The 72,089-nt window shown below is 44.6% G+C and overlaps 1 long non-coding RNA gene and 1 pseudogene across 2 annotated transcripts; both read left to right on the forward strand.

Moving 5' to 3' along the window:
• The first annotated feature begins 1,207 nt into the window (after positions 1 to 1,207).
• On the forward strand, positions 1,208 to 48,922 carry LOC103690969 (uncharacterized). Of its 2 annotated transcripts, none has more exons than XR_015649252.1 (4): positions 1,208 to 1,381; positions 6,785 to 6,979; positions 39,996 to 40,216; positions 47,332 to 48,922. It is a non-coding gene; the product is annotated as an uncharacterized LOC103690969 (long non-coding RNA). The 2 variants fall into 2 exon arrangements; XR_015649254.1 differs by having other exon boundaries at positions 6,903 to 6,979.
• Atp5f1c-ps1 (ATP synthase F1 subunit gamma, pseudogene 1) lies at positions 27,409 to 28,429 on the forward strand (annotated as a pseudogene).
• Positions 48,923 to 72,089: the final 23,167 nt, after the last annotated feature.

Here is a 72,089-nt window from a genome sequence, read left to right on the forward strand (position 1 = left end):
CTAGAAGCAAAGCTGCGAGCAAAATTCTAAAATTAGGAAGGCTAGTTTTCCCCAAAATGGTACCATGATTGGGATTGAAGAGCCTGTTCCGCAGCCAAGAGCTTATGCTGCTCTCACAGAGGATCGGTCTTCAGTTCCCAGCACCCAAAACAAGGGGCTTACATCTGCTGGTAAGGCCAGGTCCATGGGATCTGATGCCCTCTTCTGGCTTCTGCAGGCACTGCACACACACACACATACACACATATACACACACACTTAAAATAAAAATGAAATATCTCAAGTATAAGTACAGTTATAAAACTTAGTACTATGGAGAAATTCCACTCAGTACCCCAGATACATTCTAATCCCCATGGATCTGCTTCCTGTCAGCAATTTCATTCATTTCCACTGTAATCTCCTTTCAGAAATGTTGGACCATCAATTTCCCCACCATTTTCATTCCGTTTTTCCCAGTGCCTGGTAAGTCAGCAGCACAACAGTAAACTGTGTTTTATCTTATCGATTTGATTTTGTGCAATGCTGTATGCTTCCATATATCCTGCAGACCAAAAAAAAAAATGTTCTGGAAACCATTTCTCAATTCTAAAAGTAAGTTTTTGGTAAACAGTCTCGGATTCAATCTGGAATAAATTTTTATTTTGAACTATTGATGAACATATTTTTGGCTTCTGAGCAGGCGTGCATTCTCTGCTGAGTATTTACTTGAATGTTCTTGCTTGAGTCAACATAATTACATTTTATTTGGTTTACTTCAACTCAGCTATAAGATGTTATTCTACTAATAGCTGTTAGGACCTGACCTATAGTGATCTGCTAGGCATTTCAGGCATGATCCCTAACTTTGAAAACTAGCAGCCTGGTTGGAAAAAAATAGAGGAAATTTAAGCTAATTTGTGAGCCAAATGTAGTATTCTGGGAAAGCCAGGGGTAAGCCTGAGGCTACTACACCATAATCCCCTCCTACACTGTGGCAGACATTACTAATCACTGCTGTATGATCGCTGTGCCAGGGTGGTCCTGGAATCATTTTCATCAGTCACTACCAATTGATCAGGATCAGCATGCTAACTAAGTCTCCTAGCCACCTCTGGGATAGATTGCATAACTTCTCAAAGGGCTTCCAATTGGAAGAATTCTGTCTGGGTGTGTGCCTGCAGGCTTTGTGCTTAGAAACTTAAGTAGCTTGGTGATTACAAGATCTGTTACTCGGGAACGAATTCAAGCCACATGGACCTTCAGTGGATTGTATTTTTTTCTTCAATCAACTCACATCATGAATTCATGTAGTATTGTGAAGAAGCATTTGGGAGAGGAATCAGAAAGTTCTGAAATCTCTCATTTAGATAAATGTGTGAAGTGAAGAGACCCCCGAAGGGTAAGTAAGATTTCACTGTCGTCTGCCACTAATATTGTGAGTTGGTCAATGGCCAGCTTTCTTTGGGAATTTGAACTTCATCGTGAGGACAGGGAGAGAGAGTTATAGCATTTTAATAACAGTTTCCCATAATTATCCAAGTCATCAAACTGGTGTCAATAACAAATGAAAGCATAATGGTTTTGCTTGAATTTGATGGTTGAAGTCTGACCCTGGACCCCTTCCTCAGTCTTAGGGAAAGTCCTGGAATACCTGCCAGGATTATCTGTGACCAGGGGACGGAATCAGAAACTGCCTAGCCTCGAGACTCGTTGGCCCTCCCCCATCTGAACAGATAGAGTCACAGTAACGAATGTGGGTCAGCGTATCTGACTCAATGCCTTTGTGCTGGGCTCTGCTAGGGGAAGATGCTAGGGTGGGGTGCATCAGGGTTGGATCTTAGTGTGAAGGGAGCATTGAGTTAAGGCCCGGTGCTGCCTTAATAAGATAATAGCGCTCACTGGAGATTACTTCTCTTGGGGGAATGTCAAAGGCGAGAAAGCGAGGGTGCTTTGTTATGGTTGAGACTTCCCACTTCCCGCCCTCTCATGAGGTCCTGTTTTGAGAACTTCTGTGCAGCCCACATGATTACTTTCACATTACTCTGTTCTCAGTAGCACGGGACAGTGTGAGGTTGCTTCTGTATATATACAGTGAGGAATGAATAACCGTCTGGTGGGGCTCGGAGGCCAGATTTTTAACTTCAGTCTGGTTTTAGTGTTTTGACATTTTCTTCCCGACACCAGCTCAGTGACACATTAAAAGCTTTCAAGGCCTGAGTTTATTGCTGCTGCCATGAGAATGGCTCACAGGAACCTGCACTTTAGTGAAATGTCAGCCATGAAGCTTACCGTTTGGCTAACACAAATGTCAAACTGGTGCCTGTAAGGTGAGGCGGATGTTGGTCATGGAGACAGGGAGTTGGGCGATACCTGTTGTCTGGTCATCGTATTGGGTCTGGAGTGAGGTATGCTGGGCTGTGTTGGGGAGGCCTGGGAGCCCTTCACATGGTCCTCACCCAGACAGCTTAGGGTTCAGGCCCCCTGGAGATAAAAGGCAAAGATAAAAGGCAAGTGAAATCAGTTAACACACCTCCCTTCTGATGGCTCTCTCCTAGGTAGCTATGCCAGTCCGGAAAGTCCGTTCTGTGATCGATTTTCTTAATGAGTTTTCTCAGCTCAAGGGTGTTGGATCAGCTGTGGGTGATCTAGGCTTTATCATGGTACTGGTAAGAAGCAAAGGACCTTATGGATAAATACACTTGGCTGAGATACAACACTGGAAGCCATTATCTCCAACTTTAACCCAAGCTACAGCGGATGAACAGAAGTATTAACATTTCTTTAAAATGGGAAAGTGAAAGGCAACCAGAACTCATAGGCCCCAAGCTCTGGAGTTCTGAAAGCCCTGCATCTTCTTGTCTGAGTCCTTTGTCACATTTCACATCTGCCTGGTTTGTAGATCTGTGTCCTAAATGGCTAAGTCTACCCACTGGACATGAATGGGCCTGCCCTTCCTGAGTCTTGTACAATGGAAGGCAGTTCTAGAGCCTGCACTCAGTAAACATGCCTTCCTGAACCACCTCAGGCCTGCACTTGAGAGACGGCAAGAGGGTCCTGAAGAGGAGCATGTGCTCCTTGCTGCTCCTGCCCCTGGGCTCCTGCTTGTCCCAAAGAGTCAAGTCATATCAACTCCTCCTCCCCCTCCCTGTCTCCCTTCCCCTTCTTCCTCCCCTCCTCTCCCTGCTCATCTTCCCCTCCTCTTTCTTCTCCCCTTCTCTTCTTCTGCCCCCTTCCCCTTCTCCCCTCCTTTATGGCTTCAGGTGCTTTGCTGATTCTATTTATTCCCATGATTATCCATCTGTCTTCCCCTCAGAAATAAAAACAACTTGGGGAAGAAAGAATTTATCTGGCTTATGAAGTGACAGTATATCAGTGAGGGAAGCCAGCAGAGGCATTCACAGCAGGAACCTGGACAAGAGAACTACAGCAGGGACCATGGGGGATCCAGTCTGCTGTCTTGCTCCCAGGCACTCACATTTAGCTATACGTACACCAAGACTACATGCCCAGGGGTGGCACCATCCATAGTGTGCTTGGCCACCCCATATCAATCAGCAATCAAGAAAATATCACTCCAACATGCCCATAGGCCAATCTGATGGAGGAGGTTCCTCACCCCCTCTTTCCAAGTTGGCTACCAAGATTAGCTGTCATACTATGGGATACACATTGTTATGGCGCTGAAGGTAGTGGAAGAGAAGTGGGAATGGGCTTTGCAATGTGAAGAAGGCTATCCACTACGAAGGGTCAAGGCTATCCACTACAAAGAGTCAAGGCTATCCACCACAGAAAGTCAAGACTATCCACTACAGAGAGTCTTGTAAAAGTTCACTGTCTTTAGCACGAATCATTTTGCCAGTTTAAGTGGGTTACTGATGTTATTAAGTGATAGACACTGCAAGATTTCTTACAGGGGTCTCAAAGGAAGCAACGGCTACAAGGAATCCTTGGATGATAACAGTTTTATCATGTGGCCATAGCCCACTAAGTACCACTATGATGACATCTTCCTCACTAAAGCCTGTCCTGACTATGCTCACACAACATCGAAGCAGTTGGGTGGTTATGTAGCCATTTGGGCTAGGTATTTTACATAGTTTAGAGCTCTAGACTCAGTCATAAGTCAGAACAGGTCCTTTCAGCTCACCTCTTTGCTATGCTGCCCACAAATAATGTATGTAATCCTGAGGCCCTGGAAATAACATAGCAAGTGGTCCTGGGCCAAGAGCTTTGGAAGGAGGAGAAACAGGTGGTGATTGAGGCATATGGTGGGAAAAGAGATCATTCCTTCTAGAATCTCTGAGAGATCAGGAGGCTGAGACACAGCTGGACTTGCAGCTAAAGTTGGACGCAAGCTCCAATAAATGAAGTTGACAGATTAGAGTCCAGAGTCAGGTGGCCAGATCTCCAGAGTGTTTGCAAGCTTCAGTGAGCATGAGCCTTCTCAGAGGTTGGCCCAAGTTTAGAATCAGCCATGCTGCACTCCACAAGCAGCTACAGAGCCACACCATAGGTGACATCATCACTACCTGTGGCTGAATTCCAGACAGCAGTAAGAGAACTGTTGACATTTGTCCAAATACAGATACTCGACATGTAGCCATTGGTTTCACTCAGAACTCAACAACTGCTTTCTAAATGCCCACTGAAGAGCAGGGACCATGCTTCAAACTTAAAGAAAAACATGGCTTTGTGCTTTTCCCTATGAGCTTTGAGGTCAGGCAATGGTTCTTTACTAGGACATATCTGTCTCCTGGGAACACCTGACAATCATTCCAGTTGCTATTTCTGGGGAAGTGCAGGTAAAGGGCATGTAGCTAGCAGAGGTGCAAAGTGCTACTAAATACATTGCAAGCCTAGGAAAACTTCCCCAACAATATCTAGCCCAGTAGATCCAGTGGTATAGAGACTGAGAAGTGGAATCCACATGTTTACATGCAGAGACAATTAAATGTTGTGAATTATAATATCAGACTTCTCAAGATGCCCTGGAGTTTCTGAGGTAGACTCCAGAGGGCACAGGGAAGGAGCCCAGAGAGGGCTTGAAGGAAGAGAAGGTATTACTCTGGCCGATGAGGTAACAGTAGATAGCAGTGAGCCAAGGCCAGGGCATGAAATATTACAGCCTCTGAGGCCCTGAGAGGTTGTCCAGTGTTTAGAATATGGTTCTACTCAGCTCCAAAGCCCATCTTTTGCGTAACCACATGAAAAGATAATTATACACCAGCCTTACCCACTAAGAGGTCACATTGTGAACATTCAGTCCTACTTCCAGGTCAAGACAATCTCTCTAGTCAAGGTCCTGCTTGAGTATGTGGTTGAGAACGTACCAATTACAGACAAGCTCAGTGTCGACTCCAATGTGTCTTCTAGCTTTGTCATGTCTGTCTCACCTAGAAGGGTTAAGATCAAGGGAAGGAAATCGTCTTGCCCCAAGAGCTCTGAGGTTCACCCTGAGTACAGGAAGGTTAAAATCCTACAAGTCATGTGTTCTTTTCAAGAGAAGTCTGAGGTGATCAAGAGCCTGGGAAGCACTCCAGGGATTCAGCCTTTTCACACAGGTGGTCACTGGCTACTAACATTTCCTCCCTCTGGGCCTGTCACTTAGAAGTGAGCTCAGTCAGCCAGGGATTTAACATTAACAGAAGGTCAGTGTTTGTGCATATAGGATAAAATGTACCAAGAGTTACTTACAATTCTGGTTGCTGCAGCAAAGAGATTTTCCTGAAACCCCGGCCTTCCAACCTCCTTCTATGGCATGAGATAGGGTTCCAAGGTCATAATGTGCTTGGTAAAGGGTCAAACCATTACAAAAACAACAACGTGAAAGCTCAGAGCCTCCAACCAGGCAGGCTGCTTGTCAGAGCACAGCTCCATTTGCAGAAGTGCTGATGTGCATTTTTGCAGCATCCTATAAAATTGTGGCGAGAGAGGGAAATTTGTATTGGGTGTCTTCCACTCGTCAGCTGAGTTTCCATTACTCTGCTTGCTGGACGCTGGCGATCGGCTGGCTGACTGCGGCAAAAGCCAAGCCTGGAACTCACATCCAAGTATGGAAGGCTGCCAGGAAGGTGGTGACACCTAGACAGGGGGCCATGCGACATTCCCCCAGTCACTGGATACAGCTGCAGAAGACACGACAGGAGAGGTAACAGCAGAGGCCACTCCTTGCCCCATCAGTTGAGAAGAAAATAAATTCATCGAAGGGCAGGGATGGCCAGTCACTCAGGACCAAAATGTTTACAGAGTTCCTAAGAGAGGAAGCACATATCCCCTGGTGTAGTGGTGTGCTTGCCCCTGGAGCCTGGTCATAAGCCTGAGATGAAAGGGTGCTTATGTAAGACTGGAAACTGTGTCCCATGATGAGGAAACATGGGGCTGTTTTGAACCACTGCCTCAGCATTCTTTAACAATTAGTGTAATTTTTAGGTTATGGCCCATGTTCTAGGAAGAAAAGGAGGGGGGGGGAAGGGGAGGGAGAGGGATAGAGAGAGATGGGGAAGAGGAGGGATAGGGGGAGAGGAGGGAAAGAGGGAGGGGTGGGGATGAGGAGGGAGAGAGGAGAAAGGAGAGAAGAGGAGAGGAGAGGAGAGGAGAGGAGAGAGAGAGAGAGAGAGAGAGAGAGAGAGAGAGAGAGAGAGAGAGAGAGAGAGAATGAATGTATAGGAGTGTCTTGGGCTGCTCTGCCAGCCTGTTAATGCCCTAGGAAGATGCACTTATAGACTTGAGCCACATAATACTTCAGAGTTCTGGTTCCCAGGATGAAACTGTCAGAAATCTATTTCCTTACTCTCCCACATAGATGCGACCCTCCTGTAATATACACCTCGATAGCTTTCTGTCACTTCTATGAGGACACTGCAATGTACCTGGATGGCCATTGTCTGAGGTCCTTCCTTGATCAAATCCTTGAATCTCAGGTCCCTGCGGCAGCTGGAAACTGTCTGAAATGCACATTGAACATTCATGGACAAGACCTAAGTCACTGACGTGAGAGGTGAGTCAAGAGTCACCAAGGGGCAGTGCCTGCCTGCTCTCAGCCTTGTGCACATGAGTGACTGGGTGTCTCTGTGTTTGTTTGTGTGTAAGCAGTGTGGTGTCTAGGTGGAGTCTGGGCAAGGCTGACAGCCACTGTGTCACAGTCAACTGAGGAGCAAGTCATAGCAAATCCCAGGAAGACGCTGCAGCAGGGAGCAGTGTGCATAGAAGAAGGGTATCGCTGTTGGATCCTGGAGGGGGCTGGGGATGCAGAGTGAAGGCGGAGCCCTGGACTTTTGTGTTCTGCCCATGCTCAGTGCTGAGGGGAGCATCCCCTGACCCTCACACTAATGCCTATCTCCCTTACAACCAACAACTGGAACTCAGTACAGACCGGAAAAGCATTGCAAAGTGAGGGCAGAGGAGAGGGCTGCCCTTGTCCAAGTCTCGGGAAGGCAGAGTGAGTTTGGAGAGAAACCTTGGGCTTTGGGTAGTGATGTCGAAGCTGTGGGAAGATTCCAGAAGCTAGGATCTCTTTTTAAATAGTAAAATTTATTAAAATCTTCTACATGGCTGATATTGGAAGATTATTTCCATACTATTGTGTCTCTTCACACTCTACTGTACAGGAAAAAAAAGAACACTGAGTTCAGAGTCAGAAAATACAGTCAGGGCTCAAGCCCAAGTCTACGAGAACTCAAGGAAGGTTTTTTATTTCTCTATCCTTTCTGCACTTCACTCACCGCCCGCCTCCCATTTCATTGTCTATAAAACTAAAGGGGCTGAGGACAGATGATAAGTAACCATCCCAAGCCTGACATTTTATAATACGATACTAGTCTGCTGTGCCATGAAACTCTTCACAAAGATGGTACCCTCTTCTCTTTGGGCCACTGCCTGTCCCTTGTGTGTCCCTTCTTTATATTATTTATCTTTTATATTCTGTAGAAGACACAATGATGATGATGATGATGATGATGATGATGGTGATGATGATGGTGATGATGATACAAATTGAGATGTATCTCTTAATCTCTAGCATAGGTTCTGATTTGCTTCAGACCACAACCATCATTAGTCTGACTCACGGATGCCTTTTCTCCTTCACAAAAGTTATATGAGCACATTACTCGTTTGGCAATTTTTTCAGGTATATTTTTACTATTATTTACACTGTGGGTACTAAAATAGAAGACTTAAGGATACTGACTATGTTAGCGCTTCAATAAACCCAGTCAGTGTCCATTAGGTATGGCATACATATAGTACTCGTTTGTTCACTGACCACTAATAGCCGTATAAACGACAAGGTGAGTTTATAATGTTGCCCTAATTGCATAACAATAGGAATGCGAAGTCGCTAGGATCTCTTTAAATGCTGTCTAGGGAAGGCTAAAGGTCACACAGCCAGCCCTGATTGCACATAACAGGAAATTGTGGCTCTGGGAAGCTACCTGATTTACAGGGCATCGCACAGTTCCTCAGTGGCAGCACAGGGTTCTAAAACTTGTGTCTCATGACTAGCTACAGGGCTTTTCCTTATCATCCTAGGCTACTTTTCTTCCAACAATTGCCCCTTCCCCCACAGGTGTGTTATTTCTTTGTAAACTCCTACGTTCAGATTCCTGTAAAACACTCTTGTCCTAAAAATGAGATGCTGAAATACAAGAGGGTAAAAGCATGTCTTAACTTTGAAAAGTATTTGTAATCGACAAAACCCATAATATAGTAGAAATTTCATGCAGAAATATATCAGTGGTATGGTCTATAAAAGGGATAAGACTTGGGGAAAATGAGTTTTCTCTAGAAACACAATTGATGCTAACACACTGAAACCCTAGCCGTTAGGTATTAGCAGTCAAAGAAGCTGAGTTCTTGTTTGATGCATAGGGATTTGGGGAAGGGGTGCAACCAGGTCCACAGCAGCCACAATGATGTAACGACAACAGATGCCTTCATGTCAGAGTCGCTTTTTCTTGAGCTTCAACTCAACCAACTTGGTCAGTAATTACCTCAAACTCAACTTCACCTCAGGCTTGACTTGTGACAGCATTGATGTGACATATGGTAGCCCTGTTCCTTCAAACACTGGACAGTGGTTCTTTGATTGGAAAAGAGAAAGGGGATCCGTGGATCTATATGGGAAATGAGCACTGCATGTGGTCTTCCTAAAATGCGTGTAGATGCTTATGATGCCTAATATTGTCAGCCTGATGAAATTTAGAATCACCATGGACATGAATCTCTGGACATACCTGTGAAGAAATTTCTAGATTGGATTAATTTAGGTGGGAGGATGAACACTCATTGTGGCTTGAATCCTAGTCTGTATGAAAAGGATAAAGAGAGGTAAACATAAGCAGCATCACTCCTCCCTCTCCCTCTCCCCCCTCCCCCTCCCCTCCCCATCCCCCTCTTCTCCTCTCCCCCTCTTTCTTCCCCCACATTTCTTTCCTTCCTTCTTTCCTCTCTGGGGGCTGAGCAAAGTACACTTTGGGAGGAATATCTGAAGTCATTCTGAGAGACAGTCAATGAGGGAGAAAGACCTGAATATGTGTGGTACCATCCAATAGGCTGAGACCCCAGACAGGACAAAAGGGATGGAGGAGGAAGCTACAAGCACAGAGACTCTACTCTGTTTCCAGGCTAGTATGAGGTGCCAGCCTTAGCCATATGTTCCTACTCACATGATGCTCTCCTGGGAGCACAGGAGCCAAGGATCCACTCCAACGCAGACCTAGTCCTTAAGTCATGAACCAAACTAAGTCTATCTTTTTTCCCATTGTTTCTCTTAGATTTGTGTCTGATTAGCACAGATATTAAGGAGCTAAAAGAGGAGGGAAGGAGCAATATGTGGTTGCTTAGCAACAAGAAAGGGTAACTTAAATTGCTTGAGAAGAGTCTAGCATCATGTGGTCAAAAGTCACCAGGAAGAACTAACAAAGGAACACATGACAATGAGAAATGTCCCTCAGAATTCCAGGTATTTGAACACTTAGTCTCCAGTTGGTGTATCCATTTAGGGAAGGGTCAGGTGATGCAGCCAGATAGAGGAAGTCCTGGAAGCAGGCTTTGAGATTTAAAGCCTCCTGCCACACCCCTTCCACTCTCTATTTCATGGTTGGGGTCAAGATGTGAGCTCTCAACTTCCTGCTTCTGCTACCATGCCCAGGACTTGCTGCTCCCTCTGCCAAGATTGACTTGTATCCCTCTGGAACCAGAAATCTGAATAAACCCTTCCATTTACGAGCTGCCTTGGTCATGGGGTTTTGTTGCAGTAAAAATAAAAAATAGTGAACTGTTCCTGCGCATACCCTGTAGGTCACACTCCCACTAGTTCTGGCTCCAGTGGGCCATTGGAACTAGCGATAATCGATCTCAGCGGCTCCACGCTGCTCCCATCTACTTTCTGACTCGCTGTCCATGAGCCATTCCAGCACGGCACCTGTCAGGCCACCGCCCTCACTCACAGCTCTCTTGGCTGGTTTCCACCACGCCAGGCGTAGACATCTCAATTCCATGGCGGACCCAGTCTGTCCTGCCACCATACACTCTCTTGAATACAATTAAGTCGCCACATGAAAGAACACATCACACAATGTCCTCCGATCCAATTGATAAGATATAATTTGCTCATCTAGACAACACAAAAACCTGTACATACCCATCCCTTAAGAATAGTCATAACAACCTGTAATGTGTGCAGAGAGAAATCTTAACACCCACCGCCGTGCTCTCTCAGCTCCCCCCCCCTTGCTCCTGCCTCCTCTGCCTCTCTAAAACTTTTCTCCAGCTCATCCTTCCTTCTCGTCCAATGGCAGGCCTCATTCTACCCTGTACCCGCCTTCACCTGCATAATGACCTCAACCTACAGGGTTTTATCACAGCAACAGAAAAGTAACAATACACTATCCCAAGCAGATTTTTTTTTTACTATGGTTTATTACATTTATTTATTGCTGGGGGAGGGGCACAGATGCTACATCATGGGGAGCCAGAGTGCAACTAGGTAGATCACCTCTCTCCTCCTGTACTGTGTGTGGGTCCCAGAGATAAAACTCAGGTCATCAGGATTGGTGACAGGTGCCTTGATAGGCTGAGCTCCCCCACACCCCCAGTTCACAGATAATTATTTACCAAATACTTTGTGTCTACTTTGGTGTTTGAACTTATACTCTTGATTTTTATGCTTAAAGATACAGCATTCTTCTGAAACACCGCTCCCTCTCTTTCTGGGAATGGCCACCAGGAACATCTGCTCCTGGACATAGCTGCATTTTCAGGCAGGGAAGGGAGGTTGTCTTGGATGTCATTCAACAGCAGGAAAATTCTCCTGCTGGGCGAATGCTCCCGTCCTTGTGTAAGGACCTCCCTGAGGTCCCGATCACCGTTTGATCTTTCTTTTATGTCAGGATTTCGGAGAAACGGTCCAGGTTGGCGGTACGAAAGTCATGCTCTGTGGAAGGCCGAGTTGGAAGATGGTTGGGTCCTGGTGCCTTGTTAAACCAAACAAATGTTCTGAGCAGTTGAGCTACTCTTGGAGACCGTGTGTTTACATGTCTAACTTCCAACAACAAAGGAAGTTGGGGCTCATTACAGTGGAAGTCTGTGCCACATGGCAGGCAGCAGCTTAGATCCATGGCTTCCTGTTTCTTTTCACTTCTCTCGGTGTGGACCCTCCTCATTTCCAATTTCCTGGACTCTGGTAGATCTTGATCTTCCTGATGGCAATCTACCAGTGCCACCAGATGTTCCCGGGCCTTTTCTAGTGAGGTGTGCTGTTTGTCACCGGACACTTCCAGGGCTTGTCTCAGAGAAGAACCATACTCTCTTCTTCAGCTGCAAAGCTGACCTCTAAGGCCCATTTTACTTGAAAAGGGATGAAAGGAAGCCAACAGGAATCCAAGGTTTTACTCCTCCAGGAGCCACTGGGTTCAGTGTTTTTCCTATTTGGAGACTATCATTGTACAGAGGCAATACTGTCAATGCAAACTTGACCCTCACCCTCATTAGACTGGATCTTACTGTAAATGCCCACCACCACCACCACCACACATCCATGTGTTATAGATTGGTCTCTGAGGTTGGAAGGATAGACCCTTCAAAAGGTGTATCCTAGAGGGAGGTGTTGAAGTCATAAGAGGCATGCTCTTAAAGGGGATTGTGGGACCGCTGTGCCCTGCTCTTACCCAACACAGAAGCAGGTACTCTGAGCCCAGGCACATTCAGGCATGAGCCTTAGAAAGAGGTAGAGTATGGGGATTTAGCTCAGCGGTAGAGCACTTGCCTAGCGAGTGCAAGGCCCTGGGTTCGATCCCCAGCTCCGGAAAAAAAAAAAGAGGTAGAGTAAACAGGGCCAAGGCTTCTGAACATCTAACGTCTAGACATCTTCTGGAAAATTTGGTAAGGCATTTATTTCAGAACACAGAATAAAACAGCTTCTTGGCACAGAACAGGGTTAAAGCAGTCTTCATGTTCTCAGAAGCAGGTGCTGCCCTGGCACTGTGGGCAGTGTGGGGGGAACAAAACCTCTGACTTTGAATGCAGCCAAGGTTTGGTGCAGCTTCTCTTCAACCTTTTTGTTTTTTCGGGGATCCAGGGAGGATTCCTTAGATGAGCGTTACCACAGCCTTCCTGTGAGTTATAGGACCCACCCATGCTCAGCCCAGCCCAGCAGGCCCACATCCAGCTCCAGCCACCTTGTCAAGGGCTTGCTCTTTGCAGCCACACTTTTGGTATGGCTCAAAGGAGCCCTTGTTTGATGCCAACTTCCTGCATGAACTGATCTAGCTCTGTGTTCCTTCCAACAAGCATGCTATGCTAGCTAGTTATTTTGCCACGCCTTGGTTCTCTAGAGTAATAGAGCTTAGAGGATGAATTACACACACACACACACACACACACACACACACACACACACACACACACACACACTAAAGGGGGGTATTAGAATGACTGACAGGCTGCAGTCCAGCTAATCCAAAGATGGCTGATTATGAACAGAAAGTCCAAGAATCTAGCAGTTGCTGGATGTCTCAGTTGGCCCTCAGTACACACTGGAATCCCAAAGAAGTAGGCTCTAATGCCAATGAAGGAATAGACTTGCTAGCAATGCCAGGGAAAACAGGCAGAGTAAAAGCTTCCTTCTGTCTTCTTATATAGGCTTCCAGCAGAAGGCGTGGCCCAGATTAAAGGTGTCTCTTCCCTTCTCAGGGTCAGGATTAAAGGTTATGTCTGTCTTCTTTCCAGCTTGAAAGATCTGAATTAAAGATGTGTCTTTCTACTTCAAAGATCCAGATTAGAATATTTTATAGTAAGCAAAAGTCCCTCACAGGTGTGCCCTCCATTTTGGGGTCTAATTCCAGATATAGTCAAGTTGACAACTAAGAATATTTACCACATGTGGAAGTTTCTTATATATTACCAAGTTTGTCTACAGCTTTTAGATATAGCTTTGGCCCCACACCCCCGTTTCTACTGCAGCTTTTGTGGGATGAGTCTGAGGAAATAATTCCTATAAGATGTTACCCCAGTGATGCTGGTCTCTTATTAATTCAACACATTATTTAGATCCAGCTAACCATCAACAACTGTCCCAGTAAAGCAAAAGGTTTCACCCCAGTGGTTTGGTATCCTGTCCATCACTGCTGGTTCTTCAAACCCAGCTGACCAGAAACCACAAATTCTTAACTCAAATGTTTCATAAAATGGTCCCAATAGAGTCTTGGAGGTGCTTTCAAATTCCCTAGGCCTCCACTGTCTGCATTTCTTTTAACACTCTTACCTTCCAAGCTCCTACAAAACAGACTATTAAGCTTTGAGCAGTCAATGATTTTTCCAGCCCCAAGTTTCAAACATTTCCATAACCCTCCCCCAAACAATATGGTCAGGTCTGTCACATCAATACCCCACTCCTGGTACTGATTTCAGTCCCACTTCTCTGTTGTTGTGATAAAACACTGACCAAAAGGAATCTGGGGTGTGGGCAGACATTATTTGGCTTACATAATTGAGGGAGGCCAAACCAGGAACTTGACGCAGGAATCTGGAGACTGAAATGAAAGCAGAGAACATGGAGGAATGATGCTCACTGGTCTGCTGTCTCTGACTTATTCAGTTTGCTTTTTATACAATCCATAAACATGTCCCTGGAGTAGAAACAACCACAGTGGTCTGGGCCATCCCACATCAATCATTAATCAAGAAAGTGTCCCCTAGACCTACCTACAGGCCAATCTTAAGGAGGCATTTCCTTAACTGAGGTCTCCTCTTCCCAAATATCACTAGTTTGCAGCAAGTTAATAAAAACTAACATAATATAACTGCAGGTTTTTCCACCCACACTCCAATTCCTGAATAACAACTCAGAGGCTTATTATTTATTTAAAAAATGCCTAGGTCAGGAACTGATACCATCCCACAGTTCCCTGCACCCAAATCCTGTGAGGAAGAGAACTGATCACCCAGGAATGCAGACATCCTGAGACTGCAGGACAGACTGCCACTTCTGCACACCTCTGCCCACATCCCTGGCCCAAGGTAAACTGCACAGTGTCTCTGGACACAGAGATACAGGAACAGCCAGCCACCAGGACCCACAGTTCTGGTCTGAGCCCAAGACCGAACTGAACTGGCCAAACAGCTCCCTGCATCCAAATCCCATGGGGGAGAGAGCTGGACCCTCAGAAGTGTGGACACTCCTGAGAAGTCAGAGGAGACTACCCTCTGCCCACAGCCCAGACCCAAGAGGGAATTGCCTAGTGCTAACTGTGCCCGCTGGATGCAAGGACCTACATAAGCAATCATGGGCAGGACACTTTGATTCCTGCCCATGCCTAGAGCTGGAAGACAGTCTCCAGGAGTGGCTACACACCTGAAATCAGAGCACTTGTTCTAAGGAAAGGCTGAAAGAAAACAGGAAAACAGTTCTACAGGAGTGCTGACACAGAGGCCTACAGGAGGGTCAAGTCACTCTCAGAAACAGCAAGACAAGCAAACACCAGAGACACCCCAATGGCTAGAGGCAAGCACAGGAACCTAATCAACAGAAACCAAGACTACTTGGTATCATCAGAGCCCAGTTCTCCCACCAAAGAAAATACTGGATATCCAAACACACCAGAAAAGCAAGATTTAGATTTAAAATCACATTTTATGATAATGATGGAGGACTTTAAGAAAGACATATAGAATTCCCTTAAAGAAATGCAGGAAAATACAAGTAAACAAGTAGAAGCCTTTAAAGAGGAAACACAAAAATCCCTGAAAGAATTACAGGAAAACACAACCAAACAGGTGAATGAATTGAAAATAGAAATAGAAAAAATAAAGCACAAAGGGAGACAACCCTGGATATAGAAAACCAAAGGAAGAGACAAGGAGCCATAGACAAAAGCATCACCAGCCGAATACAAGAGATAGAAAAGAGAATCTCAAGGGCAGAAGATACCATAGAAAACATCAACACATTGTCAAAGATAATGTAAAACGCAAAAAGTTCATAGCACAAAACACAGGAAATACAGAACACAATGAGAAGATCAAACCTAAGGATAATAAGTATAGAAGAAAGTGAAGACTCCCAACTTAAGGGGCCAGTAAATATGTTCAACAAAATTATAGAAGATAACTTCCCTAACCTAAAGAAAGAGATGCCCAGAAACATATAAGAAGCCTACAGAACTCCAAATTGAAACAGGCGGAGCACTACCGAATTCCTTCTAAGAAGTTACAATTACTTTATACCAAAACCACACAAAGACCCAACAAAGAAAGAGAACTTCAGACCAACTTCCCTTGTGAAGACTGACGCAAAGATACTCAATAAAATTCTTGCAAACTGGATCCAAGAACATGTCAAGACGATCATCCATCATGATCAAGTAGGCTTCATCCCAGGGATGCAGCGATGGTTTAATATATGGAAGTCCATCAACGTGATCCATTATATAAACAAACTGAAAGAACAAAACCACATGATCATTTCATTAGATGCTGAGAAAGCATTTGACAAAACTCAACACCCCTTCATGATAAAAGTCCTGGAAAGATCAGGAATACAAGGCCCATACCTAAACATAGTAAAAGCCATATACAGCAAACCAGTAGATAACATCAAACTAAATGAAGAGAAACTTGAAGCAATCCCACTAAAATCAGGGACTAGACAAGGCTGCCCACTCTCTCCCTACTTATTCAATATAGTACTCCAAGTCCTAGCCAGAGAAATCAGACAGCGAAAGGAGGTCAAAGGGATACAAATTGGAAGGGAAGAAATCAAAATATCACTATTTGCAGATGATATGATAGTGTACTTAAGTGACCCCAAAAGTTCCACCAGAGAACGCCTTAACCTGATAAACAACTTCAGCAAAGTATTAGGGTATAAAATTAACTCAAACAAATCCTCCATTCAAAGGATAAGCAGGCTGAGAAAGAAATTAAGGAAATGACACCCTTCACAATAGTCCCAAATAATATAAAATATCTTGGTGTGACTTTAACCAAGCAAGTGAAAGATCTGTATGACAAGAACTTCAAGTCTCTGAAGAAAAAATTGAGGAAGATCTCAGAAGATGGAAAGATCTTCCATGCTCATGGATTGGCAGGATTAATATAATAAAAATGGCCATTTTGCCAAAAGCAATCTATACATTCAATGCAATCCCCATCAAAATTCCTACTCAATTCTTTATAGAGATAGAAAGAGCAATTTGCAAATTCATTTGGAATAAAAAAAAAACCCAGGGTAGCAAAAACTATACTCAACAATAAAAGAACTTCTGGGGGAATCACCATCCCTGACTTCAAGCAGTATTACAGAGCAATAGTCATAAAAACTGTATGGTATTGGTACAGAGACAGGCAGATAGATCAGTGAAACAAAATTGAAGACCCAGAAATGAACCCACACACCTATAGCCACTTGATCTTTGATAAAGGAGCTAAAACCATCCAATGGAAGAAAGATAACATTTTCAACAAATGGTGCTGGTTCAATTGGAGGTCAGCATGTAGAAGAATGCAAATTGATCCATTCTTATCGCCAAGTACAAAGCTTAAGTCCAAGTGGATCAAGGACCTCCACATCAAACCAGATACACTCAAACTAATAGAAAAAAATTGGGCGATTCTCGAACACATGGGCACTGGGGGAAATTTCCTGAACAAAACACCAATGGCTTATGCTCTAAGATCAAGAATCAACAAATGGGATCTCATAAAACTGCAAAGCTTCTGTAAGGCAAAAGAGACTGTCATTAGGACAAAATGGCAACCAACAGATTGGGGAAAGATCTTTACCAATCCTACATCTGATAGAGGGCTAATATCCAAAATATACAAAGAACTCTAGAAGTTAGACTCCAGAGAGCCAAATCACCCTATTAAAAATGGGGTAGAGATAAGGGTTGGGGATTTGGCTCAGTGGTAGAGCGTTTGCCTAGCAAGCGCAAGGCCGTGGGTTTGGTCCCCAGCTCTGAAAAAAAGAAAAAAGAAAAAGAAAAAAGAAAAATGGGGTAGAGAGCTAAACAAAACATTCTTAGCTGAGGATTATCGAATGACCAAAAAGCACCTAAAGAAATTTTCAACATCCTTAGTCATCAGGGAAATGCAAATCAAAACAACCCTGAGATTCCACCTCACACCAGTCAGAATGGCTAAGATAAAAAACTCAGGTGACAGCAGATGCTGGCAAGGATGTGGAGAAAGAGGAACACTCCTCCATTGTTGGTGGGATTGCAAACTGGTACAACCCCTCTGGAAATCAGTCTGGAGGTTCCTCAGAAAATTGGACATTCTGCTACCTGAGGACCCAGCTATACTTCTCTTGGGCATATACCCAAAAGATACTCCAATATATAACAAAGACACGTGCTCCACTATATTCATAGCAGCCTTATTTATAATAGCCAGAAGCTGGAAAGAACCCAGATGCCCTTCAACAGAGGAATGGATTAAAAAAATGTGGTACATCTACACAAAGGAGTACTACTCAGCTATTAAAAACAATGACTTCATGAAATTCATAGGCAAATGGAATGAGCTAGAAAATATCATCCTGAGTGAGGTTACTCAATCACAGAAAAACACACTTGGTATGCACTCATTGATAAGTGAATATTAGCCTAAAAGCTCAAATTACCAAGATGCAATCCACAGACCACAGGAAGCTCAAGAAGAAGGATGACCAAAATGCAGATGCTCCCATTCCTTCTTAAAAGGGGGAAAATCCATAGGAGAGGATATGGAAGCAACGTTTAGAACAGTGACTCAAGGAACAGCCATTCAGAACCTGGCCCACATGTGGCCCATATATTTACAGCCACCAAAACTATATAAGATTGATGAAGCAAAGAAGTGTAGGCCGACAGGAACCGGATGTAGATCTCTCCCGAGACACAGCCAGAATACAGCAAATACATAGGCGAATGCCATCATTAAACCACTGAACTGAGAAGGGCACCACCGTTGAAAGAATCTTAGAAAGAACTGGAAGAGCTTGAAGGGGCTCAAGACCCCATATGTACAACAATGCCAAGCAACCAGAGCTTCCAGGGACTAAACCACTACCCAAAGACTATACATGGACTGACCCTGGGCTCCAACCTCATAGGTAGCAATGAATAGCCTAATAAGGGCACCAGTGGAAGGGGAAGCCCTTGGTCCTGCCAAGACTGAACCCCCAGTGATTGTTGAGGGGAGGGTGGTAATGGGGGGAGGATGGGAAGGGGAACAGCTATAAAGAAGGGAAGGGGGAGGTGTTAGGGGGATGTTGGCCCGGAAACCGGGAAAGGGAATAACAATCGAAATGTAAATAAGAAATACCCAATTACTAAAGATGAAAAAAAAAAAAAGAAATGTTCATCATCCTTGTACATTATGGAAATGTAAAAAAAAAATGCATGCTGAAAGGAACCGGATAAAGATCTCTCCTGAGAGACACATCCAGAGCATGTCCAATACAAAGGTCAATGCTAGCAGCAAACCACTGAACTGAGAACAGGACCCCCTGTGGGGGAATCAGAGGAAGTATTGAAAGAGTTGAAGGAGCTTGCAACCCCATAAAAACAACAATGCCAACCAACCAGAGCTTCCAGGGACTAAACCACTACCCAAAGACTATACATGGACTGATCCAGGGCTCCAACTGCATATGTAGCAGAGAATAGCCTTGTTGGGGCACCAGTGGAAGGGGAAGCCCTTGGTCCTGCCATGGTTGGACCCCCAGGGGAATATGGGGCAGTAAGGGGGATGTATGAGGGGAATACCTATATGGGGTAGGGGGAGGAAAGGGAATGGGGGCTTATGGTCAGGAAACCGGGAAGGGGAATAACATTTGAAATGTAAGTAAAGAAATATATCTAATAAAAATTTTAAAAAATGCCTAGGCCATACACTAGATTTGTTCCCACTGGCTTGTAAGTTATTTATCCTGTTCATACTATTCTATGTCTGCTACATGGCTAGTTACCTCTCCTCAGCTTCATACGTCCAACTTCCTCTGAGACTGGGTAGTGAATCTCCACTCTATTCCCCAGAGTTCCCCTCTCTCCCAGATATCTTACCTTCTAATCCTGCCTCGGCTTCCACAAAATGCTCACTTACAGCATATTCTTCTAGAAACCCCTCCTTCATGAGGAGGGCTGAGCCTTCCTGGTTTCTTGGGTTCTAACTTCAAAGTCATGACTTTTAATCATCTTTATCATCTCCTTCGTGGCAACTAATGAGATTTACACTTTGCTTGTTCTCTTGTGTTTTCCCCCAAATTCTAATAAAATTGCCTTAAACTTACTTCCAACTCCACTTTTAATTTTAGCAGACTCAGAACCCAAAAATAGACCCTCAGTTTCTCTGGTAACACTGCTAATTTTAGCCTGTCTCTTTCCTATACTGTAAATTTAACTTTTTTCAAACTATTTTTAGTGATGATTTTTAAATGCTTTAACCTACCTTTTAGCCCACCACCCACCAGAGGTAGTAGAGAATACAGTATATAGAAGAAGTGGATCTGTTTACAGAGGTTCTTTGGAGTATCTCCCATCTGTGTTATCTGGAAACTGACAGTTGAGTTCATGGTCAGCTCAATCCACTGGAAAAGGCCTCACAGATATATCAGTAGTCCAGTTTGGTAGAGTCAGGATAGCAAACACAAATCAGCAGAGGTGGCACTACCTCAGGCCTCGCCTCAGCACGAGTCAGCAAGAGGAACCTGGAGGGATGCCAGGAGAAGTTCTCGGCTACTGCCCATCTCAGGAAGGCAAAGATCAGAAAAGACTCAAGACCAACAAGCAATGCACAGCTAGCTCTACAAGCAAGCCTCGCTCAGCGTCACTGTCTGTGGAGTCCTATTTATACCCTCCAAACATCATGTATCCTCCATGGGTCTTGCCTCAGCACATGTGTCTATCCCAGCTGACACCACTCTGCCCAAGGAAGTGGCACAAAGCAGCAGCACCCCATTAGAAGTTTTTGGGCGCATTTCTCTCTATGGAATCCTGACAAATGCAACTCAACTATGAAATGTAAGGCAGACCAGTACATGAGTGTTGTTAGCAAGGAATCCATCATATGTCCTTAAAACAAGACATTCTTGTTTTAACAGAACATCATCTCTCCTGTGTCTGCTTCAGCTAAACATTCCTTCATGACATTCGTTAGTCTTTCACCTGTGCCCACTGCAGTTAATTGTTCCTTCACGAATTTGCACCAGCAAAACAGCATTCAACAGACTTTCCAAAGAACCCTTAAGTTTCCACCTCACCATACTGTAGCTCTGTTACCTAGCCTGGGCTTCTGGGGGAATGAATATGAGTGGGAGCCAAGCTCAGCAGTTGTATATTATTATTATTTCCACTAAATAGATCCCTACCTACTACACACAATTACACACTGATATTGTTGCTTTGATCCCAATTGTTATTTTTGCATGCCTTTCTCCACACACCCACGTACTGTTCCAAGTATGCATCATGGTACGTGCGTCCATGTATCCTTCAGCAGAATGTAGCATGAAAACAGACATGCTTAATGTATGTTGTTTGGATTTTTTAGTAAGGAAATGAGTGTGTCTTGATTTTCACCACACACTATGGTATAAAAGGAAAGCTAATCCCTCAAAGTCAGATTTTATCTCATTTTCCAAGTCTAAATTCATACATTTCTCTCTCTGCTATTATGCTGTTAGTCTTTAGGCATTACACAGGAAAAGGAATGATTTTTGACAAGATTTTACAAGAAACATGTATTTCCCCCAGGCTGCAGTAAGAAGAAACTTGGCCCGTGAATACAGTAATCAGGACTCCAGGATTGCCAAGCCTCTAAAGTGGCCAAGGTGAATGGCACTGATTTACGGAAACTTGACATTTTGAAAAAGTGCACATTTATGAAAAGCAAGGTTTACCAATAGAAGCAACTCCAGAACTCTTGTGGAATCCACCCTTCAATCTAAGCTCAAACCTTGGTATCTCCATTTCCTCCTGTTTGTTGAATGCACAGAACTGTCCTCTAGTAACACAGGGAAGCTGTGTGTGTGTGTGTGTGTGTGTGTGTGTGTGTGTGTGTGTGTGTGTGTGTGTGTGTGTCCTAGCATGCAATGTGGTATAACCTAAACATTCCTAGAAAGAGCAGCCAGAGTCAAAACCAGAGCCCAGAGAAGGCAGCAAGGGCACAGGACTCAGCAGAGAGAACTCTGGGTGTTTCTGTGCTGTGCCTGCACAGCTGGATTCTCCCTGTAGCCAACCACACACAAGAGGCCCTGGAAATAGATTCCTGCAGTTGTGTCCTCAACTAGGAATTGAAAAGGAAAAGGAGGCAGAGGGCATGGGGTGGGTGGGGTGCGCTAGCAAACTTTCCGTTTTGCACTGCACTTGGAAACAGACAAATCCCTTAATTGTCACTACAGTCTAAGCAAGCTCAGCCTTGTGGGGGAATTCAGGAGAGGCCTGAGGCCAGGACCATTTGTCAAGCATATTGGGTTTCCAACAGGGATCTTAACAGACACTATTGAAACCTTTCAAACTTCAAGAGAGAGCAAGACTCTGCTGGGTAGACGGGACTAGCCTTTAACAAGCATCCTTCTGGTTTGAGGTGTTCATCCTGTGAGTGGTACTAGAGGCAATACAAAACTAACTCTGGGCAGGCTTGGAAGGGGTTTCTTTTGGATGTTTACAGGTGACAACTGTGTGATTGGTTGCAGAGGGCTCTGTCCTGGTGAGTGCAAAACCAATGAGTGCAACCAGAAGATAAGATAAAAGAACAGAGAGATGGACTTAGGGCAAAGAGAGCATTAGAGTTAATCTGCCTGAAGGAAGGAAGCCAGGGAATCATATAGGGCAGTTCTTACACATTCACATAGGAGAGCGTATGTAGGTGTGTGGTAAATGCCTGAGCATGCTCAGTCTAAGGTGTCCTCTCTTGGTTCAAGGTCCTTGGTCCTGCAGCAGAGGAAGAGCAGACACCTTTCTGGTGAGAATCTCATATTAAATTGGAGGAAGTTTTATCTACCTGGCCTAAAAGAATGAACAAGACAGAGTACTAAAATAGTTCCTATGTTTCTCCAGAGAGTTTTAGCTGGAAAAAAGAGAAAAAGAAAGGAAAAAGATAGCACAACCCAGGCATAGTGGGTGTGAGCACAGAATGAACTCTGACCAGAGTTACTCCATATGATCTTCAATGGTGGTTTTCAGACTATGCCTTCAGCTGTAGTTCCAGTCAGATAGCCCCATCGTCTTGGGCATTTGGATACCTGGTCCCCAGTTTGGTGGTGTTCCTTGAGGAGGATTGAAAGTCGATGGATGGGTCACCTTCCAGGGGCAAGTTAAGACTTTAAACATTCAAGCCTCTCCCAGTTCACTCTCTCTGGCTTGTGCTTGTGGTTTCAGACACAAGCCCTCAGTTTCCTGCTCCTGCCACGATGCCTATCACTCGGTGCCATGCCTCTGATCCAGTCACAGATTTTTACCTCTCTGGAATCCTAAGTCCAAATAAGCTCTTTCTTCTATAAGTCGTCTTGGTTGTGGTGTTTTGACACCATAACAAAAAAGTAACTAAGGCAGAAATTGGTAGCAAGGGGTGGGCCATTCGTGTGACAGACCTGATCATTTTTTAAGTAATGCAAAATGCCTTGGAACTGTGGACCAGAAAAAAATGGCTGAGCATTGTAAACGCAGAGTGTAATGGGCCATACTAGGAGGTGTTCAGAAGACAACAGTGCTGAGAGCCAGTTGGACTGCAGAGGCCCAGCTCAAGAGGTTTCAGAGGGGAAATAATATCAGCAACTGGGCTAGAGACCATCGTGATGTTTTGGCAAAGAATGTAGACTCTTTCTGCCCTTGAACTTCCTAAGAACTTGCCCAAGGCTAGTATTGTAATTACTAGTGAACTAATTTCTTTGGTGGTAAAGACTTCAAGACAGCCCAGTATTGACTCTACTATACGTTTATTAGTAACTATGACTCTACAATGAAAAGGGACAAATGTAGCAAAGAGAAATACAAAATGTACTGTTTGGAGAGGGCAAGGACAGAGGTAAGCTTGGTGTTACAGCCAAGATTTGTGCTGGAAGAAAGGCTGCACAAAAGCTGTTAAGAAAAGGCCTGACCTAGAATGCTCGAGATAAAGTCTATGGAGGATGAGTGAGATAAACATAAGAGTCTGGGGGAGCCTGTATGGCCTGGCCCCATAGACAGCACAATAGTCACCAGGCTATTAACCACAGTCATTTCCAGCCTTCTGGGTGGAAGACAGGTTATATGCCACCCTCTTTGAAGAGACGATGCCTCTTTAGCACTTCTGATTTCCCTAGTGCCTATCTAGGATCACAAAGACCTCATATCCTCTGCATGGGATCCCCAAGAGAATGCTTCTGCTGTTGTTGCGAAATAATGGAAATGTCGCTCCATCAACCTGTGTGCTCATGTTTCCTTGATGGTCAGATGGACACAGAACCGCAAAGGTGAAGGCAGGCTCAGATCTGGAGAAGATGAACAGAGGACTCTCGCTTTGGCCAGAGTTAGCAAAATGCTCACAGGGTAGGATCAACCAAAGCAGCTATTAACCACAGTCATTTCCAGCCTTCTGGGTGGAAGACAGGTTATACGCCACCTTCTTTGAAGAGATGACCCTGCCTGTTTAACACTTCTGATTTCCCTAGTTAGAGCTTCTAAGAACAGCTCCAATCTCCTCCCCAAGGTCCTTCAAGATCACTAGAAGAATCTACCTCTGTTGTGACCTTGTTTCCAAAAAGAGGTTGGGTAAATTTAAAGTTCTTAAAATTTAAATTTAAATTTAAAGAGTAGGAGTGGTAAGTGTCCACAGCCTGCTCCCCAGCCAGGTGACAGGAGAGAAAAGCTAATGTTGGGATGTTGTGAGCACAGGGGCAATTTCATCTCTGCAAGGGTGAAAGAAGTTCATTCAATCTCTTGCTTCCAAAAGAGCAGCCCCCGCCCCTTTTTTCCATTCAGTTATTGGCAAGAGACACTCAAGAGGCTTCAGCTCTATCCAGAAAGGCTCTGGGACCTGGGAAAGAATGTTGAGAAACAGAAGATGTCATGCAAATTCCAAGCTCAGCTTAATTCCAAACTTAATTCTTCCCATTCTCTCTCACTGTTCATTATTGGGGAAGCCAAAAGGCTGACATGGAAATAAAAACAATGAATTTCTAATCACACAGGTTATATTTAGAAGCTAGCTGGCTGTGTCTCAAGAGTAGTCTTGCTGAGCTCCTCTCTCAAAAATACATAGACTTCACCATTTTCACCATTTTGATTTTTAAAGACCTAAGTCAAGAACTGGACAGCTGTGTGTATGCATATTCATGGATGCGTGCATACATTGTGTGTGTGTGTGAGTGTGTGTGTGTGAGTGTGTGTATGTGTGAGTGTGTGTATGTGTGAGTGTGTAGGTGTGCATGAGTGTGTGTGGGTGTGTATGAGTGTGTGTGAGTATGTATGGGTGTGTGAGTGTGTGTGTGAGTGTGTGAGTGTGTGTGTGTGAGTGTATGTGTGAGTGTGTGTGAGTGTATGTGTGTGTGAGTGTGTGTGAGTGTGAATATGTGAGTGTGTGTGTGTGTGTGTGTGTGTGCTATTTTATTGCATTGATTTGTATGAGACATTCGTTCTGGATTATGTAGGTTTATCTCCTCTAGTTAGATTATAATTTCTCTTTGTCATAAAACTAAAACGCCTCCTTCCATGTATTTATAATGGCGGGATTAATTATATATATCATTAGGCTTTTAAATGCATAGTCCTGATGTATTTTTTGAAAATTTGGAATTCTGAAATTTTGAAAGTCTTTGTTGGATCTGGCAGAGTATTAGCCTATTGGAATGATTTTTTTTTAATCCAGAAAACAACCATAACATTTACTGAACCTGTGAATCTATCCTTCAAGGATCGATGGGCTTCTCTAGGGGGTGAGGAGGCACAGACCAGCTCACCTGTGAAAGCGGTGGGAGTAAGAGAGAGTTGCCATATAAATGAATGACGCTTCAGGAAGACACTAAGCCATCAGAGAGTAGTGTCTTTCTCCAGCAGCCCAGAAAGCACAGGAAGCAACAGCAGCCAACCTCTGGCCTGGGGCAAGGATGTTGAAGGACACTGCCAAGATGTGGTTGTGCAAAGATAGTCTGCAAGCCTGCTCACAGGTAAGAGCACACACCCAGACACACCAAGCAGGACCTCAGATCTCATCCTGAGTCCAGGACATCAGTAGAGCAGTTTGAGCCAATAACACTCTGAGGACAACAGCAAAAAACTCCAAACCCGGCTCAGTCTCTGACTAGCTTGCCATATATGGTGGCCTTTAAAAGGAAGAGGTGTAGAGTTTCCAGTCATAAATATTCACTTTATTCTTTACTGTTTTTCACACAATGTCCAGTAGTTAATAATTAAGAGAAAGCAATCGGCGTGGCCAGGCTCTAATGGCGCAATGTTTACAAATCAACTTTGAAATAACTATCATTATTATAATGATGGTGGTGGTGGTCATGATGGTGGTGATGGTCATGATGGTGGTGGTGGTGGTGGTGATGATGATGATGATAAAAGTTCTTAGGCAATGTGGACAGCATTCATAGATAAATGTTATATTACTGGATTTGGCAATGTGTCTCCCACATGGTACTTCATGAGAACATGAAGGGAATGATGGGAAGAACCCAAGGTTTGGCACTGTGGGGGTCTAGGAAAGGCCATTGGTGAAGGTGCAGCTTCAGTTACATTGAAGACCCCTCCACTTGAGGGGTGCTAAGAAGACGCTGGGACCATGGGATATCTCTCGAAGACAGTGACATATGTGGAATGGAGCCATTCTGAGCCCATAAGACAGAGTATGTTGCAGATGGCAAAGCCCAAGAACTGTGACAATTCAGTCCCTTTGGAACCAGGAGGCCATGATTGAGTCCCACATTCCAGCTTTCTTACACTGTTGGGGTTGGGTTTTTGGCTTGATCTGATTGTGACTGTTCTCTGATTTTTCCCTCTTAGAATAGAAAATATCTAATTTGTTATTTTTTTTATTTTACAGGAGCACACAGTTAAGAGACTTTAGATTTTTAAAGTGTTAATCTTTATTGTGAAATTTTAAAAGTTCTACTGTATTTTACATTACCTGCCAACTGTTGAGTGAATAGGTCCGGTGTAGTATACGGATGTACACAATAGGCTCTCTTCAGATGTAAAACACGATGCCGTTTGCAGGAAAACGTTTGCGTGGAACTGGAGGCCATCATACTTAGTGAAATAAACCAGACTCAGACGCAGAAAGACAAAGTGTGCACATGTCTCCTTTCATTTTCTGACATAAAAGTAGAAGTTTAACTCTGAGGGGTGGGAGGAGGAATGAGAGAGGGTGTTGAGGGAGGAAAGACAGAATTATAGGATATTCATGTATACATTTATGTGTGCACATATCACATAATGCTGTATTACATATGTGTGTACATATTTATGCATATGACAAGGAAGCAGGATGGTAGGGTAAGAACCAGGAAATGAGAAGAAAGGAGAAGAGAGGGCAAGCTGTGGCTCCTGAAAAGCCTCAGGAGGCCAGGGATTGGCCTGGGGATTGTCAGTGGCTCTTAGAGGGAGGGAGAAAGGAAGGGAGGGAAGGAGGAGAGGGGGAGAGAGGGAGGGAAGGAGGGAAAAGAAGGAAGGAGAGGGCACAGACTGGTCTCTGGCCTACATAGAGATCCGTTTAAGAGCACAGGGACCTCCTGTAGCCACAAAGGATGGATACACATTGACAGGTTTTCTAGCCAGCACTAAAGGGACCCTCATAGCTGCCCTGCTCTATTGACAAGGACAGTGTGAGTCACACCTAAACACAGCAGCCAGAATCAGACTGAAACAGAGACAGAGGCATCTCCATCCCCCACAGGCTGAGCTCACACTGCACCATTATTGGGCAGAAGGGACAAGGGACGGTCACTTTAAAGTCGAAGTTTAAGGGACAAGGGATAGGGCTACTTTAAGGCTGAATTTTAGCCTTGTCTGCCCAACCTTCAAGGTTCCACCATGTTCTCATGGGCAAGTATTGTCAGGCTGTTGGCCTGAGCCATGCACCCACAATGGATCCAAGTTCAAAACATGGCAACCTGAAAGAAATTACCAGGAGACTGAAGTTCATCAAAAACATCCAGAAAATTACCAAGTCTATGAAGATGGTGGCAGTTGTGAAGTATGCCCAGGCTGAGCGTGTGGGACAGGCTCCTTAGCTCTGTATGAGAAAGCTCATATTAAGGGACCTGAGGACAAGAAGAAGCACCTCATTATTGGTGTGTCCTCAGATCGAGGACTTTGTGGTGATATTCATTCCTCGGTGGTTAAACAAATGAAGAATGACATGGCTGCCCTCACAGCAGCTGGGAAAGAAGTTATGATTGTTGGAGTTGGTGAAAAAAATCAAGAGTATACTTTATAGGACTCACTCTGGTGAGTTTCTGGTGTCCTTCAAAGACGTGGGGCGGAAGCCCCTACTTTTGAAGATGCATCAGTCATTGCCTTGGAGTTGTTAAATTAGAGATTTGAATTTGATGAAGGCTCTGTCATTTTTAATCAATTCAGGTCTGTTATCTCCTACAAAACAGAAGAGAAGCCCGTCTTCTCTCTCAATACCATTGTGGCTGCTGAGAGCATGAGTATTTATAATGACATTGATGCAGACATGCTGCAGAATTACCAGGAATGCAATCTGGCCAACATCATCTGCTACTCCCTGAAGGAGTCCACCACCAGTGAGCAGAGTGCCAGGATGACCACTGTGGACAATGCCAGCAAGAACGCCTTTGATATGATAAATTGACGTTGACTTTCAACCACACCCGCTAGGCTGTCACACAAAGGAGCTGACTGAGATCATCTCTAGGGTTGCTCCTCTGGATTAATGAGAATCAAGTTGCATCCTCAGGCAAGAGGTAAAGAAGAAAAACCCAGCATGCTGATTTTAACTGATCGCTGTCTTTGTTAGGAGAAACTTGGTCCACTGAGTTACAAAGACAGCAGGATGTTTGTAAATTATCTTACAATAAACAACTTACAACAACAAAAAAGGGCTGAATTTTAAAGCTTTGAACAGAATTATGCATTTTTCTGTGCTCTCTGAATGTGAGCGGAAGCAAGTTGTCCTGTTTAGATTTCTGTTGCTGTGACAAACACCATGATCAAAGCAACTTGGCAGGGGATGGGGGTGAAGGATGGGGAGTGAGTTTTTTTTTTTTTAGCTTATGCTTCCAGGTAACAATCCATCACTGAGTGAAGTCAGAGCTGGAACTCAAGGAAGGAACCTGGAGTAGAACCTATAGCAGAAGGCTGTTAACCATCTTGCTCTTTGGATCATGCTTAGATAGTTTTCTTACACAGGCCAAGACTGTCTGCCTAGGGATGATGCTGCCCACAGTGGACTTGGCCCTCCTACATCAACGAGTAGTTGAGGCAATGCCTCGCAGGCCACTGTGATCTAAGTAAATCCTAGCTTTCCTCTTCCCAGGTGATTCAAAGCTGTGTCAAGTTGACAATGAAAACCAACCAGCAAGCAAGTCACGTGTGCACCTGCTCAGTTTCCGAATGGAGATCACGATGAAATCGAAATGAGGATAAACGACGATTAAAAAAAATGTCCATCTGCTCAACCAGCTGTGACTAAAACTTGACCCTACTTCATGGAGTAGAATGAGTTAATTCTGTGGATGATACAATATTGAATTATTTATACAACCATCACAAGGAAGCCACCAGTCAACCCACACAGTTCCATTGTGCGTGGAGGTGTGTATAAGCTCTATCTACAGCAGCACACCCCTGAATATGCCCAATACTGTTGAAAAGTGCAAGCTTTGGTTGAAGAGACACACAGCCCTGGCTCAGACCCCAGATGGCCAAGAACTGACCAGATACTGTGCAAGCAACTATCTCCCTCCCAGTGTAATCCATCTTAACGGTATTTGACTTTTGTTTGCTATGGAAACTATGTTGTTTGGAAATATCAAAAGTGCTAGAATGGAAGCCAAGCTAAATGTTGGTTTCGGTCAGGCCATGTTTTCCCTTCTGAGAAAAGCCACTCCAAGTAGCACTTCTAGCTTCCAGTGATCCTTGCCTCAATGTCAGGGGGAAAGCCTGGCTCCTGAGAGTGCAGTTAGTGTGCTTGAGCCGAAGAAGCTGGGATCCAAGCAGGATATGAGGTAGCTTCAGATAAGGATGTGAGACCAATGCCCAGTCCCCAAGAGAAGGAACGACACACACCAAGGTCCTGGGTTGAGCTGGATGAGACGAAGAAAACAAGTGGGAGAAGCTTGAGAAAGGGAGCAGAAAGAAGAAATGTAAGCTGGGACTAGAGACTGTGGGACGAGCAGGCCACACAGGGCATCAGAGATCATAGCCAGGTGCTCAGGTTTTACTATCTGAGAAGGGAAAGGTCCCAAACAGTTAAAGTCATGTAAAAATCAAATGGCTGGGGCCATCGTGAGAGGAATCCACAACTGGCTTACACTTAAGGTCATTGGCTGTGTGGGTCCAGGAAGGATGAGAGCTGGGAAGGCACAGGAGGAGGGAGACCTGAACACACCGACTGCTGACTGACTACAGTACCTGAGCTTGGCAGTCATTGGGAAGAGAGACAGGGCTGATCCAATGTTCTTTATGTGTTATCACACCTCTGATGCGCTGTATGCAGATTACAACTTAGCTCACAGAAGTTCGCCTCTCCCTTCTTCCTCATCTCTCTCCTCCTTCTCTTCCTCCTCTTTCTCTTCCCACTCCTCCTCCACCTCCTCCCCTTCTCCTCCTCTCCCTCCTCCTCTTTCTCCTCCTCCTCCTCCTCTTCCTTCTCTTCCTCTTTCTTCTTCTTGGTGGTTGTGATGCTGACTTCCATGGCCTGCTGACATCTCTGCCTGATAGACTTGGGCTCCTAGACTTTTTTTTTAAAATTAACTTGAGTGTTTCTTATTTACATTTCGAGTGTTATTCCCTTTCCCGGTTTCCGGGCAAACATCCCCCTAATCCCTTCCCCTCCCCTTCTTTTTTTTTTTTTTTTTTTTTTTTGGTTCTTTTTTTCGGAGCTGGGGACCGAACCCAGGGCCTTGCGCTTCCTAGGTAAGCGCTCTACCACTGAGCTAAATCCCCAGCCCCTCCCCTCCCCTTCTTTATGGGTGTTCCCCTCCCCATCCTCCCCCCATTGCCGCCCTCCCCCCAACAATCACGTTCACTGGGGGTTCAGTCTTAGCAGGACCAAGGGCTTCCCCTTCCACTGGTGCTCTTACTAGGATATTCATTGCTACCTATGGGGTCAGAGTCCAGGGTCAGTCCATGTATAGTCCTTAGGTAGTGGCTTAGTCCCTGGAAGCTCTGGTTGCTTATCATTGTTGTTCATAAGGGGTCTCGAGCTCCTTCAAGCTCTTCGAGTTCTTTCTCTGATTCCTTCAATGGGGGTCCTATTCTCAGTTCAGTGGTTTGCTGCTGGCATTCGCCTCTGTGTTTGCTGTATTCTGGCTGTGTCTCTCAGGAGCGATCTACATCCAGCTCCTGTCGGTCTGAATTCTTTGCTTCATCCATCTTGTCTAATTGGATGGCTGTATATATATGGGCCACATGTGGGGCAGGCTCTGAATGGGTGTTCCTTCTGTGTCTGTTTTAATCTTTGCCTCTCTATTCCCTGCCAAGGGTATTCTTGTTCCCCTTTTAAAGAATGAGTGAAGCATTCACATTTTGATCATTCGTCTTGAGTTTCATTTGTTCTAGGCATCTAGGGTAATTCAAGCATTTGGGCTAATAGCCACTTATCAATGAGTGCATACCATGTGTGTTTTTCTGTGATTGGGTTACCTCACTCAGGATGATATTTTCCAGTTCCAACCATTTGCCTACGAATTTCATAAAGTCATTGTTTTTGATAGCTGAGTAATATTCCATTGTGTAGATGTACCACATTTTCTGTATCCATTCCTCTGTTGAAGGGCATCTGAGTTCTTTCCAGCTTCTGGCTATTATAAATAAGGCTGCTATGAACATAGTGGAGAACGTGTCTTTTTTATATGTTGGGGCATCTTTTAGGTATATGCCCAAAGAGGTATAGCTGGATCCTCAGGCAGTTCAATGTCCAATTTTCTGAGGAACCTCCAGAATGATTTCCAGAATGGTTGTACCAATCTGCAATCCCACCAACAATGGAGGAATGTTCCTCTTTCTCCACATCCTCGCCAGCATTTGCTGTCATCTGAGTTTTTGACCTTAGCCATTCTCACTCGTGTGAGGTGAAATCTCAGGGTTGTTTTGATTTGCATTTCCCTTATGACTAAAGATGTTGAACATTTCTTTAGGTGTTTCTCAGCCATTCGGCATTCCTCAGCTGTGAATTCTTTGTTTAGCTCTGAACCCCATTTTTAATAGGGTTATTTGTCTCCCTGCAGTCTAACTTCTTGAGTTCTTTGTATATTTTGGATATAAGGCCTCTATCTGTTGTAGGATTGGTAAAGATCTTTTCCCAATCTGTTGGTTGCCGTTTTGTCCTAACCACAGTGTCCTTTGCCTTACAGAAGCTTTGCAGTTTTATGAGATCCCATTTGTCGATTCTTGATCTTAGAGCATAAGCCATTGGTGTTTTGTTCAGGAAATTTTCTCCAGTGCCCATGTGTTCGAGATTCTTCCCCACTTTTTCTTCTATCAGTTTGAGTGTATCTGGTTTGATGTGGAGGTCCCTGTTCCACTTGGTCTTAAGCTCTGAACAGGGTGATAAGCATTTATCGATCTGCATTCTTCTACATGCTGACCTCCAGTTGAACCAGCACCATTTGCTGAAAATGCTACCTTTTTTCCATTGGATGGTTTTGGCTCCTTTGTCAAAAATCAAGTGCCCATAGGTGTATGGGTTCATTTCTGGGTCTTCAATTCTGTTCCATTGGTCTATCTGTCTGTCTCTGTACCAATACCATGCAGTTTTTATCACTATTGCTCTGTAATACTGCTTGAGTTCAGGGATAGTGATTCCCCCTGAAGTCCTTTTATTGTTGAGGATAGTTTTAGCTATCCTGGGTTTTTTGTTATTCCAGATGAATTTGCAAATTGTTCTGTCTAACTCTTTGAAGAATTGGATTGGTATTTTGATGGGGATTGCATAGAATCTGTAGATCACTTTTGGTAGAATGGCCATTTTTACTATATTAATCCTGCCAATCCATGAGCATGGGAGATCTTTCCATCTTCTGAGGTCTTCTTCAATTTCTTTCTTCAGAGTCTTGAAGTTCTTATTGTACAGATCTTTTACTTGCTTGGTTAAAGTCACACCGAGGTACTTTATATTATTTGGATCTATAATGAAGGGTGTCGTTTCCCTAATTTCTTTCTCGGCTTGTTTTTCTTTTGTGTAGAGGAAGGCTACTGATTTATTTGAGTTAATTTTATACCCAGCCACTTTGCTGAAGTTGTTTATCAGCTTTAGTAGTTCTCTTGTGGAACTTTTGGAATCACTTAAATATACTATCATATCGTCTGCAAATAGTGATATTTTGACTTCTTCTTTTCCGATCTGTATCCCCTTGACCTCCTTTTGTTGTCTGATTGCTCTGGCTAGAACTTCAAGAACTATATTGAATAAGTAGGGAGAGAGTGGGCAGCCTTGTCTAGTCCCTGATTTTAGTGGGATTGCTTCAAGTTTCTCTCCATTTAGTTTAACGTTAGCAACTGGTTTGCTGTATATGGCTTTTACTATGTTTAGGTATGGGCCTTGAATTCCTATTCTTTCCAGGACTTTTATCATGAAGGGTTGTTGAGTTTTGTCAAATGCTTTCTCAGCATCTAATGAAATGATCATGTGGTTTTGTTCTTTCAGTTTGTTTATATAATGGATCACGTTGATGGTTTTCCGTATATTAAACCATCCCTGCATGCCTGGGATGAAGCCTACTTGATCATGGTGGATGATTGTTTTGATGTGCTCTTGGATTCGGTTTGCCAGAATTTTATTGAGTATTTTTGGGTCGATATTCATAAGGGAAATTGGTCTGAAGTTCTCTTTCTTTGTTGTGTCTTTGTGTGGTTTAGGTATAAGAGTAATTATGGCTTCATAGAAGGAATTCGGGAGTGATCCATCTGTTTCAATTTTGTGGAATAGTTTGGATAATATTGGTATGAGGTCTTCTATGAAGGTTTGATAGAATTCTGCACTAAACCCGTCTGGACCTGGGCTCTTTTTGGTTGGGAGACCTTTAATGACTGCTTCTATTTCATTAGGAGTTATGGGGTTGTTTAACTTGTTTATCTGTTCCTGATTTAACTTCGGTACCTGGTATCTGTCTAGGAAATTGTCCATTTCCTGCAGATTTTCAAGTTTTGTTCAATATAGGCTTTTATAGTAAGATCTGATGATTTTTTGAATTTCCTCTGAATCTGTAGTTATGTCTCCCTTTTCATTTCTGATTTTGTTAATTTGGACACACTCTCTGTGTCCTCTCGTTAATCTGGCTAAGGGTTTATCTATCTTGTTGATTTTCTCAAAGAACCAACTTTTGGTTCTGTTGATTCTTTCTATGGTCCTTTTTGTTTCTACTTGGTTGATTTCAGCTCCGAGTTTGATTATTTCCTGCCTTCTACTCCTCCTGGGTGTATTTGCTTCTTTTTGTTCTAGAGCTTTTAGGTGTGCTGTCAAGCTGCTGACATATGCTCTTTCCTGTTTCTTTCTGCAGGCACTCAGCGCTATGAGTTTTCCTCTTAGCACAGCTTTCATTGTGTCCCATAAGTTTGAGTATGTTGTATCTTCATTTTCATTAAATTCTAAAAAGTCTTTAATTTCTTTCTTTATTTCTTCCTTGACCAGGTTATCATTGAGTAGAGCATTGTTCAATTTCCACGTATATGTGGGCATTCTTCCCTTATTGTTATTGAAGACCAGCTTTAGGCCATGGTGGTCTGATAGCATGCATGGGATTATTTCTATCTTACTGTACCTGTTGAGGCCCGTTTTTTGACAAATTATATGGTCAATTTTGGAGAAAGTACCATGAGGAGCTGAGAAGAAGGTATATCCTTTTGTTTTAGGATAGAATGTTCTATAAATATCCGTTAAGTCCATTTGGCTCATGACTTCTCTTAGTCTGTCTACGTCTCTGTTTAATTTCTGTTTCCATGATCTGTCCATTGATGAGAGTGGGGTGTTGAAATCTCCCACTATTATTGTGTGAGGTGCAATGTGTGTTTTGAGCTTTAGTAAGGTTTCTTTTATGTATGTAGGTGCCCTTGTATTTGGGGCATAGATATTTAGGATTGAGAGTTCATCTTGGTGGATTTTTCCTTTGATGAATATGAAGTGTCCTTCCTTATCTTTTTTGATGACTTTTAGTTGAAAATTGATTTTATTTGATATTAGAATGGCTACTCCAGCTTGCTTCTTCCGACCATTTGCTTGGAAAGTTGTTTTCCAGCCTTTCACTCTGAGGTAGTGTCTGTCTTTGTCTCTGAGGTGTGTTTCCTGTAGGCAGCAGAATGCAGGGTCCTCGTTGCGTATCCAGTTTGTTAATCTATGTCTTTTTATTGGGGAGTTGAGGCCATTGATATTGAGAGATATTAAGGAATAGTGATTATTGCTTCCCGTTATATTCATATTTGGATGTGAGGTTATGTTTGTGTGCTTTCATTCTCTTTGTTTTGTTGCCAAGACGATTAGTTTCTTGCTTCTTCTAGGGTATAGCTTGCCTCCTTATGTTGGGCTTTACCATTTATTATCCTTTGTAGTGCTGGATTTGTAGAAAGATATTGTGTAAATTTGGTTTTGTCATGGACTATCTTGGTTTCTCCATCTATGTTAATTGAGAGTTTTGCAGGATACAGTAACCTGGGCTGGCATTTGTGTTCTCTTAGGGTCTGTATGGCATCTGTCCAGGATCTTCTGGCTTTCATAGTCTCTGGCGAAAAGTCTGGTGTGATTCTGATAGGTCTGCCTTTATATGTTACTTGACCTTTTTCCCTTACTGCTTTTAATATTCTTTCTTTATTTTGTGCGTTTGGTGTTTTGACTATTATGTGTCGGGAGGAGTTTCTTTTCTGGTCCAATCTATTTGGAGTTCTGTAGGCTTCTTGTATGCTTATGGGTATCTCTTTCTTTAGGTTAGGGAAGTTTTCTTCTATGATTTTGTTGAAGATATTTACTGGTCCTTTGAGCTGGGAGTCTTCACTCTCTTCTATACCTATTATCCTTAGGTTTGATCTTCTCATTGAGTCCTGGATTTCCTGTATGTTTTGGACCAGTAGCTTTTTCCGCTTTACATTATCTTTGACAGTTTAGTCGATGATTTCTATGGAATCTTCTGCTCCTGAGATTCTCTCTTCCATCTCTTGTATTCTGTTGGTGAAGCTCGTATCTACGGCTCCTTGTCTCTTCTTTTGGTTTTCTATATCCAGGGTTGTTTCCATGTGTTCTTTCTTGATTGCTTCTATTTCCATTTTTAATTCCTTCAACTGTTTGATTGTGTTTTCCTGGAATTCTTTCAGGGATTTTTGTGACTCCTCCCCATGGGCTTCTTCTTGTTTATTTATGTTTTCCTGGAATTCTTTCAGGGATTTTTGCGATTCCTCTCTGTAAGCTTCTACTTGTTTATTAATGTTTTCCTGTGTTTCTCTAAGGGAGTTCTTCACGTCTTTCTTGAAGTCCTCCAGCATCATGATCAAATATGATTTTGAAACTAGATCTTGGTTTTCTGGTGTGTTTGGATATTCCGTATTTGCTTTGGTGGGAGAATTAGGCTCCGATGATGCCATGTAGTCTTGGTATCTGTTGCTTGGATTCCTGCGTTTGCCTCTCGCCATCAGATTATCTCTAGTGTTACTTTGTTCTGATATTTCTGACAGTGGCTAGACTGTCCTATAAGCCTGTGTGTCAGGGGTGCTATAGACCTGTTTTCCTGTTTTCTTTCAGCCAGTTATGGGAACAGAGTGTTCTGCTTTCGGGCGTTTAGTTTTTTCTATCTACAGGTCTTCAGCTGTTCCTGTGGGCCTGTGTCTTGAGTTCACCAGGCAGGTCGCTTGGAGCAGAAAAGTTGGTCTTACCTGTGGTCCCAAGGCTCAAGTTTGCTCGTGGGGTGTTGCTTATGAGCTCTCCGAGGGGGCAGCAACCAGGAAGATCTGCGCCGCCCTTTCTGGGAGCTTCCGTGCACCAGGGTTCCAGATGGTGTTTGGTGTTTCCCTCTGGAATCAGTAATGTGTGCAGAGTGCAGTCTCTTCTGGTTTCCCAGGCGTGTCTGCCTCTCTGAAGGTTTAGCTCTCCCTCCCACGGGATTTGGGTGCAGAGAACTGTTTATCCAGTCGGTCCCTTCAGGGTCTGGCAGTATCTCAGATGCAGCGGACCTGCTGCTCCTGGGCCCTCCTCTACAGGAACCCAGAGGCCGTATACAGTTTCCTCTTGGGCCAGGGATGTGGGCAGGGGTGGGCAGTGTTGGTGGTCTCTTCTGCTCTGCAGCCTCAGGAGTGCCCACCTGACCAGGTGGTGAGGTCTCTCTTCCACGGGGTTTGGGAGCAGAGAGCTGCTGCGGGCAGGTATCTGCTGGTTTGGGACTCCCGCTAAAAATCGCTCCTAGACTTTCAAACATAGGTTTGGGTACCACAGAAATCCCAGCATCTTCCCTAGCACCTCCTAGTCAGACTAGGGCCATGCAGGAGAAACAACAAATGGCTTTAGAACTCAGGGAATGCAGCCCATGGGTTACCACAGTCACATGGGTGGGCCTTGGTGTGGCACAGCCTCGGGGACTCTGTGTCCTGAGGACTTCATGCTGTTATGTGGTTCTGCCCTCACATCCCTCTTAATCTAAAAGTTATAGGAAAACTTTAAGAGGACCTCCAGTCCCTCGCTGGACAGTATTTCTGGCATTTGCCATACTATTGCTTGATCTCTTTCAGGCATTGCTCCTGGAGCAGATTAATGATTCAATCACCACCCTAGGAAAGAACTTAGAGATGCAGAATGTCAACAATGACCACCGCCCTTAGAAAACATTTGGAAAAAGGAAGTTGTCAGTGAAGCTAGGTTGAGATGGTTTTACTACTGCCTGTGATGTAGAAAATCTTAGGGAACAATTTGAAGTTGAGAAAGGCACGCTCTTATTAGTTAAGCTATGGACCCTTTATGGTTGGAGAACAAGAACAATGGCAGCACTGGCTGACGTGTCTCACTGAGGCTGACTGCTGATGATTGATTTCTTGTACTCATTTTTGCCTTCGCCTTCCTGATATGATTTATTAAGAATTGCTGGTGCATAGAAATGCATTCTGAGCATTTAAGATAAATATGACTGATTTTCATATAAAAGTTCAGATTTGTGATTCTTTCAAGAGTTTTACAAGATTACTTTTAAAGGTAAACAATAAAATAATGACTCCTTTCTTTGTCACCGCAAATTGCTGCCTGCCAGTAAGAGAAGCTGGCTGAGAAAACCACCTTGCTTCCTCATACTTTGTTAATCTGTAACAAGTTGCTTGGTTACGAACTTATGTGGGTTCTTGGGAATAATTTGTTTTCTTTACCTATACAATGTAATGTTACTTCTTGTAAAGGCATTGGGGAACAAACTGGTTTTTTCCCAATCATTCACTAGAAGAAAACTAAAACATAATCACATCGTAATTTTATACTACTTGAAAGATTTTGCTGGGATATATAAGCTATGGGGGGGAATTAAAGTTATTGGAACATTGTTCCTTCCACCTATCAACTATGTATGTATGTATATGTAAAGTTTGCATGGGAGTGTGTTGGAACATTGTTCCTTCCATCCATCAACTATGTGTATGTATGTATATATGTATGCATGCATGCATGTATGCATGTATGTATAAAGTTTGTGTGAGAGTGTGTTGGAACACTGTTCCTTCCATCCATCATATCTGTGTGTGTGTGTGTGTGTGTGTGTGTGTGTGTGTGTGTGTGTGTGTAGCTTGTTGGAGCTTTCTCCATCCACTAATTGTGTGTATATATGTCCATGTATGTGTATGTGTGAAATGCTCAGAGACTATTTGCTGGAGCTTTGTCCTAATCATTTAATGCGTGAATGTGTATATGTCTGTTTGTGTAAATGTGTGTATGAATGAATGTATACACGCATGTATGTATTTATATTATGGAATTATTGGACTCTGCCCTCTGTTTCATCCAGAGAGAGAAAGAGAGAGAGAGAGAGAGAGAGAGAGAGAGAGAGAGAGAGAGAGAGAATGAATTTTTTTCTTTCCTTCTCTTTCTCTCTGGTCCCAAGGAGTTAAAAGAGTTCAGAGTTTTTCGATGGCCACAGGGAATTAAGCTCTATTTAAGAAAAGTCTGCTGAGTAATTCCTCTAATTGCTGGATGCCATGGGCAGCAGCCCTTATTAGTATCTGGACCGATACCATCAGCCACTCTCAACACTGACTAACCTTTGACTGGCTATCTGACTCAGTTTATCCTCTGGTGTCAAAGCTGGTCTTTGTCACTATTCCATCCATAGAATGGGAAGCTTAATCCCATTTTAAGAAAGACTCCCACCCAATAACTAAGCCATAGGTCGGTTATGCACTTCCAGATCCCAATGGTTCAACCTATGAACCAGCTAGCCCGTGTCCCTTTTCCTCAGAGAAGTCGACAGCGTGACCCTGCCAGAGTCAATGTCTAGGGCAAGTGGGGTTCTAGGGTCCATCTCCACATCCTTCCTATATCCAGTGTCAACAAGCAGAAGGTCATGGGGGGTGCCAGGTTATCAGGAGCTCCCACCTGCTCTTCTCCCTCAGGATTCTAGCACTGAGATTTTCTCCCATCCCTCAATTCTATAGACTTAAGGATGTTGTCATCCCTGTAGTCCTTCACCGGGCCATGTTGGCTTCTTTAAGGATTACCAACATTTTCTGCAAATAACCAAATGCTGAGCTTTCATAAATGATCCTGTGGGGTGCACCATCTTTTATTGCTGGGATTCTTGGAGTCGTCCCTGCCCTTTAACTTGCTGCCAAAAGGTGGTTGTGAACCACCACAAGGAATGTGAGAGACAGATACTAAATACAGATGTAGGGAGATTATGTCTTTCTGAAATTGGGTGGAATTACTTCAAGCCTATTGTTGTAATAACAGCATCATTTCTTGCTTCCTGAACTCTCTGAGAAAAACAAAACAATTGCATCAACTTATTCAGGAATCTCTCTCTGTCTCTGTCTCTGTCTCTCTGTCTCTGTCTCTTTGTTCTCTGTCTCTGTCTCTGTCTCTCTCTCTCTCTCTCTCTCTCTCTCTCTCTCTCTCTCTCTCTGCCTCTCTCATAAACATACTCTCTCACACACCTGCATGTCACCTCATGTCCCCATGAGACAGCTTCCCTGCCTTAGGCTCCTTTCCAAAGGGTGTTCAAGGTGCCTGTCATTGAATTAATGTTTTTCCTCCCTGATACGTTTGGTGGGATGAATGGCTGAGAGTCTGAATGCTGACTTAGGGAGCCACTCCTGTTCCCGCCCAGAGTCCCCCAGTCCCTCAGGCCCACTGTCCTCACCTCCCTGGCTGAGTAGCCACCATTGCTCGTCTGACCATCCTTTTTGCATTGCCAGACAAGAGTGCGGAATGTAACGGAATCTACAGAAGGCTGTAACATAACATTCTAATTGAACACACCCTGGGGAATTTCTGTGGAAATATTTCTGGATTTGGGTGTTTCTGTCCCTCACTCTTCCTGGACACATACGAGTCACATCAAAGGAATTCGTTAAAAGGAATCGTCTGGTGTCCTTTGTGGTTGGAATGGTTTTAAAAGGTCTCAGCTGACTGACAGGTAAGGAACCATCAATTACTAAAAGGAAAAGAAAGAAATGTGCAGAAAAGGGGAGGAAGAGAGAGCCAGTAACTGTGGCGTGGGGGGCAGGGGACTTCTGAGGAGACTGTAAAGCCCTCAAGAAATATGTTGTTCTGGAAAATTCCACCCTCTCCGTTGGAAGAACTAACCACAGAACACAAAACAGTCAGAGGTGGCCAGCCTTGGGACGGAGGAGGCCTTTGTCTTCATTCCATGTAAGTCATGGGCGTAGAAAGCTTTCATGTCCCTTTGCTGAGAGATCAACTTACACGGGGTTTATGATGGGGAATGAATACACTCCGTCACTTTGGGCGGAAGGTTCAGGGGAGGAAAATTCTCTCTTCACGGTCAATTGCATCCTTTCTAGAAAATCTGTTTCTGCAGGAGATAATGCCCTACTTTTCTCACTTAAAAAAATGGGGTTTACCAGTAATTTAAAACAATATAATTGTACCACCGAGTCCGTAATTACTTACTGAACATGAGCTTTCGGGAGTTACGCAGTGACTGAATACCCCTTCGGATGTTTATGTTACTGTGTGTGACTGCTTTTCCGAGGCCTTTGCAAGGCAAAGTATGACCACACTTGGGACCCGGCTTCAACGGCCTACCCTGAACAATGGGGTTTAAGACATATAATTAATCCAGGAAAAATGAACCAAAGTGGTGAGGAAAACTCCAAGTACAAAACAGAGGACACGGAAGAGGATATTTCACGTGTTCTAGATCAGGATATTATACAGGAGTAGTTCATATCCCACCCTACCTCCATCCCCCTTCCCCTACCCCACCACCTCCATGCTCATGCAAAACCAGTGGTGTTTCTGTAAATAACAGGAGCCTGCATTTGAGAAACCTGATGAGGTCTGTTTGGGGGTGCTGCATGGGGCCCCAGGTCCAGTGTCTCCCCACTATTTCTTTTCAGCCCTCCTGGGAACACCCTTGTAGTTCTCAGCCTGTGGGTCATGACCCCTATGGGGTCAAATATCAGATATCCTGCATATCAGATATTTTACATTATGATTCATAACAGTAGCAAAATTACAGTTATGAAGTAGCAGCGAGATAGTTTTATGGTTGGGGGTCACGACAACATGAGGAACTGGATTAAAGGGTCACAGTGTGAGGGAGGTTGAGAACCACTAGTCTAAGCCCATTTAGTAGCTCTTGGAAGCTCCTGCCCACCTGTTACCTGTTCACACCTGTGCCATGGTGTAAGGGCAAACACGTCTAACATGCACTTGCAGTGACAAGCATTAAGGTGCTAGACCGGACCCCCTTAAAAGTTTCTAATTCTCCATTGAGAGAAGTAGCAAAAGTTCTCCTTAAGAACAATGGTCATCAGATCAGTCTCCGTAGCCAACCTTCTGCTTGTCCACTCTACAACCCACAGCACCGTCTCCCTGCATGGTTGACCCCATCCCCGCTGTGCACAAGTCACCACCGGACAGCTGAAATGTAACTTGAGATACATTGCAAGAGCAACATACACACTAGATTTTAAAGATTTGTATAAAAAATATTGCGTTTCTCATTTTGATATAGGCTGTGTAGTATCTTTGCATACTTAAGTAGCTAAAATGAACTGTGCTCTCAGTTTTCTGGTGTTTTCAAACACAGGCTGCTCGCATCTGTGACTGGCTTTTTATTTCTATTAGGAAGCAGCTTACCACAGGGGTCACCAAGCCAAATGACCGCAGGAGCTAGCTGGTAATGGCAGTTTCCTGGGCACACTCGTGGATAGCAGTGGGGACTGTGAGATAAAGCACACACCCACCTGAGACCAGACTCCTCACTAGCAATCCTAGCAGCCAGTTGCTTGGCCCTCGTAAGCTTATGCAGAAATTTCCAGAATCTGGGTCACTTGTTCCTGTGTGTGTTTGTGTGTGTGCATGTGTGAGTGTGTGTGTGTGTGTGTGTGTGTATACACATATGTGCATGCGTGTGTACGTACACACATATGAAGTTTTCAATTTTAAGTATTGGAAAGCACGCTATAGTTTTGAAGCCTACGGTAGCACTGCACTGATTAAGCCACAGACAACATGCGTGTGGGCCACAGGCTGGTGACAGCATTCCCCTCCCTCTGTCTCTGCCAAGCCCAGCCTTCAGTGGTGTTCCTCACCAGCCTCTTGGATAGGCTGTCTCATACCTTTGACACTCATGTGAGTAAATTAATGGATGCCTAGGTTCTAGAACTTTCTTACGTTAAGATGCTTTCCTCTCTTTTTTGAGTGTGAGCAGTGGTCCTAGCCTGGAGGGAAGGTGAGGGAACAGACCCTTTGCCTCCTGAGACCCTTCTCATTTAAGCCAGATGTCCACAAAACAAGTGGACAAGTCTTGTTTGGGGGAAAAAAGAGTTCCTTAAGCTCCTTTATTTCATGCTGGCCCTGAAAGCTAATACAGAAACGAGCAACGTAATTCTAGACTGAGGCCTGGATTTTTTTTTTTTTTTTTTTGGTTCTTTTTTTCGGAGCTGGGGACCGAACCCAGGGCCTTGCGCTTCCTAGGTAAGCGCTCTACCACTGAGCTAAATCCCCAGCCCCAAGGCCTGGATATTTTAAGCTAGAGCCATGGAGGGTCACTGAGATCCTTCCTTGCTACCCAAGGGAGGGGATGTTAAGCTTGGGGCCAGTTTTACTGAAGAAGAGACCCATCAGTGCCACCCTCTCTAAGAGGTCAGGCTGAGACCTAAGTGGGATAAACATTGTCCACCAGACACCAGACAGAACTGGTCATTCCCCCTAAACCTAACACTCTGAGTCATCCGGGCAAGATGACTTGAGAATAGATTAAATTATAAACCCATAATCTCAGTACACCACTTTTTAATGGGTTCAACATATTAGAAATACTTGAGGTTAAAATTCTTCAAGTGGCTTTTTAAAGATTCTGTTAGTTTGAAACCTGATGGTTCGTGTTTTAGCTGTAGGAGAGTCAGACAGCCTTTTCTGAGCTCTGCAGCTCTCTTGAAATTCTCTCAAGTCCGCAGTGGGCCACCCACTACCAAGGGGAGGAGCCAAGAGTGTGCGTTAACCACTGTTACAGAACACTTTCTTCCCAATTACATGTAACTTTATACCATGCAGCCAATTTCTCTCTACCCTCAGCTCCAACCTGCCCTTCTTCACCTATGGTAAACATTATCCTACCCTTCACTCCTGCGAGATCAGCTTTTTAAACTTCCATATATGAGTGAGACCATGTGATAACTTTCCCAATGTATCCCATTTATTTCATTTGAAATAAGAGCTAGAATAACCCATATTTCTGCAAAGGACCGGATTTCTTTATTAGGACTAGTAAGTACTCTATTCTACATATAAGGCACATGTATGTGAACATGCATATTCATCTATCAATGAACACATAGGCTGATTCTGTATAGTAGATTTTAAATATAGTATTTGTTAAATATTAATAGTATGTCACTGTTAATAGATAAATGTGAGTAATTAAGAAGTCAATACTTCTTTGAGAATATCATACACGCATACAATGTGTCTTGATGGTATTCGCACTCTGTCCCTCCCACTCTTTTTTTAATCAACTGAGTCTGCCTTTGTGTTGCCCGTATGTGCATGGGCATGGGGCTGTCCACTGGAGCACGGCTGACCTGACAGAGGCCACGACCTTAAAGAAAACTTATTCTTTTCTCCTCCCTCAACCATCACCTGTCAGAAGCTCATCGGCTAGGGCTCATGATCCCTTCCCCCATTCTTGCTGGAGTGCTGGCTTGGCTTGATTTGATGCAGGTCTTCAGCAGGCAGTGACAGATGGTGGGTGTTCATGCATGCAGCTGTCCCGTCAGGTACAGAGGCACTTTAGCTCAGGTCTTCCCCAACCTCTGCCCTGTATGATCTTTCCGCCCCCTCTTCCAAAATCTTCCATCAGCCTCACATATAGATGTCCTGAACTTGGTTGAACACTTTGAGTGGTTAGTAAGGAAACTCACTAACTGCTATCTGGTGCCCAAAAGAACTTCTCCAATGAGGTCTGAGAGCTAACTAATCTGTGCTGACCTATAGGTCTAGAGATATGAATTTAGAGGGCTGTTTAATACTACAACTGTCTAGTAAAACAAAGATAGTAGGTTTATTCCTGAAACCTATCAACCCATAGCCATGGATTCTTGACTAGATTTATAGTATTACCTCTTGTGCTGAGGACCTTAAATCCAATCAGGAGGCAGTTGGTTATGTGTATAGCATGTGTGCTATTATTGCATACATGGGCATATTTTGCCACAGTGGTCATTATTGTAGCTCACAAGGTTCACCACTGGATAAGGCTCCTGTCTTTTCTTTCCCATTAGGCTTCCTAGTATTCTGGTATTATAAAAACTAGCCAACATCAACTTGGTTTCTCCATGTCCTGTGACCCGAGTCTTTGGTGCCTACTTAGCAGATTTTTTAAGTAATATAAATAGCTTATTTCCCCCTTAGCGGGCACTAGAGGAAGGATTGAAAGAGTTGAAGGGGCTTGCAACCCCATAAAAACAACAATGCCAACCAACCAGAGCTTCCAGGGACTAAACCACTACCCAAAGACTATACATGGACTGACCCAGGGCTCCAACTGCATATGTAGCAGAGAATAGCCTAGTAAGGGCACCAGTGGAAAGGAAAGCCCTTGGTCTTGCCAAGGTTGGACTCCCAGTGCAGGGGAATATGGGGGAGGGAACTAAGGGGGATGTATAGGGTGAATACCCATATGGGGGATGTGGAGGGGAGGGAATGGACAGAAAACCGGGAAGGGAAATAACCTTTGAAATGTAAGTAAAGAAATATATAATAAAAATTTAAAAAACAAACAAAATAGCTTATTTCCTGAATCTAAATTAATATTTGTACTTTTGAATCTAATTTAAAACTTTAAGATATTCTTTTCCTTAAACTGAACCATGCCAAAAAACTGATTCCTTCTTGCCCTTGAAAAGAAAGAATGACATTTAAGGAAAATGTGAAACATGTATTTTCCTACCAGTAATAGAGGGAAAAATAAGATAATAAAAATCCTAACACAATAAGCCAATTCAGGAAAATCTAAAAATAGCTAAATTTATCACCTAAACATAGAGAAGAGCTCAAGCTCCAGAAGTGCGTCTGATTCCCCGGCTCGCTTTCTTCCAGTGTCTGGAGCATCCCTAGGGGCCAGCTGAACTACAGGGATTAAAAAGGCTTCCAGGAAATGCCATTGGTGGCCCATTCAGGGCCACCCTCATCCTGATGCAGAGATCGTGCTTGGAGCTCTGGACAAAGGATGGACCTGGTGTTCACCTGCTGTCCCAGGAGACGACTTGTCTCCTATAGAGACGCCATCTTTCTTTTTCTCACAAGGCAGATGAAGGCGTCTTGAGCCTTCTGTTGCTGTCTATGTGGTGGCTTTGTTAGACAAAACCTTTCAAGATATGGAAAACCTGTCAGAAATGTCCCTGAGCTATCCATTATTTGGGTACTGATTTATTCATGAATGCAAAGAGAAACTAAGACAGGATTACAGGATGAATCCAAATCTTTCCCGCTACGTACACCCACCTCCACCCCATACTGTTTGTCCATGTGCAAGCCTGTTTCTTGTCTTGATGGTTCCATACCACAGCTCCAACATCAACTAACAATTCTTTCTGGCAATTCTCTGTCTCCACTTCCTGTTCTCCTGGGTTGAGTCTGCCTTCGAACTCCTTCACCACCCCAAAGTCAAGATCCAGAGACTCTGCATAGTCCCAACACTGCACAGGCTCTCCTGGGTTCCATCTTCCTTCCCTCCCCCATCACTTTGCCCCTGTTCTTTCCCATGGGGAAAACTGGCTGCTCATCATGTAGTCTCCTGAGGAAGATTTATTTCTCCTTTCTGTCAGAACACCTCTCATTCTTCCTATTCAGTTTGGTTTTGGTGTGCATTCTTGGCTTCATGGCCTGTAGACACATATTTCCTCCACCTAGGACCAGCTCCCAGACACAGACCAAAGTCAGCTCTTTGGAGACCCACTGCCAAGAAAGGGCAACTGGACAGGTTCTGTTCAGTCCATCTATGTGTGCGCTGCCCCAAATGAGCTCAGCCACATTCCGGAAGGCCCTCACTCTGTAGAACCTTCAAGGCTCACCTTCCCAACCTCTTCCCATGAACACATTCTTCAGAACAAGAATGTTCAGGTATACGAATCCTAACCTGGAGGGAGAACAATCCTGGTAAGGACCAGTTTCTACTAAAGGAACATCTCGTCTGAAACACTCCAAGGGGGTCATTCTCTCACAACAGTGAGTGGGCAGTCCCTCCAGGACGAAAGCATGTATAGAAGATATTCTAATGTCTATCCTGTAAGACAAGAAAGATCCTTTGAGGCTTCACAGTGTCTGACTTTCCAACTTCCACATACTGAAGGCCAGGTTACCACCATAGCCCCCGTATGCGGAAGCTTCAAAGGAGGGTTGGGTTTTGCACACCATGTGTTTGTAGAGATAGAACAACAGTATTGTCAAAATACTTAAGTTATCCTTACATCTTCCAAACTTTAGGTGGTGTGTTCACCCACTGCCCCAGGAATGTAGCAGTGGTTATGCACATGGCTGGCTGGGTAACTAGGTAACCAGGTAGCCAAGGGACCACCATCATCGTCACCATACCATGAAAGCAAAACCAATGGTAGGAGCATGGCGCATGGGTTTCCTGTGAGTTTTCCTCGATGAAATGCCTAACACCTCCACATGGAGCCACTCCCAAGAAAGGAGCAAATCTCACACGATAAACCAAGGGTTTGGGGCCGCTGGGCCCAAGCCTATTCCTATTTCCCATCATCCAGAACTAAAGAGTCCTCTAATGGTGACAGTGTGATGTGTGTCACCTTTCTTAGGGACAAACTGGGAAGTCGAGGGAGTCGGATTCTTCCTTGAGATTTACATGGTGGAAAAGCCCCTGTCCTCTGGGGGGGTGTGTCAGGGCAGGGGTGTCTTCAGTGACATTCTTACTAGTGATGAGTAGAAAATAAATGTTCTAGCTTCGAGTTGGTCTGTGAAAAGTGAAAGGATGCCCGCTGAAGACACTGCCAAGAGCGCAGTCTACACTTCAAAGAACTCTTTTCTTTTTTTTTTCAGGCAGTGGAGACGTGAAATCCCAGACTCTCAGTTCTTCTTCAGTTCCAAATTGTCAAGTTGCTGATGGTGCAGTCTCTCCTAGAGTTTGTTTGGGGAAGCAGCAGACGGATGAAAAGGAGAAACTGTATTTTACTTAAATGAGCTCCCTCCATTCGTGCAGCATGTGATTAGGCGGCTGTGTTAGGACCAGAATCATTTTACATTCCTGAAGGGTGACACTCTGGGACTTGGTCTCCGACCTGGTAATAGCCTGGACCAAAGACTGGGAAAAAGAATTCCAAAATAAGAGAAAGTCGGCGGAGGGTGGGAAGACAGGCAAGCCAGTGCTGTGGGGACACTTGGCTGGCCTTGCTTAGCCACAGGACTCCAGAAGGGAAAGGATGAGGCCGTTCCATGCAGCAGCCCTTCTCCATGGCTCTACTTGATACAAGCCAGGTGTCCCATGCAAAGAACATCAGGAACTGTCCCAGGCACCTTCTACCCAGTCTTGAACTTCCTCTCTTTGTATTAACCCAGAACTTTCTGTCACATGGTCATGTGACATGTCTTTCTTCCACAAGAGCAAAGCAAGTATGGGGAAAACAGATATGAACAATCCCACCTTAAAGAGAAGGGGATCCCTTGGTGTCACCAGCTGCTAGGGAGGGGGCAGGAGGACTTCACAGCAGAATTAGCATCTAATTGGGATGCTGAAGGGTGACTCGAGTTTGCTAGTGGGTTAGGACAGAACACATTTCCAGCAGAATGGGAATCAGCCACTATGCATGGATTCATTCCCAAGTAGATTTTATTTTATCCCTAAGTTTCAACTCTGAGCCTGCCCTCGAGTACTTCCAGTCCAGTGAGGACTACCTTGAAGGCATCCTACATGAATAGTAAGTGGATGGTTTGGGGAAGGTCATGGACCAGTGGACACTCCACAGCTTCCTTGGGAGCAAGAGGCCAGGCTGAAATAAATGTCAAGGAGACAAGGAGGGCACAACTCAAGAGAGTCGCTGCAGACGCAGGAGATATTAGACAAAAGTTCGAGAAAATGCTCCCTGTAGGTGGTAGGGGTGACGTGCACAAGAAGGAGAGGGGAGTAAGACAGAAGTTACCCCTTGGGATGTCAGGAAGCAGAGAGAAGACTCTAGTGGGAACTAAACTCAGCTATAACCCGTTGAGTCCGCCCTCAGAAACTCTTCCTCCAGGGAAGCCCCACCTCCTGGATGCTACAGCTTTTTCCAACAGGGCCACCAGCTGGAGACCAAGTGTTGAAATACATGAACCTTGTAGGCCATGTTCACATTCTAACTGTAATAAGAACCAGTAAGGATTTCATTCTGAAGACCAAGAACGTTGGTTTTTATAATGAGTGTGTCTGGCTAGAAGGATGTCCTAGTGCCTAAGAACAACGGTTGCTCTTTCCAGGGATCTAGACTCCTTTCCCAGCACCCACATGGCAACTTAGAGCCACCGGTAACTGTAGTTCCCAGGGATCTGACGCCCTCTTCTGGCCTCCAAAGGTACCAGGCGCACATGTGGGGCACATACATACATGCAACAAAGCACTCATAAGCATCAAATAAGGCTAAATAAATCTTTAGAAATCAAACTGGCATGTTTTATTCTTCAATTACATAAATATACCCGTAGAGTGAACAAAACTCAGAGAATGTGAAAAGCATAGTTACAATGGCTAACTAAGATGTAATAAATATTAGATGTACACTTTCAGTTTTATTTGCTTAAACATGGTGTGAGCGTGTGGAATCTTTTTCTGTTGTAGACTCTGTGGTTGAGGGCCGAGATAGAACGCAGGGTGAGGTCTTCCTGAGCATCCGGGTGAGACGGGAAGTCCCACCTGGAAAGAAAGAGAGATGGAACCAAGTGGAACTCAAGTAGAGGCTTCTCCACAAGGTCACCTGGCGGTCACGGTTTGTCTGGCGGTCTGCTATGAAGAGAATGCTTTTACCACACAGTGTTATCAGAGAAGAGAAATTAAAAAACGCTGTGAAAACGGTCTCCACAGCCAGCAGCTGTTACTCTTCTTTTCATCAATTTCCTCTCAGGATGCCTGATGTGTTAGCCTCCAGGAGGCAGGGCAGAGAAGCCAGAGTGAAAAACCTGTGGGTGACAGGAAACTTGGTGTGTGCTGTTACTGTCTTGTTCTAGGAGATGGGGAAAGAGTAGTCTCTCAGCCTTGATCTTATCTCTGTGGTGATGTGACGTCAAACATATAGCACACTGTGACTTCCAGAATCCTCTACATCTCTGGGGGAAGGAGTCTTGAAGAAGCAGAAACCCTATTTGGTGAGAGGACAGAGCAAGGGTCATAGTTGGTTAGACGAGAGGGGTTCAGACCTGTGCTGATCTCTCTACCAATGCTTTCCCCCTTGGATACCTCCTGCGTGTGATCCTGACGTGAGGAAGCAGCTCTTGTACAAATTAACTATCATAGAACTGAGGCAGATTGGCACTGAGAATCAGTTGAACACGCCATGCTTGGCTGCAGGAAAGCCCAGTGGGTAGAAGTGGTTATGGATAATATTTGTAAAAACCAATTTGGTGAAACAAATCAGTTGTTTTTGTTTTGGGTCATTTTTGTCTCATTTTAGGGCATGGAGTAAGAGAGAGGACCCACTGCCAGAGAGAGGTTCTTTATCTCCGTTCTCACCTATCTGAGAAATTCAAAGCATACACCACATTAGGGAGAAGAGTCTCACCAGCCTCGGTTCATTGCACTTCAACAATTGCCAGCATTTTGTCAACCCTGGCACCAAAGAGCTTGAAAATATAAATTTAATCCACAGAGACTGCATTTATATTCAGCTCTCACCAGAAACAAATAGACTATCCAAAGAAAGACAGATTTTTAATCATCTGGCCTGGATACGTGAGGGAAGTGTCATTTCTCAGCTGTCTCATCTCAGCTGGTTCGTCGCTGGTTTCTCTGTGTCTGGCACTGTCTGAGCGTGTGCTCCAGGCCATGGGTAGAGCAAAACACCTGGTCCTACCTGGCTGCTCCTGCTCACTGTCTGGAGCATGGTGCATTTGTGAAAAGCAATTGCCCTGCAGCCAGATTCCAGATCTAACCTTGGCGGTGTGGTTGAGCCAGCCCACGTGGGAAGGGCTGACCTGAGCCTCAGGTTCTTTGCAACAAATGTTACTTCTGTTCTAGTAGGGTTCTTTGCAACAATGTCATTTCTGTTCTATGCGGAATGTTGAGCAAAGCCGTGAGGGACACTGTGCTGGCTACACCAATTGCAATGCTTCCCACCTGGTACTCTCACCTGCTCCACTTTTCCCAGATGCCAAGATAGCCAATGGTGTCAGCGTGCTTGTCAGGTGCCACCTACCTACATTGCTTGGTCAGTTTCCTTTGTGTATCTCTCTAGCCAGATAGAGGTTTCCAGGACCCGGAACTGTATCCCCTCTTGGCTTAATGTCTGTGAAAGATAGTTCCCGGCCTCATCAGCATGCCACTTGCTAGAGCAGATGAGACTCTGCTTATAAAAGCATCAAGTGCATTAAAACACTTTGTTTTTATGGCATGGCCTTAGCCAGCTCTTCTGAGCCCTGGGCTTTCCAGATGTTTGCCTCAGATGCAGGCCAGAGAGGCTCAGCTGCCAGCTCCCTTCTTTCCAGATGGCAAGTTCTTAAGACTCCAACTGAACTGTTGGACTTTTGGATCTGGTATGCCACCGGAGACCTGCTGTTACCACATGTCCACGGACTGTGATTTCTGTGGATAAGAAAGTAACTTTGCTGTCTAAAGTGATCTGTCACTTCATGGGAAAGCCTGTGTATGCATGCGATGGCACAACTGAGGCAGAAGCCATTTCTCCAACATGGCTGAACACATCTGCTTTCTGCACCACATACTCTTAAAATGTGATTCAGCTCATCTCCAAAAAGCAGTGTGTGTGTGTGTGTGTGTGTGTGTGTGTGTGTGTGTGTGTTTGGTGGGGGGGGTTGGGGGCTGGTGTGGGGTGTTGACTGTACTCTCTCCCTGTGAGACAGGGAAGACCTTTCTAACTGCACTGATCAAAAGAAATCCATGGAAGAGATGCAGTGCAGCCACCAAGGTTGGGTCATGAAAAGCGTACTTTGCCTGGTTCTTTTATGGGACGGTCACTATATTTGATGAAACCCAAGGTACATAGAGTTCTTGCACAGTGGTCTGACTCCTTGGTCCTACTGATGCTCCAGCCAGAAGACACATATGACTGGGAAGATGCCAAGTCGACCTTCGAGTCTTGTTTCTGAGGCCCAGAAGTCACAAGCAAACACAAGCCATCATCCCATGCTATGCCAGACCTGCAAAAGGTACTGAGAAATGAGGGAGGACGACCGCTGTTCAAGCAACTACATTTTGTCATTCAATGACAGGGACCAAAGACAGAGGGGTTTTTTAAAAAGGTTTTATTTATTTATTTAATGTACACTATCTTTGTCTTCGGACATACTAGAAGAGGGCATCAGATCTCATTACAGATGGTTGTGAGCCACCATGTGGTTGCTGGGAATTGAACTCAGGACCTCTGGAAGAGCAGTCAGTGCTCTTAACCACTGAGCCATCTCTCCAGCTCTGACAGACTTCTTAGAACCATTGTTTTCATCAAGATGAGAATCACTCGAGTAGGAGTTCCATCCGGCAACAAGGATCTAGCTTTGCACTGAAGCTTATGTTAGCACACCACCAACTGCTCTAACTTAGGTTGGGTGCCAGAGATGGATAATGGACAGCTGCTGTTTCCTACATCACTACACCTGAGTGCATATTTCTCAGGACCAAATCTCTGTTGGTCCTACAATGTACTTAGTAGGCCTTCCATAAAGTCCTTCAAAGCTCTCTGACTCCCCCATAATGACAGTTAAATAAGCTACTACATTAAGCACATCACATGCTATGTATCCACAATATTATCAGGGCTCTAGTGTGTGTGGAGGTGAGATGAGGCTAATCCACTTATAGAGACCAAGGGCTCCCACTGACCCACTTATACTCACTGAGGGCCCCCATATTGTATAAATATTAGAAATAATCGCCGCTTCTTCTCTGGAAATTAAAATCTGGCTAGAAAAGGGAAAGTAATAATGTTTTTGGAGCCCAAAATTATCACAGTTGCCAATATTTTGTGTTGATGTTAGACATCTGGAATAAGACAAAGGGGTCATGCATGACATCAGAATAGGAGTCAAGAGTCCCAGAGAAGAAATGGCTTCAAAAAAAAGTGTTCAGTGAACCCCAATGCTAGTGGAGGAGCTGTGGGGTCCAGAGTACAAGGCAGAGCCAGCTGTGCCTCTTAATGATGATGTAAACAAACGACCTGCCCCCTGTATTGTCAAGGTGTGGGCAGATTTCTGAAGATTTCTTCCCTGGAGACTGCCTCAGAAAGTAGCAAGACTTCTCAGGAAGGGTCAAACTTATAAGAAGTGGGTTAGAAGCAAAACAGGGGGAGGGATAGGAAAAATAAAGAAACCGGATTTTATTTCTGCTCAGGGATGAGACTTGAGCCTGCCCTGTGATCCCGACAGTCTCCCTGCCTTCTGCAGAGCCCAGGAGGTGTGTGATCTCTAGTTTAGCATTAAATGAGCTGAGATAAACAAGTTTGGAGCTGAGGGTCTCACAGGGATCTACTGCGGCAAGGGTAGAAAGTGGATGAGGAATGTGGGGTTACACCCTTTCTCAGGAGTGTCAGGAAAATTTGCTCTGATGCCTGAAAAAGAAAATCTTTGGGCTGTTTTAAAAGTTTCATAGTGAGCAGTGAAAAGACATGGGGTGAGTTTAAGGCTGGGGCAAGTCTTGACCTTTTATATTTAAATGACCGTAGTGACCATGCATGGAAGACTTCATTCCCTCTTTGCTTAAATTGTGAGCTTTATATGAATGACAGACGGACTGGCAGAGAGACAGACAGATAGACAAGCAGGGTGCGGGGTGCCTGATGTAGTGACACTCACCTTTTGATAAAATGAAAATGCAGGCGAGGTACAGTACCTTTGGTGGCCTGCACCAAGGTGAGCCACTGAGAAGTTAGGCCATGAAACACGTCTGGTGTGAGAGGAGAGGAGTAGACATGGGTGATTGGTAGAGGAAGACAAACAGGCAGACAAGAGAGAGACACCAGGAGAGAAGGCAGAGAGAGAAACATGGGAAAAGACAAGGAGACACATGGGGAAGGAGAGAGGGCTCTGGGGTACCTGGAGGTCCTTTTGTCCACAGCACATACCTAGCACACCTGGCAGAGGCAGAGCAGGCCAGTGGGATTGCCTGCACTCTAACACCTTAATCCTAGAACTTGGGAGACAGAGGCAGGCAAAGCTCTGTGAGTTTGAGGCCAGTTCGATCCATACACTGAGTTCTGGCCAGCCAAGGCTACATAGAGAGACCCTACCAGGAAAAGAAAAAAGACAAGAAGAAGGGGGCGGGACAGAGGGCAGGAAGATAGATCAATACATGTTATTCCCCTTTAGGGGTGGTGGTAGAGAGGTTTAACATTCACTGTAAGAATCCCTAAAGACAGAACAGGTCTTTACATAAGGTGTCACAGCTCATGTGAGTTTATTCTGATTTAGACACTTGCCACTGTGACATCATCAAGCCTGCAGTGGATGAGAGTGAGACCTACTCGTGGAAGCACAAAGGAAGTCAAAAAGCTATGGTTACATGCACATGGCTTCTGTACACTCCCAGAGCTATTTCTGGTGAGTTGAGATATGGTTTTGAATCCAGAAAACATGTTTTTGACCATCTCTCCTTCTATATGATCTACCTTCACACACACACACACACACACACACACACACACACACACACACAGATACACACTGACACACAGACACACATACATACACATAGATGCACACAGATACACACAGACACTAACACACATAGACACAAACACATAGACATTTACACACATACACATATACACACACAGATAAACACAGACACATAAATACACACAGAGACACACACAGACACAGACATACACATATACTCTCACACACACATTCACACACACTCACACACATATACCTGCAGACATATACACACAGACACATACACTTATACATACACAGACACACAGACTCACACACAGACACAGAGACACACACAGAGATATAAACTGACACATATACATATACACAGGTACACATAGACACACACACATACAGTCACACAAATACACACAGACTTACACACACATTAACAGATAGACCTACACAGACCCACACACATACATCCACTGACACACACAGACACATACATATGCTCACACACGCAGATACACTCACATACAGACATGCTACTGTTATGAACCATAATGTGAACACCTGTGTTTTCTATGGTCTTAGGTGATCACAGTGAAAGGGTCATTCAGCACTCAAAGACTGGGTGACACCTAAGGTTGAGAAACACTGCTCTAGAGATTCCAGAACTATCCTAAAGGTGGACCATGAGCTTTCCTTGAAGAACACCAGTTACCACCACAGATTTAACCCAACCTTGGGAAAGAGACAGATGCGATTTGCTTGACTCCACAGCGGTCATTTGTGCAATGTGCAATTTGTAATGAGTGCCAGTGTAAGGGGTCTTCAAAAGCAAATATGAACTAGAGATGGTGACAAAGCCTAAGGCCTCCTTCAGTGGTGACAGTGGTGACAGTAGGAACCCAGGGCCATGCAGCAAAGGGCAGAGCGAGCATCCTGCAGCCAGCTCTGTTTGCTCACACTGTATCTACCGCACAGCTTGCTCTTGGTCTCGGGGTTCAGGCAGAAAACTGGAGTCAGTAAGATCTGATTTCTTCCGCCCCCTTATCACCTCACACACAGGATCCACACAGCCTGGTTTGTTTTGTTTTGTTTTGTTTTCCTGTTCTCCCATCAGGTAAGGCAGAGACATACCTGTGCTCAGTGGAGCTTGAACAGAATGTGCTGGGCTGCAAAGTGCCACCAAAGGTCACCAAAAATTAAATCCAAGCACAGAAGAGGGGCAAGGACGGATACCAGAGCCCCATATTTTGCAGCTACATCACCATCTGTGATGTGGGAGAGAGAAGGAGAGGTGTGAGGAGTAGCAGGGGCACTGCAGGTGAGAGGGGCGGGTGGGGTTTAGCCTTGTCAGACTTCCTGCTAGACTTGAACATGATACTCTGAGGCCCCACTTTCCCTTATCTGAAAAAATTCTCTTCTGACTCCCTAGGAATTTAGAAGTCACAGATATCAAATGACTTAAATGTTTAGAAACTGCAATGTAAATTCTATATGGAAGAATGTCTTAGGGTTTCCATCTCTGTGAACAGACACCATGACTAAAGCAACTCTTATAAAGGACAACATTTAATTGGGGCTGGCTTACAGGTTCAGAGGTTCAGTCCATTGTCATCAAGGCAGGAAGCATGGCAGCATCCAGGCAGGCATAGTGCTGGAGAAGGAGATAAGGGTCCTACATCTTGATTCAAGGCAGTCAGGAGAAACTGACTCCTCCTCACTGAGTGGAGTTTTGAAGCCCACCCCCACTGTAATATATTTCCTTCAACAAAGTCACACCTACCCCAACAAGGCCATACCTCCTAATAGTGCCACTTCCCATGGGCCAAGCATATTCAAATCAGCACAAAGGACAATTGTTATTTTCAATATTTAATTATTATATACAAACCTGGGATTAGCTGCATAATTCCATGTATAAAAGCTATTAGGAATTGCAGCTTGATGTCTTAGTGACCATGCAAGGTACATGCCCATAAAATTGCTCCCACATAAATCAAAGCCAGAAAAGGAGTGAATGCTTCTGGTGCTTGGCAATCAAATGCAGCTGATTTTATTGGAACATGGGCAAGCTGGAGAAAATCACCAAGACCACAAGGATAGGCATGTATGCTGTTTTGTCAACTTTTCTACCAGAGGTCTCCACCACCCAAGCCTATGTTGAGGAGTGAGGGAACTAAAAGCCAGAGGGCGGGGAAAGATGACAGGATAACTTGCTTCAGGATCCACTTCTCTCTATAACCACTTTCAAAGATACACAATTGCGTGTTATAAAGACATATGACAACACACTTCAATCTGTTGAATGGATGAGACCTAGCTAATTATATTTAACTGTAAAAGTTGTCAGAATCAAACCTTTGCCAAAAAAAGAAAGAGAGGGAAAGAGAGAGAGAGAGAGAGAGAGAGAGAGAGAGAGAGAGAGAGAGAGAGAGAGAGGAAGGAAGGAAGGAAGGAAGGAAGGAGGAAGGAAGGAAGGAAGGAAAGTGGGAGATTGTGAAAGAGAGGATCTCACCAAGGCATAGCTGACAACAATAACTATTACAGAGGGAAGGCCCAGGACCACACATTTGCACAAAGCCACTATAAAAACCAATTCTGCAAGGACCTCTGTTAGGATGTAGCAGTACAGCACTTTGGCAGGTCTAGGCCAAGCGATGCTGCAAAGGTCAGATCTCACACAAGACAATTTATTGGGGATGGGAAGAATGATGGAACATGGAGAGAGAGAGAGAGAGAGAGAGAGAGAGAGAGAGAGAGACAGAGAGAGACAGAGAGACACAGACACAGACACAGACAGAGACACAGACACAGACACAGACACAGACACAGACACAGACACAGACACAGACACAGACACAGACACAGACACAGACAGAAAGAGAGAGAGGAACCAGAAGACAGAAAGAGGGCTGTGATGTATGATGGTTGGGGACTTTTTAAAGGGTATAAGTTTGCATAAAGAAAATTTGTGACTTGTGACGACAGTGAAAATGTGTCCCTTCAATGGCAGTGCCTGATGACATGGCTGCTAACACTGAGTCCCTGGGGACAGTCTCGGGGAGTGCCTGATTCCTAATAACATCTGCCTAGGAACCACCCATGAACCATACCCACCCTTGTTGTTGATACTTGTAGTCAAGGATTGTTATTTTGAAACAATTTATGTAATCCTTTATTCGGTTCTGAATGAGACATCTGTATCACACCCCTGCCCTCAAGGCCTAGGGATCATCGTAGAAGAGGTAATGAAAGGAGAAACAGAATAGATATGTATAGATGGATGTGGGTTGGGTCCAGAATGGTAGGATCAAGTAGGGATGGGAAGGGGAGAAGGGATAGTGAGAAAGAAAGTTAAAATTAAAGGGGCATTTGAGCAGTAGTGTAGAAACTTAATATAGTAGAAACCTTTAAATATGTGTGTGTGCCATATGGGTTTGTTCTGTGTTGTAACTGTCACAGCCCTGTGGTTTCTCCTGTCTGAGTGGAGGATTGAAATCTCCAGGTAACTGGGAGAGACATTTACCCCAAAAGATATACAAGTGGCGACACCCGAAGAAACACAAGACTCAAGAATAAGCAAAACGACACGGCTCTCCCAAAATATCAGCAAAACGTCTCTGGACCTCAGTTAACGAACCTACTGACACTGAAGTAGGTGAAAATCAGACCAAGACCTCAAAAGTCTACTTTTAAAAATAATAGTGGGGGGTTGGGGATTTAGCTCAGTGGTAGAGTGCTTGCCTAGCAAGCGCAAGGCCCTGGGTTCCTTCCCCAGATCCGAAAAAAAAAAAAAAAAAAGGAAAAAGGAAAAAAAAATAATAATAGTGGCCAGGCTGGAGAGATGGATGGCTCAGCGGTTAAGAGCACTGGCTGCTCTTCCAGAGGTCCTGAGTTCAATTCCCAGCAACCACCTCATGGCTTACAACCATCTGTAATAAGATCCAGTGGCCTCTTCTGTTGTGTTGGAAGAGTGCAATAGTGTACTCGCATGCATAAAATAAATAAATCTTTAGAAAAATAATAATGGCCACAAAAAGGCCCAAATAATCAGTTGAATGAAATTAAGAAGTCAATTTAGAAGATGCGTGATAAAGTCAGTAAGGAAATTGGGATTTTGATTTTTAGAAAATGTTAGAACTGATCTGGAGAGTTCCAAGCAGCGCTATTCTGGAGCCTGCAGACACTGTTGGGGCCCCACAGAAGTGGGAAGTAGGTGGCCCCAGTCCGTTGCTTCCTGCTGTAACCATCCCCTCTGCTTAGTGTAATCAATGGAGAAGCAGCAGAGGTGCCCTGTGGTCTCACCCTGGGATAAGCACAAGCCGTCTGCAGATGTTTGCATTCTGTGGGGACCTCGGGAAATCTGGGACCATTATCTGGTCCCCTCTGGCCAAAGCACAGCCACTGGCAGAAAAGTCTGAGAAATTTGGAGCAAACTAATTTTTCCCCGTGGTAAATGACGTTTAACTTATAGTGAATTTTATCAAAGAAACACACAGCTTTTTCTCCTGCACATCAGATGTTGTTCTAAGTGCTCTCTGTAAGTATTAACACATTAAATCTTTTAATAAACCATGAAGTAAGTATTAGCACTTACCCCATTTTACATAAGAAGGAACCACTGCACCGAGAGGAGAGGCTAAGTAGCTTTCCCATGATTCCATGGATCAGGGATGGCTAAAGCAGGAACCATACAATCCTGTCTGGAGTCAACAATCTTGTAGCTACCTTGCTAGAGTTCTGGGAGGACTTGTGCCAGAACCTCATCTTTCCTGTGTGACGGTAAGAAGTATAAGAGAATGATGAATTCTGAGGCTCAGCGTTCTGTACTGACCCTGCAGAGGGTAAAAGTACGGGCCAGGAGATTGATACATGGTGGGCACTGGCCAGTCATGACTACTGCTAATATACTCTCAACACTTGCTGGGGTGGTAAGCTCAGCTTGAACTGCCAGTGGCAAGTGAAAGAAACAGTTTCCATCATCTCTGCCACAAAAGTGAAGAGCTATGAATGCCACCTTCCCCTCTCACAGGACAGGAGGGTACAGTCAGAGAGGTGTATTCACTGTACTGAAGCAGTGAGCCCAGAGACCACCAGGCGCCATGCCCAGCCTTTCCCTTACCCAGGCTTATGGCTGTGTTTGTCTGTGTCTCCTAAAGGCTTGCCTGGTGGCTACACAACAGAGGTTAAAGTAGTTAGAACAAAACTACCCTGAAGAACCCTGGGGTCTCGTAGGAAACATTGTTGTTGAATGTTACGGCATCTTTCAACACGCTGATACAACAGATTCCTATAATGGGGTAAGATCTTGGGTACAGGAATTTGGGCCTTTTGGATACTTATGAAAAGTCCTGGCTCCCATTCAGTCTGGGTTCACACTGGTCCCTATCTCCATCATGCCGGGTTTGTAGACTCCTGTCAGTTCAGGTGCTCATGTGGCTGTTATCTAAGCTAATATGATGTCTATTGAATGTTTTCGTTATGTTGTGAGGATCCTCTTTACCCGCTTTGGGGAGTAAAGTGTTTGGGGAAATTACTCCAGATGATATAGTGAGAGGTGATTGAAACTTGTATGCTTTGCTAACTAAACTTTTATCATCATAAAACTATCCTTTTAAAAAGCTTTTGTGTATATGGGGTACACATGATTGTGGGCATGCACATGTCATGGTGCACATGTGGAGGTCAGAGGACAGCTTTCTTAGATCTCACATTCTGCCTTGTTTGAGACAGTCTTTTGTAACAGGTTCTCTGTCTCTGTCTCTTGTCTGTCTGTCTCTGTCTGTCTCTGTCTCTGTCTCTGTCTCTCTCTCTCTCTCTCTCTCTCTCTCTCTCTCTCTCTCTCTCTCTCTGCCATTATACTGTACATTGTAAGCAAGCTGGCCTATGACCTTCCGGACACTTCTGTCTTCACCTCCTATCCCTCAGTAGGAGTGCTGGGAATGACCGAGGAAAGGCTAACAGTAAACCTTTCAGATATTTTGTCAAGATCCTTCCTCAGGGGAACCTGGCCACCCCTTCACTCAAGGGTTCTGGGTCTGCAAACTGGCTCAAGTCTGGAAATTGTTCACAGGCCAAGATTGCTGTTAGCCATGATCCGATGTAGCCCTGTCTTTCATTTATTTGAGGTTTTTTCTGCTTGGGCAGATCAAACAAAACTGTAGTAGGATCCTTATCTATTTCATGCCTGGGAAGATTATGATTGATGAGCCAGTCATACAGGTCATGCTATTGTAAAAGTCACTTTGCCTGTGACATTGCTTTGCCTATGCTGCCCATTACAACAGCTGCTCTACCTTTGGTGATTCGGTGCTGCCACCTGGCCCCTACTGCTTCAGGGCAAGCTCTCCACCCACTACGCTATCCCCCAGCTCCCTCATGGACACTTTCTGTTGTGTACTAGTGCATCTGTGGGTGTCATAATTTCATGTTCTCTTGTCCTTAATGTTTGTGTTGATTATGAGGGGGTCTGGGTACTGATCCTCTCACCAAGCCGTCTCTCATTTAGGGCTATATATTTGTTCACCTCCCCCTTCCTGACCAGCCAGAAACCCTTGATGTAACTTCTAAGGGAAAGCAGACTTAGGAATGCATAGGGTAAGGGTGGTTGGAGAAGCACTCTTTGATTATCCGCGTCCCTGACCACACCCAGATGTCAGACTCCACTAATTGCTTGCTGGTTGTTCGAGTGCTTTCAATAACACCCCGGGCATAAATCACTCCACAGGCAGATCCAATTAGATGTGGACTCCTTCACGGGGTAGATCTAAGGTCAGCGTTTGAGGTTTGTGATGACCCCAAGAGGACTCTCATTAACTGTCTCTTTCCCTGGTTCTTTCATGAAATGATCAATCTTGGTTTTTCTCCTGAATATTCCTCCTAGGTGCTTTGGCTCTGAGACTTTTGTCACGTGTGTGTGTGTGTGTGTGTGTGTGTGTGTGTGTGTCCCATGGAATGTGATTTTCCCCCATATTTAGCTTCAAACAAGATCACAGGAAGGCCTGCTTTTCCCTCCAGGGAAGACTTCTGGGCCTCAGCTCTACATCTGCTGTAGGGATGATGTAAATCTCTCCAAGTGTGGAATCTGCCTTGGGAACAGGACGCTGCATGGGATGGAAGCCTCAGATTTCTAAGCCTTTCCCTCTTAACGTAACTCTACTGCTCCCCCAAAACAACCTTGCATTGAAAATGGCTTTAGAAAGACGAGACTCCACACTTAACAGTTAACTAAGAATCCAAGCTGAAGTGCTTGGGGGCTTGCCCTATCTTCAACCTGGGGTTCTTCAGGTTGTCCAAGTTTTCAAAATGTCTGTAAGACGCTCCATTTGGCTGAATCTTACCAAATGTTTATTGCTCTTGGACGTTGTGCAAAATTCTTCCTCAGATTTCCTGAAAGGAAGCTGAGAGCACCGGCTTATCTCTCAAGTTTTCTTTGAAGGTCAGGGCTATCTCCAGCCACAGCACCCTGGCCATCTCTGTGCTCCGGTGAACATCCCAGCACCTATGTGACACTGACACAGGCAGAGATGGGGCATTGATGTCTTCCTCAGGAGGTCTTTGCACCACAAAAGCTCAGTGGTTACATACATTCACTTCTGTTTCTAACTTAACCTTCCCCAGAAGTCTACCCTGACATGACTTTATTGTGCTTATTAAGTGGCTAGTCCATTCCACATTTCCTTTGCCTAAGCATAGCCATTAATTTTCTAATGTTTTAAAATCCTGTCTCTACCAGGTCATCAATATCCTACCATATTTCATCCTATGTGGCAATTCCTTTGATATTCGATGGGCACAGTAACACATCATGTTGGCATGTGACTTAAGATTTCATGGGATGCCTCCCTAAACCCTTTTTTTATTTAATTTTATCATCTGTTCCTTTTACTGTAGAACATGGAATATGAAGCCCAAAGAGGTTTGTCTTTCTAGGATCAAATCTTAGTTAAGGTTTTCATTGCTGCGAAGGGACACCATGACCGAGGTAACTCTTATCAAAGAAAGCATTTATACTGAAAGCTGGCTTACAGTTTCAGAGGTTCAGTCCATTATCATCACGGTAGGAAGCATGGCAGTGTCTAGGCAGACATGGTTCTGGACAAGTTGAGAGTTCTACATCTTGATCCAAAGGTAGCAGCAGGAGACTGGCTTCTCCAGGCATTCAGAAGGAGGGTCTCTCTTCCGCACAGGGCAGAGCTTGAGTGTCCAACCTCAAAGACCAGTCCCATAGTGAAGAACTTCCTCCAACGAGGCCATATCTTTTAATAGCGCCACTTCCTGTGGGCCAAACAAATTCATACCACCACAGATGGCCAGGTGTGCATCCTGCTCTCTTTCGATCATGTCTGGGCCAAGGCTGAAGACAGTGGGCAGCATGGGAGCGAAGCTGCAACATGCCTTATGTGCTTATGCACAACACATGTCTTCCTCATTTTTCCATGTGGGAGAGTCATGTCTGCTACTAGTCTCAGGAGGATGAACCAGATCATGGAGAGGGGTGTTTCTGGGGAAAGTTTGCACAGTAGAACCAACATGAAGTCCAGGCTCTCCAAGAAAAGTACTGAACACTGATAAAAGGAAGGGAAGTGTAGTGGTGAATTAGTTAATGGCTCTGGCTCCCTGGCCAGTCATGTGTGTGCTGTATCAGCACAAGAGCTCTGGATTCATGAATGAAAGACACACACACACACACACACACACACACACACACACACACACACACACCAGCTAATTTTGATATGCCTTGACTAGCTTAATGGGTGGGCATTTCTAAACCTCCCTGTGACTAGCAAATACTCCCTCTGGTATTCCTGAATTAACATCGTTTAAAATCTTTATTTTATCTCCACTGCCCTGTTACCTTATGGGTAGCCCCCAATAGGGCTGTGTTCCCTTTCCACCTACATTTCTGGATGCTTTCTCTCCTACAGCTCTTGACTCTAATCTCTCTCCCTCCGAGTCATGGAGATTCTCTTCCTCTTCCCCCACCTCTCAGGCTCTTGCCTGTGCAATCTCAAAGTTCTGCCTCTGTCTTCCTGCCCAGCCATTGGCTGTACAGTAATTCGTTATTACCAATCTGAGGCAGCTGGGGGCAGGGATCCTCAGGTCTGGAAGTGACTTTTGGGAGCTGAATTAAGACAAAGCATTAGAACCAATACCCAGCAGGGAAGAGAAAAGGAAAAGGAAGGGAAGAGTTGGGGAAGGGAAAGGGGCAGGAAGGGGGATAGGAAAGGGAAGGAAGAGAGGAAAAGGAAGGAGAAAGGAAAATGGGAAAAAAGGAAGACTGCCAGTTAGTGTTAATTGCTAACATCTGGAATCACCTGGCGCCACTGGCCTGTTTTTGAGTAATTACCTCAGTTAGTAATTACCTTTGCCTTGTACTGTATGTTTCATGCCACAAATCCAAATGCACACCACTGCAGCCATGTTAGTTACCTCCATTAGGTTAATAGATGTGGGAAGACTGTCTTAACTCTGGGCACAGGCTAGGGTCCTTAGAGATGCAGGAATCCCAATTAAGAAAATTCCTCCACCAGATTGCCCTGTAGATTAGTGTTTCAGACATTTCCTTGCCTAACAATTGATGTGGGAGGGCCCAGTCCACTGGGGTTTGGAGTTCCACTGAGCAAGTGGTCCTGTGTATGTAACAGAGTAGGCTAAGCAAGCCATGGACAGCAGCATTTCTCTATGGCCTCTGCTTCAGTTCCTGTCTCCAGGTTCCTGCCCTGCTTGAGTTACTGCCTTGCTTCCCTCGGGGGTGAACTATACTGGGGATGTATAAACCAAGAAACCCTTTCCTCCCAAGTTACTTTTGGTCATGGTCTTTATTACAGCAATAGAAAGAAAACCTAGGACTCCATTTGACCCAGCCCTGGGGAAATGGGTCTCTCCAGTATGGAGTTTCTCCTGCCCTTTAAGGTTAAATTGTACTTTGAGTGCTGGTGTGGTTTAGTGGAGGCCTGTAGAGAAGTCTTATTTTTATCATTTATTCACTGTAAACAATCTAACGTCTCTGGTCACAGTCAGTCACTTGAAAGACAGGTATGAACTCTTGCCCTATAGGGCTAGCCTTAGATTTAATAAGATAAGGTATGTAAATAGCCTTGGGAGTGATTGGTATATAAGAATTACTCAACGAGTTTAGTTTTAAAGGAGGAATGCTGTGCACAAACTACACTTTCACTCTGCAAAGCCTGTCATTATTGTGTGCCCAGCTACCGAGTTTGGTTTGCAAAGCATCTTGGTCCATCAGCACCGGGCTCAGGCATTTGTTAAGTCTCTGTTCCCTTGGCATCTGTGTATATTCATGCACACACGTGCACATGGATGTAAGTGGTGTGCATTTGGATTTGTGGCGTGAAGCATACAGTACATGGCAGATTTTAAATAAGTAAGATGCTGGACTTAGCTTTCTGTTGAAGAGAAACTAACAACCTAGTTCGTTGTTGTTGTTGTTGTCGTTATTGTTGTTTTTAAATAAATGATGGGAGGAAAAAAGCCTCAGTGGCAGGGGGAAGGAAGTCAGCTCTGGCTGAACTGGGGTTACCTTACCTGGGAAGGAGGAGGAAGATTCCATGGGTGGAGAAGGCATCAAGAAAATCCTGGAGGTGGCAGATTGAAAAGCAAGGAGTGTCTCTTGCCTTTTCAATACAGACAAAGAAACCCAGGAGTCACCTCTTGCCCTAAATTTTGCCAGAGATAATCCAGAAATCAAGAAGAAATGATTGTCTGGATAAGAGAGTTCTGGGACTTTTGTCAGCTCTATGGGAAGGCTGAAGCTCACATGGAGAGGAGACAGTGAGGTGCTGCATCCAAGGGACAAGACTGAGCCTGGCACAAGAAGAGCCTGGCTGCAGGTCTGAGCCTGGCCCCCCCTTTTCTGCCATCTAGCAGGCATTTACAAAACCCGGTTTCCCTGGAAGCCCTAAGTAGTAGCCCCACTTCATCCAGAAGATCCTGTCCTGTCATCCCTCCACCCAGGAATTCCCAAGGCTTCTCCCAACACTGTGTAAGTGGCTATGAATGAACAAAGAGTAGCAGGTCTTCACGGCTTCGACTTCCACCTGCAGCAGAATTTCAATGAATAATTCTTACCATATCCTCTGGATATCCTAGAAACTGGAAATTTTATTAAAATTTGATTGTAGGCAAATATGTCTAGCTCACCTCCAGAAAGTGGCATAAAGAACCATGTCCTACCACGTACAGGCTTGGCTCTTTTGGGGACGATCCCTGATATCCTGTTTAATTTAAAAGTCTCCAAGTTGGGCCCCCTTGCCTGCTGATGGTGTTGAGCACTGGGTAGGGAGACTCTTGCTGTGTCTCACGGTGTCTTAGTTATTTTTCTGTTGTTGTGATAAAGCACCATGACCTAGGTGGGTTACAGAACAAAGTATATTTGGGCTAACATTTCCCGAGGGTCAAAATCCAGGATGGTGGAGCAAAGGCATGGTGGCAGGAGCTGAACTGGGGCTCACCTCTCAAATTGGAAGCACGAAGCAAGAGAACATGGTGGAAATGGGGTGTGACTTAAAAACTGAAGAGACTTCCCCACAGTGACATACTTCCTCAGGCAAGGCCATGCTTCCTAAACCCACCCAAAAGCCACCAACTGGAGACCACGTGTTAAAAACTCCAAGCCACTAGGACACGTTCTCTTTCAAACCACCACATGGTACTCAGCAGGAAAGTAGCAAAAGGGTGTGGTTGCTGGCCACCTTTCTCTGCCAACTGCACCTCTCAAGTGACTCTAATATTCCAAGTCTATGAGCCAACCCTCTGCGGCTTCCTCCTTGTAAGAGTGATTAATTAAAATTTTTATCTTCATGATTTTAACTAGTGACTCCTCACTCATTTCTGTAATGTTATCCAAAAGATACCATTGCTCATTAGAGCCTTTCAGATAGGCCTAATCAGCCATTTCTCTCTTATTTGAACTGTCTTCATTCCTGGAATATTTGTGGGTGCGGTGGCTGTTGGACGCCTTTGAGGTTTGCAGAGCTTTGCAGCTATGGAAAAATCTCCACTAAAGCTTCTCCGGCTTAGTTTAACTCAGATGTCTGGACCTGGTGTGGTTAGCAGAAAATTTCAATAGAGCAGTAATTACTTTTTTATTATTGTAATACACGGGAAGAAAAATCCTGGCTTCCAAGTTGGGAAAGTCCTGCTGTGAGTCAATAAAGCTCCCACCTCTGACCTCTCAGAGGCAGGGACAGGAGTCTTGTGACTCCCAGGATAGAGCTGGGGAGCTCTGAGGTCCCCCCAAGCAGGTTGGGAGAAATGAGTGTGGGCCTGAGGTCACTGCTGGCCTCTGTGTCCTGGCTCCTGCCTGGCGGCTGACTCTGGCAGGCCAGTGGCTGGGAAGGAGGCCCGGTTTTGTCTTTTGTTTCTCTGGCCCCAACAAACACATTTGAGCTTTTTGAGTGTGTACTCACTTGAATGAAGATCTCTGGCATCCCAGGGAGATTTGGAGCTCGTTCTGTGGCCCTGAGGGCATGGACCACCTGGCCTTGGTTAGACTCCAGGCTGTTGTGTCTCAGCTGACTGTCAGTCTCCTGCAGCAAAACTATTCTTCAGAGGAGCACATCCTTCCCCCTGTTTTCAGATTCTGCCTCTTCAAGTGCCTGTCAGCTCCGTGGGAGGGAACTGGTCCTTGTCGGCCGATTGCCAATCAAGTACAAGTGTTCCACGAGTTGTCTCTGTCACAGCAAAGCTTAGCTAGAATCCCAGGTGAGTGGGGTAGAGTATGAAAGGGAATTTTGGAATGCCCTTTACTCTAATTTCTGATACCTTCTACAGAGAGCATATTATTATATGTTGGGCGTTCTGAGGCATGTTAGACCTTGGGCATGGAGTGGTACTGGATGTGGTGAGCTGAGCAGAGTGAGCCGGACACAGTCCATCCAGGCCTCTTTGGGTGAACACTTGACGACGGTCAAGTGTAAGGAAACTCAAAGATCCACGAGCTACCAAGACATAATGTGTCCCCTGACTAAAGGGCGCAAGGGGACAAGAGGGACAATCTCAACCTGCACAAGTAGCAAGGACCCTGGGGGATGAGGTGACAGAGAACACTTGTCACTCGACCCAGCTGTTTCAGTCATCTTCACCAAGGTGAACTTCAAAGTTGGTTTTTCATGGAAACATCTAAGTTGGGATTCTAAACTTCCCAAAGCCTCTAGGAAAGAGGGACCTGACTCTTCAGGCCAGGACAGCCAGTGTATAATCACACTCAGCCGCTCCCCAGCTTCTCCTAGACTGTCTCGGGGAGCACCGAGAGCTCCCCTGGGTGCTCAAGGACATGTGCTGTGGGACAGGCCTCTTAAAAGCCAGGAGTCTTACTCTCTCCACACCCACTGGGATTTCTGGATCTCGGGTGATTTAAATAAGAACGTTCCCTCCTAGGTTCAGGCATTTGAGCACTTACTCCGGTTAGGCTACGTGTATCCCATCACTCTGTGTATCTGACTGGATACGTGGGGTGATTTAAGAAATCCCCAAACTCCCCTGATACCCACTTATACTCCGAAAGTTCCGCACTGCCTGGCGGATGGCAGTCATGACTCGGAGTATGGCCCTCTAAGAGCTCCCCCACCCACCCCTGCAGGGCACCTTTACAGCACAGATGCATCTTGGGAAGGGCAGGGAGCTCTTCACTCCACTGAAACGTCATTTATCACAGATTAGCTGTTGGGTCTGGGTGGGAATGCCTGGAGTGGGCCCAGGAACAGGCAGTTTTGCTAAGAAAAGAAAGGAGATGTTGTCCACAGCATGAGAAGCCACCACAGTAGATCCATGCCCAGTGAAGAAGATCCCAAACCGGAAGTTTCCCCTGTAGGAGATTTATCAGCCGCCTAATGTGTAGGGAATGAAGAAGGAGCAGGAAGAGTCCTGGGAGGATGGAGAAGGAGCAGAGAAAGGAGCGAAGACAGGACGTTCACAGTAGTCACTTCACACAGAGCCACAGGGAAAGCTGACGACAGATAAAAATAGCCCCGAGCAATGACTTGATGAGTCCACGAGCCACTCAGGTGACTTCTAATGACTTGTAGGCACCACTGATAACCCTCCCTATTCTTCATGGCCCTGAAAAGCCAACCAGTGCACACAAGAAATTATGTAATTTTATGTGAATTAAATTAATTAAATCGACAGAAACCTGAGCAATGGAGACTAAAATCCAGTACACGTGGGTTTTAGGTTTACTCATGCAAACAAATATCAAACAATAAAGCCAGTTTTGCCCCCCCCCCCCCGTCATACTTTCCATAAGTCACCCTCTGAATATATTTCTTTTTTTTTTTCTTTTTTTCTTTTTTTCTTTTTTTTGGAGCTGGGGACCGAACCCAGGGCCTTGCGTTTGCTAGGCAAGCGCTCTACCACTGAGCTAAATCCCCAACCCCTGAATATATTTCATAGACACAAACAGCCTGTGATTTCTCTCCTTGTGGTGATTTGAATAAGAATGGCCCCCTTAGACTTAGATATTTGAATACTCAGTTGTTGGCTCTGTTTGTATAGGTTTAAAGGTCTTGCTGGTACACACACACACTTGCTTAAGGAAGTATGTCACTGACAGTGGACTTTGAGGTTTCAAAGCTATGCACCGGGGGTTGGGGATTTAGCTCAGTGGTAGAGCGCTTGCCTAGCAAGCACAAGGCCCTGGGTTCGGTCCTCAGCTCAAAAAAAAAAAAAAAAAAAAAAAGCTATGCACCCTTCCAAGACATCGCGCGCGCGCGCGCGCGCGCGCACACACACACACACACACAATGTTTCATGCTAGCAGTCCAAAATGTGAGCCCTCAGCTTCCTGTTCCTGCCCCCATGCTCACTGCTTCATGCCATGGGTCCCCACCATGATGTACTCTTGTCTCCCTAGAACTGTAGCTCAAGGTAAGTCTTATATAAGCTGCCTGGATTGTGGGGTTTTATCACAGCAACAGACAAGTAATGGATACAGTCCTCCTGGATGCATCTGTCTTCCTGGGCCTCCTCATGGGACCTGCTTCAGCTCTCTATCCTCACAAAGGCTTAACCACTGCAAATTATAGAACAACTCAAGTACCTCTGTGATGACAGATCCTAACAAGTGTCTGGATTGATGTGAACAGTCCAAGTGCCACAGGAAGGAGCTATCTTCTGGAGGCATCTATAGGGTGGGGTAGGACTCGGAGATCATGTCTTCACCCCTTATCCAGACTGACAGATATCTAAATGGTGCAGAAATACAACACATTAGTATTGTGTTGTTCCAAGTGTCTGACCTTGAGAGGGGCTCCAGAGCACACATTCTCATAGCTATGAAACCCTAGTGTGAATTCTGAGATGCCAATGGTCAGTATTTGTGAAGAGAAATCTGCTGTCCAAATAATCAGGTTAGTTTTTCCAAAGAAAGAATTACTACAGTGACCCTAATCTGATCCCAAGGTCTGAGCCCAAATCACATCTCCACACCATCTTTGCCAACCTTAGACAGTTTAGTGCTCTACTCCCTCAACCTTGACCTCAGGCCAACCCTTGGGAGTCTTCACAGCCCCTGGAAGGGCTCTGCTTTTCCCTATTTCCAAATGTCCCTCTGGATCCAATGTTCTGTATCTTGCCTGGACCGGAAGTCTTTGCATTTTAATAGGAAAAAATAATTCAAATTGGATGCTGAATGAATTCCTTATAAATGGCTTAACCATAGAGTGTTGACATTTCCTTTTACTTACACTAATGATGTCGAGTTTCTTAAATGTGTTTGGCAGCATACACACATCTTTCATATGGGATTTTTTTAACATGTCTTTTGACCACGAAATCTTTCTAAAACTTCATTGTGCTTATTAGGTTTTAGCTTGAAATGTGGCGGACCATTAGTTTGTTCTTGGAGGGCCAAGGTTTGACCAAGGAATAAAAAAAAAAAAAAAAAAAAGCTAAGGAGCTTTCTTAAATGCTGTGTGCATGTGACAGGGGTAGATGATGGTGGTTGTATGGTATTCTAGGATGTAAAGCGATAGCCTCATACAGCTCAAGAACCTAAGATAATTAGCTCTTTTCTCGTTAATCTTACGTTCTTTAGCATCCGAAATGTTAATGGCAGCTTCATGCTAGGTCTGCGCCTTTAGCACTCATGCCATTGAAATCACCTCTCTTAGTCATTAATGTTTATGATAGTCCAGGCTTCTCGGGTCTGGCCAACCTAGGACCCAGCATCAAGACTAAAGGGAACACTTCATCCTGGGAAACATCTGAGTGGGAACCAAGGACCTTCCGCTAACACTAAAATTGCCATAAGCTGCTAGGCACACAAGCATTTTTCTCTTCCTTATACCCAAACCCATAATAGTTCATCTTAGACGGTAACTTTCAAGTCACCAAATTTACATATTATCTACAAAAACATGTAAAATCATTGGGGGCAATCTAATGGGTATTACTTCTTGATTTGTTTCCCTTTATAACAACATTTCAAACATACACACAGAGAGATGTCCACATTGGGATAAATCAAAGCATGCAAATGCCAAAAAACACCTCTCTATAAGTAGTTATAAGACCAGAAAATGTCAGCCGACAGAAGCTCATTTTCAGTGCTGAATGAATCCTCAGGCCTAAGAGGAAGGCAGTGGATGGCATGAGCCTTATGTTCACTTTGTCTTGGGGACAAGTTAGGTACAGATCCTTGGCATTAGCTTCAGGAGGTGAAACTGAAAGAAGATTCTAGTGACCTGAAAAAGCAGAGTTTGGTGATCAGGGCTGAGGATCTCAGAGATGAGGAGAAAAGAAGAAGAAAAAGAGAGAACAGAGCGAGAGAGACACTCAGTCATATGGTGCTTTTCTGAGGGTCGTGGGCCCAAGAGTGGCTAGCTGGACCTTGCTCCAGGAGGTGAAGACAGAGCTCCTGTCCTTTCTAGGATGAGGAGTTACAGAGATAGTAGAGCTGCATTGTTCTAGAAGGCAGAGGAGCTCCAGCCACTCAGGATGGAAAGGCTTCCTTAGTACTCCAGGTATGCAAAGGGAAAGCCTAGGGCCAGAATCTAATCCCTAGAATGCACATAAAAATGCCAGGTCCTGTGGTGTGCACTTGTAACTCCAGCCCTGTGGAAATGGAGACCAGAGGATCCCTGAGGCTCACTGCCAAGCCAGTCTTGCCTAATTGACGTGCTCCAGGATAATGGAAGACCCTGTGACAAAAAAAATGTGGACAGTATTCCTGAGGATGACACTTGAGGTTGTCTTCTGAGAATGACACTTAAGGTTGTCTTCTGAAGAAACACTTGAGATTGTCTTCTGAGGATGACACTTGAGGTTGTCTTCTGAGAATGACACTTAAGGTTGTCTTCTGAAGAAACACTTGAGATTGTCTTCTGAGGATGACACTTGAGGTTGTCTTCTGAGAATGACACTTAAGGTTGTCTTCTGAAGATGAGACTTGAGGTTGTCTTCTGAGGATGACACTTGAGGTTGTCTTCTGAGGAAACACTTAAGGTTGTCTTCTGAAGAAACACTTGAGATTGTCTTCTGAGGATGACACTTGAGGTTGTCTTCTGAGGAAACACTTAAGGTTGTCTTCTGAAGATGAGACTTGAGGTTGTCTTCTGAGGATGACACTTGAGGTTGTCTTCTGAGGAAACACTTAAGGTTGTCTTCTGAAGAAACACTTGAGATTGTCTTCTGAGGATGACACTTGAGGTTGTCTTCTGAGGAAACACTTAAGGTTGTCTTCTGAAGATGAGACTTGAGGTTGTCTTCTGAGGATGACACTTGAGGTTGTCTTCTGAGGATGACACTTGAGGTTGTCTTCTGAAGATGAGACTTGAGGTTGACTTCTGAGGATGACACTTGAGGTTGTCTTCTGAGGAAACACTGAGGTTGTCTTTTGAGGAGACACTTGAGATTGTTTTCTGAGTAGACACTTGAGGTTGACTTTTGAAGATGACACTTGAGGTTGTCTTCTGGCCTCCATATGCATGTACATACACTCACAACTCACATACAAAGAAGAAAAAGAAATATCC

This window comes from Rattus norvegicus, chromosome 1, assembly GCF_021556685.1.
Source record: "Rattus norvegicus strain SHRSP/BbbUtx chromosome 1, alternate assembly SHRSP_T2T, whole genome shotgun sequence".
NCBI classification, from domain to species: Eukaryota; Metazoa; Chordata; class Mammalia; order Rodentia; family Muridae; genus Rattus; species Rattus norvegicus.